Below are 72,089 nucleotides of genomic sequence, written 5' to 3'. Positions count from 1 at the left end.
CAGGAAGCCACCGCTGGCGCAGGAGACGGCGGCGTGCACAACGTCTTCTTCTGTGTCGCCGCGACGTCCAGGGGCGACAGGAACAACATCTCCTGCTTCCATACCAACGCGGTCGGCGAGGACGCCAAGTCGGCCCTCGCGCTCGCCGCGCTCTGCCTCGGCCACGCCCCCGAGCACCACCGGTGGCACCACCACACCGTCGACGGGGCGAGGACGTTCGCGTTCCTCTCGGCCGACGACGGCTGCACGTACTTCGCCGCGGCCGACCCGACTCCTGGCGCCGCCGAGGTGGTCCGGTTCCTGGAGCGCGTCCGCGACGCGTGCGACGCCGCGCCCAGGAAGCGCCTGCGCGACGAAGCGGTGGCCCCCGTTGCGCGCCAGTTCGCGAGGACGCTGCTGCGGACCGCGGCAGGTCCGAGCTCCGGCGTGGCGGACGCGGAGCTTCCAGGAGCATCGCTGCAAGATCAGGAGCCGTCCACGCCGCTGGCGCCAGCCTGCGAGAAGGACGAGGACCACCAGCGGGCTGGAGAGCGACGTCGCGCCTTGCAACCGGGGGAAAGCGCGCTTCCGGGGTGGCGCTCGTGGTGGCGCCACGCGGCGGTCGTGATCGTCGTGGACGTGGTGCTGTGCCTGGTGCTGTTCGCCGTGTGGATGGGGGTGTGTAAAGGCTTTAGGTGTCTGACGCGATGAATCGCTCAAGCGTATGCAATTGTAATCACAAATATCACATCCATTGCTGTGCATGGTTTGCGTTCTTTGCGTTTGCTTGTCAAATATCACATCTACAATTTGTAAAAGATCGATTTAGAAACGAAGACTCATGCCTTCAACAATGCACGCATTCATACACTGGAACATTGATATGGAATTATGGATGGAGCTGGCGTCTCTGCCGCTGTTGCTTGCTTCAATTTAAGCACGGCCAGAAGCTAGGACAGTGTGTCCTTGTGGATTTTTTTTTATATTTTAACACTTTTTGTAAACTAATTTTAAATCTAACACTGCTTTTTTTTCCCTTCAAAACTAACACTTTTGACCGGCATATTTCCCTGGCGCGGCGAAACACATGTGCCGCGCCATGCATGGTGGCGCAGCGAGGGGGATGACGTGGCGACTGACCGGGGCGCTGACCGGTGACATGGCAGGTTCTGCCGTGCCACCGATCTTGGCGCGGCAGTGCTGCGCCATCCCTAACGGCGCGCAGTCCAGATAAATATCGTCCGCGAGCCGCCCTCCCTCTGTCTGTCTGTCCGCCGCCGGCAGCACCCGCCGGCCGCGCCACTCCCGCCGCGCCCGCATGCGCCGGCCGCGCCACGAACACCGACGCGCCACGGCCGCCGGCCGCCCGCTGCGCCCGCACGCCGGCGTGCCACCCCCTCCAACCGCCCGCCGCGTCCTCCGGCCACGCACATAGGTATTTGTAAAATTCAGCAAGCTTTTGTAAAATTCATATAGGTATTTGTTAGGGATATTAACAGTCTCGTGTGCCATGAATTCTGCGTGTATGTTTTGTTAAATTTCTTTTATAAAATATATTTATCACCTTTCATTTTAGAGTTGGCAAAGAAGTTTCTAGTATATATATTATTATTGTGGGGCTATGGTTATCTTTCTATATTATCTATATTTATTTTTATTTTAAAGTTAGCAAAGAAGCTTTTAGCATACTCGGCGGCACGGAACTATGGTTTTATTTTCCTAAATTGTCCATAGATACGTTCATCCGTCCATAGATACATTCATTCGTTTTCATATAGCAGTCAGTAACGGAACCTCTAGCATTCTCATTAGCATGGTGTCCGTGAATAGCTTCCCGTATTATCCGTATTCGTTTTCATTCTAAAGTTGGCAAAGAAGCTTTTAGCGTACTCGCTAGCGCGAAGCCATGGCTTTAATTTGTCTTTTCAAGTTGGGCGTAAATGCTTAAATGTGGGAGAGCAAGTGGGGAAAGACCGTCGCTTCTAGGTGGATGGAAACGGGCTATCATGAGAGGAAAGAAATGAAAGCTATATAGCAAATGCAGTTATGGCATCTCCCTAATTATAGATTGTGTAAATTATATACTGTAAATCAACAGTGCAATGAAAAAGAAAGGAAAGTTACGTAGCAAATGCAGTTATAGCATCTTCTAGTTGTCTTATGTCTGAACAGCTATACATAGAAGTTGCTTATTTTCCTAGTGAAGTTGTTTAATATGTCTGTTAATGTTACTTTTGAATACACACATGTGCTTTCATATTGTGTTCGTATTGCATAACAAGTAGTTTAAATTTTACAATGCTACATAATGTTAATTTGAATATTGTTAATTTGAATACTCTAACCCTTTGTTTATCAATTTGTAACTGGATGGCCTCTCCCACGCAGCACCAAGTTGTACACCCTTCTTGAGGTGGAGTACGACGACCCGCACCGAGCACACTTCTTGACTGACACCGACGTAGAGGTGCCCTTGCCTCCTTTGAGGCCCCGCACTGCACATCAGGGTGCATCCAGTGGGATGAGCGTTACGCGTTGTACATACGACGTGCCGGCTTCCTCGAGCTTAGTCCGTGTTGTCAACTACTGGTCTTCTATCCCTTGACCCAGCACTATTTACTATAGCTGTAGACATATGCGAGTGCCTTCATTGTATATAAACATTCTTAAAACAAATTTGAGGTAACTAACAGTCGTTCTATTCTTATAACATGTGGAGGCCAGAGACCCATATGTTCCTACCTACCTTGCGACGAGATGACCTTGACCATGCAGGACGTGAAGGCTATCTTTGGCCTTCGGTTGGGGAGACTTCCAGTGACAGGTATAGTTGACAACGATCACTGGAGGGAGCTGGTGGCTCAGTTCACTGGCTTTCTTCCACCGGACGACAAGGTTTCTAAGAAAAATTGCATTGCTTTCCTGCAGCCATCGGGTCTCATTTTCTTTGGTGAATTTTAGGAAAAAGTTCCGGTGTTTTATCGTCGTGGATCTCAGATCGCTCTGATTACTTGGTCCCATAGGCTGATGAGGCTTAGATCGACAGGTTTGCTAGAGTGTGGCTCTGGCACTTTCTTGGTGCTTTCCTATTCCTAGACGCCTCGGGCAACACCATTAGCTGAATCTTTCTTGACATACTACGCTAGCCATGGGATAACATAGCGGCGTACAGCTGGAGCAGCGCAGTCCTGACATAGACGTATCGACAGCTATACGTTGCCTACCGTCGCACCTCAGGGTATGTGAACCTTAGGGGTTGCTCCTAACTACTCTAGGTTTGGGGTTGGGAACGATGGCCCGTTGTGAGGTCCCTTGTTACTGGTTTTCCTGTAAGTATTTCAGTTCACTATATTTTTCGAGGCAGTCACATATGATGAAATTATTAATGACTAATTCATTATCGTGTTCAATGCAGTATTAGAACGGGCAGGATACTGTCGGCACGAAATTTCATCCCGTGCCGAGGGCACACGAGCAAGCCAGAAGGGTCTGTTCGATGGAGCTGTAGATCTGCTTGGCTTCAACTGCAGGGATGGTCGATCCTTCGTACTCCTCCCGAGACGTGCCAGTCAATTTAACCCTGCAATTTACAAGGAGAGAAAGCTAATTAGTAATTTAAGGCGAAACTATGCCGATGTTGTCAGACAGTCCCGAATGTGTGGCTCTGAGAGCCGATGTGGAAGGAGATCGACTAAATAGTCGATTCCAGTATACTCATAAAAATAAATCAGTTAATTCATGGAATTATGAAAGGAAGAACGGTTATCGTTTAGGATGAATCTCGTTATTTGGACAAATATTAATCAATGGCAATAGGATGTCAATAATAATCAGTTTATGCTAAGCCAATGACTGCAAGTAACCGAATCCCTTTTATTATAAAAGAAGCAGTTCATTATCATTTAACTATTTAATAAAGATAAATCTAATGAACATATTAGATCTCATCTATCGCTATGACCAGTGGGGCATGAGGCAGAATCATGCAAGTCGTACAAACAACAATAGATTTAACGACCCTAACTTATTACTAATATCAGTGGAGCATGAGGCAGAATCATGCAGGCCAGTAATACAATAATAAGATCATGGGGCTAACACATATTTCAACCTATCTTTACTTCAACAGTCTCGTGACGTGAACTACGTATGTAAAGCACTCGATATCGGCTAAAACAGCCGATTCAGGCATAGCGCACAGTTAATGTCATGCCCTATCAGAAACAGATCTATCAAATAACGATCCCCACTCTACTGATGCTAACAGTGAGGGTGTGAGGCAGAATCACACATGCCGTGATAACGGACCATGGAACGGATTTTCGTTAGCCAATAGATCTATTCAAGACTAGACTATGCCTTAACCGCACACTATGCACAATCAAGATTAACATAAAACAACCGATAAAACATAACTCATCGTTTAAAATGCAGATTAGATCAGTTTAGATTAACAAACGATGGGTTAAACAGGATATAAGGCCGCCCAATCAAGCGAAGTGATATTGCTGTAATTAAATAAATAATAAAAGCAATAAGCAATATCGATAACTTAATGAATCTATCCGAAGGAACGCCACCCTTAGATAGAGCCGATAACTTGGCTTTAATCTAGTTCGAGCAGTGGAGGTCGACCGGATCGATGTAGCCGTACTTGAACAAAACAAGAGTCGATAACTAGCTTATACAAGAGTTGCAGTGGAGGTCGATCGGATCGATGCAGCCGTACGAACAGAAGTATAAGCCATGACGGTACTTATAGACAAGCCGGCGGTCGGCCGAACCGATATAGCCCTGCTCGCTGAAGAACTCACCGAGATCTACTCTACTCCTACTCCTAAAGGATGGCCGGAGCTGAAAGAAGTAAGTAACTTGTATTTGATTGATTGTGTGTCTTTTACAATAGCCGGGGTCTAATATTTATACTCAGAACCTACGCATGAATCCTACTTAAGCACGACTCATCATAATTTTTGGTCTAAGAGAAAACATTCCTAATTTAAGATAACTTAGACCCTAATCTTACCCTTTTGTAGAGTCCCACATGATATTCTCGGCGCCGATCGTAGCTTTTGTCATTATCTGCTGGTGCTATATGAAGAAAGTCGATTCTAGTGCTGCATTTGAATCAGCTGACGCCGACCTTCATGCAATCGATTCCTTGATGACATAATCTTGGGACCTTTCGAGCCCCTACAATTCTCCTTCCAAATTTTGGTGTACATAGATACACTCTCTACAACTCTGTATATCTGGATGCAAATAGAGTTAGTTAGAGGGAATGCGAGGCGCAAATACAGGGGGTACACGGACTGTCTGAGTCCTGTCACTAGGGATGAGTTTGACGAGTATCGCTGCAATGTTCCTCTTATTTTTTTCCTTGTGGTCGAGATTCACTTGCCCATCAGGGTTTACAGGCAGTTTGGAAGAATGACAGGCTACCCACCACCGCTTTACTCCACCAACCAAGAATTGCACGGGTGCGTTATTGATTAATAACAAAGCTATAATTCAGAGGTGTGTATGGTACAACTAACAATCGTTTTGTTGTAAGGTATGACCGTAGGAAGAGGTATAAGACCAATGATTGACGCGTGATGCACAACGCGTACATCCAGTTGTGGTAGACCAGGGGCCGGCAGCCGGTCGATGTGGGTCCCCCACATGACTAGCACACCTTCGACGAGTACCTGTGGTGGCTTCACAGGTCTACGAGGACACATATCAAGCCCTCGTACACTGAGGAGGCGATTGACGAGGACGACGAGGAAGATGTGATCGAAGATGTGTACGACGTTGCCACTAGGGACGACACACAACTACAGAGAGCCCCGCTTCAAAGATACGTGGTAAGATACTTGAATTGTACAATTTATTATCCATTTGGTATTAAGTATGTGTACTAAAACTGTCCAACCGCGTTTCTGTACCCAGGCGACACAATTGTCAAGCCTGTCCAACGAAGCAGTGTTTCAGCTTCACGAGTCTAGAGGGCATGGGCCAGGCGTCCTCGAGGCTTTTGTGGAGGCAAACATAAACTTGTTCGTTCCGAAAATATTTGTTTAGTGTATATGCGTTTGGAAAATGCACTAACTTTAACGTCTATTTATGCAGAAGGTGAAGCGGAGCTGCAGGAACCTAGCTCAAAAATTGAGTTGCATGGACACTCCTTGGGTGGAACTCGATTACCCGGCGCGGTCGGGTGGCACGTCATCTAGCTCTTTGAGGCCACCAGCCGGCTCTTCTCAGCCGGTGACAAGTGTCGCTTCCGCTGTGCGTACACCACCACATTATAGCGCTGGGAAGGACCCTGCAAACAAGGACAACGAGGACGACGATGACGACGATGACCCCCTAGGCTTCCGCATACAGCAGGACGAGGTCGACATGTCTCAGCTAGGTGGTGCTCCGCTTGGTACCCAAGGAACCTCACAGGTAGTAACAAATGTAGTTTCTTTAAATACGTAGGCTCCATGAACTAACGATCATAAAGATTATAAGTAATCGTGCATATCATATACTTGCAGGATATGAGCCGTAGACACAGACGTTGGCTACACTCTCAATGTGTTGCCTACAAATCCGAAGAGACAGAGGCGTCCGAGGATCCTTACACTCCTGAGGCTTAGTTGGTTATGTCGAACTTATGTCGAACGAATATTGTCGTCCGAAACTTGCATACTTAGTTGGTTATGTCGAACTTATGTCGAACCAATAAAAATGTTATGTGACAACTTGCCAACTTGCGCACGGACTCTATTTATTTGCTTCATATTCGTTTCAATGAGTCGCGGCACTTGTAGTTGTTCAGCTCCCGTTCAATTGCAATTGAGGCTGGTCGGCTTCTGTCTGCGCCCAGGTCCTGCCACGCCGTGGGCTATGGCGCGTCAGTGCCGCGCCAAGATCGGTGGTGCGGCAGAACCTGCCACGTCACCGGTCAGCGCCCCAGTCGTCGCCACGTCATCCCCCTCGCCGCGCCACCATGCATGGCGCAGCACAGGTGTTTCGCGCGTCAGGGAAATTGACGCGGCCAAAAGTGTTAGTTTTGGAAAAATAAAAAATAAAACAGTGTTAGATTTAAAATTAGTTTACAAAAAAAAAGTGTTAAAAATAAAAAAAATCTCCTTGTGCAGCTGTGCAACGCAGACTCTCTAGCGCTTTTAGGTATTGCAGGATTGCAGAAGCAGCGTCAGCATAGGAAGTTTGTTAGTCAGTACAGCTCCCGCTTTATTACCTATTTTTTCTCGGTTAGGATACTTCATAGTGTACCTGCACAGAAACATGAACCGGTTTGATAGCGTACGTTTCGAAACAGAGAGAAGCTCTGAAAATTCCTCTTTGACTAACACCATTTTTTGTTGTAACGCAGTACTATGATAACTATTGGCTACAATCAGCTTTTTTTTAGGGGAATTGGCTACAATCAGCTGCTTCTGTTGCAGTGTGTACTCGGCGTTTCAGAGAGTTAGTAGGAAAGTTTGCTTGGGCCATCGTGATGGTTAGTACTGTAAGTTTGCTTGGGCCACTTGCGGCCTATCAGGCCCAGATGCAGACAATCTTTTCCAAGGCAGTGGCTGGAATCGGGCAGAGTGGTTGACGAATGGCGATCGGTCCAATCGAATTCCAATCCAAGGCTCGCAGTCACACCGAACCAAGAAAGAAAAGTGGTAGAAAAATATCTCCCTCTTTACATTAACAAACGAAAAGAAACAACAAAACCCTACGGAGTAGGTGCCTAATGGCCTACGTATATGACCCCGACAGGAGATCGGAATCCACTTTGCTGTCCTTGGTGCCAGCAGCAGCTCGTCTTTCCTGGAAAAAGACACAGAGAAAAAAGATAAAGAACGTAGTACTACTAATGTCTTTCTGCTGCCAAACTCGTAGCAATATGTATTATAACTAATGGCTGATGATCACCTAAGCATACAATTAGCACTAGCTAGTTGCCGCTGTCGTCACTTTGCAGCACCAGGGTCAAATTACTTGTGAACATAGAAGTAGCATCTTCACTTCATTGCTTTACTAGCAGTCGGCAGAGAGCAACAGAGCATGACACCGCAGCATGCATGCTCTCGGGGAGTCTGGATCCCTTCACGCGCGGGTGCAATGCAAGCAAGCAGAGCAACGTCGCTGCAAAAGGCTGGGCGTTCCATGCCCCCGTTTCGGCACGGGCACCGCCTTTGTCCGGGCGTCCGGGGGCGTCGGGCCTTCTTCCTCCGTCACATGCACCCATCATGATCCAGCAGCTGCTTCACCTTCAATGCCGGCACCTCGGGCAGGCGGCAGCGACGTCATGGGGACTCATGGTGCTCCTTGGCCACATGGCAGGAGGACGGACGCCTCCTGAATGCTGATCGACGTTGCCGCTGAAAGTCTTGCCTCTTTGGTGCGGTGTGTAACTGAAGGGTGCAGAGCACGGGCTGCAGCTTGTTGCACCCCTGCAGTGCAGTGCAGCGTGGTGTGCTGCTGACGCTTTTAACTGCATGTTCGCTCGCTGCCGCCCCGACCGGTGAGCTCCTGGTGAGTGCAGTGCAGTGAAGTGCTGTGCTGTCATCGTCTCAGCAGCGCTGGTGCTTCTGGTCAAACAAGTCTCTCTTTCCTCAGTCACAGTTGGAGCCAGCTGCCACCGACTCCTAGCGGCCCACAGTGCTTGGGAGTTGGGACTTGTGCCCATGCCTCCGTGCCACTGCTATACTAGTGCTGTTTGAGCATCTTCATTCTTCTTAGGATTAACTAGCATTTCTCACCATGCAGGAGGGGCAAAACACCCTTTAACCTACTCCCTCCGTCCCAGAATACACGAAGTTTTGAGATTCAAAATTTATCTCACAATTATTGACGTTATAGACCAGCATACGTGTCTGACCACTACCAACGTGCCATCAAGCTGTCACTTTTCTTCTTCCACTTGGTTGTAAGATCGAATAGAAAAAAGAGATTCACTACTGATGTCTCTACCCGGTGCGGAAAGTTTAGTAAAATATTATTTTCCAGCCGGAGCAGCAGCTACCAAGCTTGACGTCGCCGTCAGCTGCAAGATGCCAATGTAGGGGTGTCAGGGTCTTTTGCTTGCGCGTTGGTCTCTGTGACCATTTCTACAACGACAACTGATACTGGACGGAGGGAGTAGCTATCATGCTGTTGCTCAAGAAGAAATACAAGCTTCTTATTGTCATGCTCACGGCCCACCGACACGACGCACCGGTAGATACTATGGCAATGCAAGCAATTTTATGAGAAAATATATGTGATCCACTTACGTACTACCCATTCTTTGGTCCGTCCGTCCGTCCGACTGGCCGCGCGCCGGAGAAAAAGGTGGTAGTAGTTGTTTGTTGATCTTTCGCGGTTGCCCATTTGGGACGCAAGATGCCCCGAGCCGGCTGCCGGCGCACTGCTGGAGTGCTGGTGACGCCCTGACCGTGTGATGGGAGGGTCTGCACCCAATTTTTTTTCTTTTCCCGACGCCTAAGGCCCCCAAGCAATAGCGATCGAGCATGGCCCCGGCCATGATGCGCTCACGCGCTGCCACGACGGGGCCGGGATCGGTCTGTGAGCTGTCGCGTTCGATTCGATTCGATACCAGTCGTCTCTTTTGTTTGCCCTTGTTTAGTTCACGAAATTTGGATTTTGGGGCTACTGTAGCACCTTCGTTTTTATTTGGCAAATAGTATCAAAACATTGACTAATTAGGCTTAAAACGTTCGTCTCGCAATTTCCCACCAAACTGTGCAATTAGTTTTTCTTTTCGTCTACATTTAATGCTCCATGCACGGGCCGCAAACATTCGATGTGACAGGTACTGTAGCAACTTTTTGGATTTTGAGGTCCAACTAAACAAGGGCTTTGTTTAGCTCCGATCCAGACCTGCAGCTGACGGATCGAGATCAGGTTAGGCTGGAGCCTGGAGGGGTGCGTCACCGGGATGCATGGGGGCTTGGGAACCGGCCGGGAGCCATGCATGTGTTTGTCCTTATGGTTATAGTCTTATAGACGACGTACTGGACTGTTGTTTGCACCTGTCGTCTAGTCGCGGGAAGCTTGCGAACTTGCATGATACTATATGATAGACTGATAGTGTTCTCTGTTCTGTGTACGGTAGGAGTATTTCCTCGGTGCCGGCAGCCGAGCAGCGACTGTGGCCTGCCTGCCTTGACCGTCGGTCTTGTCTCTCCTTGTCGTCGCCTCGTCGGCCACCGTAGGCTGCAGTCTGCGGACGGCGGCGGTGGCCCAGCACCGGAGGACGGAGGTGGAGCTCCAGAATGCGTGCCACGCCAGCGATACCCCATACCCCTCTGGCAGGTGGATCTCGTTAGGTAACGAACCGCTGGCTGGGGCTGTGCCGCTGTACGGAGCGGACGGGAACAAAGCAGCAGTCTTCGTTGGTGGTGGACGTCTGGACGAGACGAAGACGAGGAGGCGATGCTGCCTGTGCCTGCTGCTGTGCTGCACCAGCGGACTCCACTGTCCACTCCAACCGGGACCGGGAGGGACAGGCGGCAGCCTCACAGAATCTGCGAGGCCTGGCCCACGCCCACATGCCTCGAGATCCACACCCCCGCAATGATTTGACCGCCGCAGGGCCCCGCTCCGCACTGGCGCCGTGCCGCCGTATCACGAATTGCTGCAGGGCACCGCCGCCGACGCCACCCATCAGCGTGTTGCTCGCTGCACTTGCCCTCGCTCGCCCCTGCACCTGCACTGCGCAAATTGTCTACCCGTTCAATCACGCACAACAGGTTCCATAATAAGGGCGTACAGGAGGTTTTACTTCCTCGTCCTTACAAAACTGGTATTTCTTATTATCAATGCACGAACCTTTGGCCAGCAACCAGACGGTCCACGTCGCCCCGTTTTTTTTTCGTCCATCCGATCTCCAGTCGTGCGGTCTAGATTGATTGTAGCCGCTTCAGTTTCCTTTGGCCGCATCTCAGGCTATCCGCGTCACTCCATCGTTTACAGCCGATGGATCTTCGATCGTGAGGCCATGGTTGTCTGGAGCAGATTCGGCCGGGAGCGGCTTCTGCCGCTTTGGCTTCGCTTCCACAGCTTTCCCTTACCTTCTCTTGGTGTTGTGCAGCTTCTGCTCCGGAGCTGGCCCATCGGATATATATGCCGGCTTTCGATTTTGCCTTCCCGATCCTTCCACCGCTCCCTCTCGCGTCCGCATCCGCATCCGCGACAAAACCCTCTCCCTCATATCTCACGGCGGCGGCTAGGGCAGGCCCCCAGCCTGGCGGCCCCGTAGCACGGACGCGCGGCGGCCAGGCGAGGCCGCCAACGAGCGCCGCGCCGCGGGTGCGCCCCCCACGCACGGCGATGCGGCAGAGCGGGCCGAGTGCTCCCGTCGGCACAGCTGTGCGGTGCGGTGGGTGGGCCCCAACAGCGCACCCAGCACGCAGCGGCTCCGGCGTGAGCAGACGCAGGTGAAGGTGGCCTCTCTCCTTGCTCCTCCTCTCTTTCCCTCACCGGTGCCCAGCGTCGATCTGTGCGGTCTGTGGTTGTTGCCTTCTTTGCTGGGTCGATCCGGGGCCTACATGGCCGGATCCGGTCGTTCCCCACGAGAGCACCCAGCACGGCCAGCCTAGAGTCACGAGCGGCCCCCGGCGACGCAGCCACCGAACGACGCCGCCTTGTCCCGCTTCCACAAAACCCTACCTGCCTGTGCTCCACGGCTCCGGCTACGCGTGCCATCTTCGTCGCCGATGGCCACGGTGGCGTCTCAGCTCCGAGTCTGGATCTGGTGGATCTCTTGTCTCCTCGTCGATTTATGGGCCGCAAGGTACCTAGCTAACCCCACCACACTTCTGCTGGCAAGTGCATCGCTCAATTAAATCTAGGTTTGGCCGCAGGTAGAAGCTGTGAAGGAATCAGTTGCCGGCTAACAATTTTCTCTGAAATCGTCTAATAGTTGTTTTTGTATTCTGTGTTGTTCTATTTTTTCGGATGTTCTACTACATCCAGTGTGTTGGAACAATCGCTCAGGTTCAAAGAGGCAGCTGGCACCTAATCTGCAAGTTCAGTGCAAAAGTCTTGAGAAGTCTAGACAAGCCAGATCAGCAGCGGCGATCACGTCATCTTCAGTTTGTTCCTGCTACAAAGTTAAATTAGTATATGTATTACTATATGCATATAATGGGGTATCATTTAGTGGTTCACAATCATCGCTCTCATGTCTGCCTTGTTCCCAGCCTGTAGCATTTGAGCTTGTTGTTCCTCCTGAGGACATCATTGCACACCTCATCATTGCAAACCATCTGCTCTTTGTCATTTTGGGGGAGTACACTGGATTTCTTGCCACAGAGGCGACTTTACGCAGTGGGGGTAAAGTTGTGATGATTTCGTTCTAACACCATCAAAAATTATCTTCAGCTTTTCTTTGGGTCATTTTGCAATTTGCTTTGTGCACATCTTCAGTTTGTTTCCGGCTATAAAATTAAATTAGTATAAATGACATGAATGAGCTACAAATTGCTTCATGAAATATCTCTAAGGTTGTATTTAAAAAATAGATATGGCTTAATTTATATTTATCCATGCACACATAAAAACAATTCAAGGTTTATATGTGCGAAACCTGAATGGGTTAGTTTGTATTTGCACACCTAAAATGATGTCGTGTTTAACAAAATGGAATTTGGGCCTGTTGCTGAAGCTCGGTACCTCAGTGTTTTTTTTGTCTATGTGCTGAATCTATTACATACATGCCTTCTCTTTGTGTTGTCTTATTTACAGACTTATTTCCTTGCGTTAGGTAATTTCATGTTCGCGGTAGCTTCTATGCAGATGCAGTTTCCTGAATGTGCTCTAGCAGACCCTACACGCACCCTCATCGACCTTATTTGCATAGTCTTGAACGGCTCCTGTGGTATTGAATGGTCTGTCTTGCTTATTTTTGTGCCAAAAATATTTCATACATTCTACTGTTATTTAATATGTCCGCATCTCAGCCTCACATAACTGGATTGAAGCTATATGAAACCTCTACAACCAAATAATACATTAGACTTTTAAATTTATATAATTATTCCCTGCTACAGATACTTTCAAATTTATAGGTTTTTCCTGCCAAAATCTTAAAGTTTTTCCTTGCAAGCTATGTGAGCTGCTACCTTCCCACCTCCACATGTTCACTTGACCAAGTATTAGCTGATTTGTTGCTGCCTATTTCCCTGCCAAAATTTTAAAGGTTTCTCTTCCAAGCTATGTGACCTCCTAACTTCCCACCTGCACATGTTCAAGTATTAGTTGGTTTGTTGCTGCCTATTGACATGCCATATTTACATAATATAAAAGCGCTTGTCGTATTGTAGTGTTGATGATTATAGTTACAAGTGTTTTTTATGCCTCGGTTTGAAATTTGGAGTGGCCTCGATTTAAGATTTGGAGTGTCTATAGTATGGATTTATGAGATATTTTGGGTTTTCAGTTTTTTGTCTATTACCATGGATTATGTCGCATTCAAATTTGGACTGAACAGCTCAAGGCGCTGTGCAGGTATTCTGTTCTTCATGTGATAATTTTGGAATGCTTCTTGTCTTCAGTTAACTCCAATCTCCTAATGTGCTGGTTTTTGGTTTCATATTTACTGGGCAGGTTGCTTCTTCCCTAAATCAATTTACATTTATTCAATTTTATCATCTATGCTACTGTGGTTTACGTTCTTGCCACCAGGTACGTACAACAGCTATATATAGTCATGCGATCTACCTAACTATATTTAAAGCGTTCGTTCTAAAATTAACTGAGTTGTTAGTTATGCCGGCCATTTTTTCCCATTAATCATGGAGATGTATTTGCCTTTCACTGTCTATTTACACTGTCTAATTAAAATGTAATGTCCTTTTCCTATTTATACTGCCTAATCAGAGATATAATATTTGGAAAAATCCTGTTATACATATTCAGTTAACATGTGTTAGTACCTTTCGTATAACACCATCTCCATACCACAAACAAGTCCAAATCTAGTGTCTCCAAGCTCTAGCGAAAAGGCAGTAACCGTAGGCCTTCCCAAGTCCCAAAATAGGTAAGCACTACGCAACTGCTCGGGCTTATACATAACTCCATACTCTTGCGGCGCTCCACACAATTCCTGAACCTGCTGTTATACAGTATACAAATCAGTACATAGTACAAAGAGTTGTCGCTGAGCTTTTTGGAGCGCCCAATAAACCACACCTGCACAGCCCCTCAAACAAAAATAGACGGCTATTCCCTAATTTAGAGTTATATCCATCAACAGAACTACTAGGTAAGCCTTACTTATATAGCCTTTCATGTCCTTTGTAAATGAATTGACCTACAACATACAGTCCAGCTTCTTCAAAGCTTAAAAAAGGATACCCTGTCTAGCCTTTTTATAAGCAAGGACCGTTCATTTGCCTACATGTAGCAATATTTTTTGAAGGTGACAATATCATTTTAATAGTTGGAAACTAAATAACCAGAAGATGTCTCCCTGCTATTATTGATCATAGCAGGATACAGCTTTTAGGTTGATGTATATACCATTAGATAGAGGTCAGCTAATCGACACATCTATCATTTTAGTTTTTTTTAACAAATTTGGACATCTAAGATGTCGTGTACACCACACCTAATGAGGTACATCTTTCATGATTCTATTGATTCTCAATCTTGCCTTCTTTTATCGGCTTCACATTCACGCTTGCTTTTTTAAAACTAATGCAAACTTGATGGGGTTTATTTTAGCTATTGCTTAGTATGCCATTCCTTTGCTACACTGTAATTCCCGTGCCTTTTTACCTAGCTTCATAAATCTAAGACAGTCTAAATTAGTATATTTTCTCCTCTGCTGTTTATGTTGGTTGGTGGTTTACATAGTCCAAATTGAAAGCATAGGAATTGCCTCCTGCTAATTTTTAGTGTTTGTATTTGCAGCGCTGGAGCAGAAATCATCCATCATGGTATGTTCATTAGTGTCGATACGGGACCCACAGGATACACCGCAAGGAAGAGAGGAGATCTAGTTTGATTAGGATTCCTCCCATGTAATCCTAGTAGTAATACTACCCTAAAATCCTACTAGGACTCTACATTGTAAACCGACTAGGACTCTGGCCTCCTGACTATATAAAGGATGGCAGGGCTCCTTAGATGGGGAGAGCAGCAGAGGAGACAACATAACACAACACTTTACAATCAATCCAACGAAAAGACTAACGCCGACTGGATGTAGGGCTATTACTCGATCACGGTCGAGGGCCCGAACCAGGATAAATCGACTGTCTCTTGCGTTTACCATCGAGTTCTGCATACGCCGAAGCCCGAACATACTGCCTCGGGTACCCCCGTGGTAGGCTATCGGTGGTGAAACATCGACAGCTGGCGCTCCAGGTAGGGGCTTTTGGCGAATTTGCATCCGAGAGCTCGACGGATCTCAACAACATGATTTTCTCAACGGGGTCAACCTTCATCTTCGGTTCATAGATCTACGAGGTGGACGACAACGACAAGCTTCAAAGCCGTCTCCTCGAAGATTCAGATCACCATGAAAACCTTTCTATTTCGGCGACTATGACAGATCAAATCGCTGGAAGATTCACGCAGCTCGTGATATCTGATCCAGCTCAGATTTTGCGGATTTCCGCATCCAACTCAAACCCAGGCTCTGCATCCGAGATGGAATCTCTACTGAGTTCTTTCGAGAAACTGAGTTCTTTTCCGATAGGGCTCCGGTACGCGGCCTCGGCCTATCAAGAAAACAACTCGGAATACACTCAAAGTCTCTCCAAGAAGTCGAGTCCTTTTCCATTCGGACTCCACAATATGGAAAAATCTTATCAGGCACGACCCGATGGATCCCTCGATCCGGTGCTTAGAATGCCACTAAAAGGAGCTCAAGAAGGCCTCGTACTGACTATAACATCTCAAGACTACATCGTCCACTAGCCAGGTTCTATTCCTAAAGACAGCGGTACCCAACTAGTCGGCACGACGACAATGGCAATTCTACCCTCCTAAGAAGGAGACTTGATCTGTGACCTTGAAGCCTCTACTAGAATCATCAACAACTCCGACAGTGTGAAAACCAACACCAATAATAGAACAATTCACACATGAGAAGTATTCATGGTTCGCCATCCTCGATCACCTCTGGTCCCCCCAGAAGCACCTGACATCAGGTCATCGGACGAATCTGAGTCCAACATATCACCCTTTATCCAGGGGCACGATGGTAAGACTGAGAGTCAGAGGCAAACCAGAGAAAGAAGAAACAAATTGAAATAAGGACGCCAACGCCGTGCTAGGTAGCGCAAGGAAGCTTGGATCAAATATGAGTCAGATCTGGCTGAGTACGACAGGAAAAAATCAGAACAAGAAGTCAAAGAAAGACGTGCGGCGAATACACCCTACAATAAGATCCGAGAAGCACTAGAAAAACTCGGAGTGACATCACTTCCCAGTGAAAAATAGGAACAGCTCCGAGACCTCCTCCATTCAACAGCCCTAAGGACGCACGGCGGAAGGGCCCGCTCAAGACTATTCGCCAGGTCAACATCTCATAGGAAGGAAGATCAAAATCAAAGGAAGTCCGCTTTCAAGAGACTGGGACCAAGCGGAAGTCACAACAGAGAAAGTAGAAGGGATCACAGTCCAAATTACCAAATTGAACAACCAAGGAAGATCAGAAGCAAAGTACCTATTCAGACAGCCCCGCAGAACTGCTCTCACCAAGACAACAGTTGGCTAGAAGGAGGTGCTGAATCAGAATACAAAGAAGCCAGAACACATGATAGATTCCCCTATTTTGCAAACAGACTTGCTTCAATACAACTACCCCATAAGTTCAAGCCATCCAACCACTCTAAATATGATGGCAAGACCGAACCAAAGCAGTGGCTCAGGATTTACTCACAATCAATTGAACTAGCCGGAGGAGATGACGATATCAAGACCTTGTTCTTTCCCATGGCACTAGAAACCATGTCCCTCCAATGGTTCGACAAATTAAATCTAGGGTCAATCAGAAATTGGAAGGACTTGCAAAGAGTTTTCTGTGAAAATTTCGTGGGTATCATTACGCACCCCATCACCCACGCAGAATTAAAAGGACTCAAGCAGAAAGGAGGTGAAAGTCTCAGAGATTACTATCGACAGTTTGGCGAACTACGTGCCCAAGTACATGACATCACCGAACAAGAAGTAATCGAAGCTTTCTCTCACGGAATCATGGCTAGGTGGCAATTTTAGGACTTCTGCAAAGAAAATCTGAGAAACAATAAAGAATTCAGACACACACTAGAAAAGATGATTACTGCAGAGGAGAAGACACGAGAAAGGTTCCCGGATAGAAACAACTGAGACAACCTGGACAAGCAAAATCATCGAAACATCGACAGCTGGCGCGTACAAGTTGATAACTGAAGATGGAAAAGAAGTCAACAATACATGGCACATCAGCCAACTAAGAAGATTCTACGCATGAAAACAACTCAAGGAAGAATATATATACAAGCCACAAGAGATCAACATTCAAGATCAATAAAGATGGTGTTCCTCGACAACATATGTCTTATTATGGCTTTCCCCCAGTTGTTTTCACTGAGCATACCGGCCGAGAGCAAAAGAGCTAAAAAGATGCTTGAGCCCACCGATGAGGGTAGCTAATAAGCTAACACCCGAACCAAAAAGCAAAATAGCTGAAATTATGCCTGAGCATACCAGCCGAGAGCAAAAGAGCTGAAAAGATGCTTGAGCCCGCCGATGAGGGTAGCTAATAAGCTAACACCCAAACCAAAAAGCAAAATGGTTGAAATTATGCCTGAGCACACCGGCCGAGAGCAAAAGAGCTGAAAAGATGCTTGAACCCGCCGATGAGGATAGCTAATAACCTAACACCCGAACCAAAAAGTAAAATGGCTGAAATTATGCTAGAGCATACCGATCGAGAGCAAAAAAGCTAAAAAGATGCTTGAGCCCACCGATGAGGGTAGCTATTAAGTTAACACCCAAACCAAAAAGCAAAATGGCTGAAAGGTCCTAATATGGCTAGAGGAGGGTGAATAGCCTATTTAAAAATCTACAAATCAACTAGAGCAATTTGATTAGTATGACAAATAGCGAAAAGCAAACTTGCTCTAGCTCTACAAGGGTTGCAAGCCACCTATCCAACAATTCTAGTTGCAATGATTCCTAGGCACACAACTTGCAAAGTTACTACTCACTAAGAGCTCTCAATCTTGCTACTCTAAAGAGCTTCACTAGATGAACTTAAAATAACAAAGCAAGCTCTCAATTCTAATTACACTAAAGAGCTTGCCACAACTAGTTTGCAAGAATATAAATAAGTGAGTAGGGTGATTATACCGTCGTGTAGAGGAGTAAACCAATCACAAGGTGAATATGAAATCAATCACCGGGAGAATACCAAATGGCAAGAGACAACTGATTTTCTCCCAAGGTTCATGTGCTTGCCAACACGCTACGTCCCCGTTGTGTCGACCAACACTTGGTGGTTCAGCGGCTAAGAGGTGTTGCACAAACCTCGTCCACACAATTAGACACCGCAAGAACCTACCCACAAGTGAGGTAACTCAATGACATGAGCAATCGACTAGAGTTACCTTTCGTCGCTCCACCGGGGAAGATACAAATCACCTCACAATCACCGGAGATGGCCACGAACAATCACCAACTCGTGCCAATCCTCCACTGCTGCACCAAGCCGTCTAGGTGGTGGCAACCACCAAGAGCAACAAGTGAAATCCACAGCAAAACACGAATACCAAGTGTCTCTAGATGCAATCACTCAAGCAATGCACTTGGATTCTCTCCCAATGTCACAAAGATGATGGATCAATGATGGAGATGAGTGGGAGGACTTTGGCTAAGCTCACAAGGTTACTATGTCAATGTAAATGGCCAAGAGAGTGAGCTTGAACTGGCTATGGGGCTTAAATTGAAGCCCCCATAAAATAGATCTGTTGGGCTCCTCACTGCACTGAACACGGGCTGACCGGACGCTCCGGTCAGATTGACTGGACGCTAGACCTCAGCGTCCGGTCATGCGATGTGTGCCATGTCTCATCGGCTTCAAACGCCGATCGCCCGATTTCAACGGTCAAGTGATGACCGGACGCGTCAGTTAGAAAGGGACCGGACGCTGGATCTCAGCGTCCGATCGTTTCCAGTAAGGTTCTAAACGTGAATTTTCACGACCAGACGCGTCCGGTCATGCTCGACCAGACTCACCCAGCGTCTGGTCACTCAATGTCTCCACTGTGCACCACATGTCAGCGTACGTCAGCATTGACCGGACGCACCCTGCTAGCGTCCGGTCGTTTGACCGATGCCAACATCTTTGCTGATACATCTGACTAGACACGCCGGTCCAATCGTGGCCAGCATCCGGTCACACCCAGTGACCTCTGTCTTTTCTGTCTAGGGCGCCGGTGGCACCGTCAGACTGTCCATACTCTACGGGCGGACACTCTGCCGGTGGAGTTTCTTGCCCTTGCTCCCAAACTTCACCACCCTTGATCAAATGTGTCAACCACCAAGTGTATCACCCTGTGCACATGTGTTAGCGTATTTTCATAAACATTTTCAAGGGTGTTAGCACTCCACTAGATCCTAAATGAACATACAATGAGTTAGAGCATCTAGTGGCACTTTGATAACCGCATTCCAATACATGTTTCATCCCTCTTAATAGTACGACTATCAATTATGTTCCTTAGCTTGCAAGTGGCTTGGTGAGTATGTTGGCAAGTTGATCTTCGGTGCCCGCACTCTCTATGCAAATGTCCCCTTTTTGTTGGTGATCTCTTATGAAGTAATGACAGACATCTATATGCTTTGTTCTTAAGTGTTGAACCGGGTTGCTGGTGAGCTTTACGGCACTTTGATTATCACATAGCAATGGCACTTGCTAGAATTTGATCCCAAAGTCACTCAAGGTAGTCTTCATCCAAAGTAATTAAGCACAACAACTACCGGCAGAAATGTACTCCGCTTCGGTGGTTGAAAGTGCTACACTATTTTGTTTCTTTGATGACCAAGACACAAGTGATCTTTCTCTCAACTCTGCATCCCACATAATCGGAGTCCGAATATCCAATTAACTTAAATCTTGCTCCTTTGGGATACCACAATCCAATATTTTATGTATGCTTCAAGTACCTCAATATTCTCTTTGTTGCTTTCAAATGACTTTCTATTGGTGAGGCTTAGAATCTAGCACATATGCATACACTAAACATCACATCTGGCCTTGATGCGGTCACATAGAGTAGGCTTCCAATCATAGACCGATACATCTTTTGATCCACCATGTTGCCACTAGCATCACTATCCAAGCTTCCACTTGTTCCCATTGGTGTACTAATAGCTTTAGCATCATCCATTCCAAACTTCTTGAGCATATCCTTGATATACTTGCCTTGACTCACAAATGTCATACTTCATTTGCTTGATTCGAAGACCAAGGAAGTAGCTAAGCTCTCCAATCATGGATATTTCAAACTCATTAGCCATCATTTTGCCAAACTCCTCACAAAATTCTTGATTTGTTGACCCAAAAATGATATCATCAACATAGATTTGCATCACAAATAAGTCATTTCCAAGCTTCTTGGTGAAGAGAGTGGTGTCAACCTTTCCCATCTTAAATCCCTTAGAGAGTAGGAAGTCCCTTAATCTCTCATACCATGCTCTAGGTGCCTACTTTAATCCATACAAAGCCTTTCTCAACTTGTACACATGGTTGGGTTTCTTTTCATCCTCAAAACCAGGAGGTTGCTCAACATACACAAGCTCATTGATGTACCCATTTAGAAATGCAATTTTCACATCCATTTGGTACAACTTGATGTTGTGGGCACAAGCATAAGCTAGCAAGATCCTAATTACTTCCAATCTTACAACCAGGGCATATGTTTCTCCAAAGTCAAGACCTTCAACTTGAGTGTAACCTTGAGCCACTAATCTTGCTTTGTTCCTTATTACTATCCCATCTTGATCTTGCTTGTTCCAAAAGATTCACTTGGTTCCAATCACATTATGATCCTTAGGTCTCTCAACTAAATCCCATACTTAGTTTTTTATGAAGTTGTTTACCTCTTCATGCATAGCATTGACCCAATCAACATCCCTCAAAGCTTTATCTATCTTCTTAGGTTCAATAGATGACACAAATAAGAAATGCTCACAAAATGAAGCCAATCTTGATCTTGTTTGCACACCTCTTGAAATATCACCAATGATAGTGTCCAACGGATGATCTCTTGCAACATTGGTTGGTTGAAGCACTTGCACTTGATTGCTAGCATTTGATTGATCACTTGGTTGAGATGATGAACTAGGCATTTGTTGATCTTGCACATTGCCATCACTAGTGCTTGCTTAGATTTGATCATAAGAACCACTAGCTTGCACATTTGAGTTAGAGAGTACTTGATTCTTGTCATCTTCAACATCAATCATCACTCTATGCCTTAACTCACCAATGTCCATGTTTCTCATTGCCTTGACCAATTAAGTGCCTTTCACATCATCTAGATTTTCATCTTCCTCTTGGGAACAATTTGTTTCATCAAACTCCACATCATGAACCTCTTCAAGAGTACCACTAGCCAAATTCCAAACTCTATAAACCTTGCTAGTACTAGAGTAACCAAGCAAAAAACCTTTGTCACATTTCTTTTTAAACTTGCTCAATCTAGTGTCTTTCTTCAATATGTAACATTTACAACCAAAAACCCAAAAGTATGCTATGTTGGGCTTTCTTTCATTCAAAAGCTCATAAGGTGTCTTCTCCATCATGGGGTGACAATAGAGTCGGTTGCTATAATAGCAAGCTGTGTTGATTGCTTCGGCCCAAAATGAATGACTCACATTGTGCTCACTCAATATTGATCTTGCCATATCAATTAAGGTTCTATTCTTCCTTTCAACTAGCCCATTTGATTGAGGAGTATACTTGGCCGAGAATTGATATCTAATTCCAAATTCATCACATAACTCATCAATTCTAGTGTTCTTGAACTCACTTTCATTATCACTTCTAACTTTCTTAATTGTTGTTTCAAACTTATTGTGAATACTCTTAACAAAAGATTTGAATATTGCAAACACATCACTCTTGTCACTAAGAAAGAAGACCCATGTATATCTAGTGAAATCATCCACAATCATAAATCCATATTTGTTTCCTCCAATGCTAGTGTATATGGTTGGTCCAAATAAGTCCATATGTATTAGCTCAAATGCCTTAGATGTGCTCATCATACTCTTCTTAGGATGTGTGTTACCAACTTGCTTTCCGGCTTGACATGCACTACATAGTTTATCTTTCTCAAAAGTGACATCTTTCAAGCCTCTAACTAAGTCATGCTTGATTAACTTGTTTAATTGTTTCATTCCAACATGACTAAGCCTTCTATGCCATAACCAACCCATGCTAGATTTAGTGATCAAACATGTTGTCAATTGAGCTTCTCTAGCATTGAAATCAACCAAGTATAGATTCTCATATCTAAATCCTTTGAATATCAAGTTAGAGCCATCTACACTTATGATCTCTACATCATCCACACTAAATATGCACTTGAAACTAAGATCACATAATTGAGCTACCGACAATAGGTTGAAGTTCAAGCTCTCTACTAATAGCACATTGGAAATGCTCAAGTCATTGGATATTACAATCTTACCAAGCCCTTTGATCTTGCCTTTGCCATTGTCACCAAATGTGATACTATCAATCCCATTGCTCTTGTTTTCATTGATTGAATTGAACATTCTTAGATCACCGGTCATGTGTTGTGTGCACCCACTATCAAGCACCCAATGTCTTCCTCCGGCTTTATAATTTACCTATAAAAGAAGATCAATTCTTTTTAGGTACCCAAACTTGCTTAGGTCCTTATTGGTTAGTTACCAAGGTCTTTGGTACCCAAATGGCCTTTTTCTTTGGGCCCACAATTGGTGTACCAATGAACTTAGCCTTCACACCATTGGTACCCTTATAAAGCATATAACAAGAATCAAATTTTATTGAGGATACATTAGGTAGCTTGTTCTTGTTAGTCTTGCAATTTTGCTCTATATGCCTAACTTGCTTGCATCTATTGCAAAACCGACCATTACCTTTCACAAAGCTAGCTTTGGGAGTGACAAAAGCTGCCTTGCCTTTCTTGGGGGTATAGCCTAATCCCTCTTTGTTGAGAGAAAACCTTTGGCTACCCAAGCACTTTAGCAAGCGAGCATCTCCACCATAGGCATTGCCTAAGGCACGAGTGAGCTCATTCACCTCCTCCTTGAGGGTCTCATTTCCCACTTTTAGCGAGTTTTCACAAGTGAGACCATCACTCAAGGGTGAAGTGGAAGTGGTAGTGCTACAAGAAGTGTTAGTGGGAGCAACAAAAATAGATTCATCAATAAGATCACATGTTAGTCCCACATTACATGATGTGATCACTTGCTCCTTCTTAGCTTCCTCCACTTTGACTTGCTCAATAAGAGAGGAGTGAGCCTTTTCAAGCTTAGAGTGAGCTTTGCCAAGCTTCTCATGGGCTTCCATTAGCCTCTCATGAGTAGCATTGAGCTCATCAAAGGATTGCTCAAGAAATTTTACTTTCTTACGCAATTCTTTGCACTCCTTTCTCTTTATCTCATTGCAAGCATGCACTTGCTCACATATGTCCAAGAGCTCCTCCTTGGTGTACACCTCATCCTCATCATCATCATCATTATCATTATCATTCCTACAAGAGTCACTTTCACATTCATCATCGTCACTCTCATCATATTTTATCTTGGTAGGCTTTGCCATGAGACATGTCGATGGAGTATCAAAGATGGAGAGCTTCTTGTTAATGGCGATGCTTGCTAGTGCTCTCTTGATAGATTTCTTGTCATCATCACTAGAGCTATCACCATCCGAGGAACCATCACTATCCCAAGTGACTACATAGCCTCCACCCTTCTTCTTCTTTTGGAAGGTCATTCTCTTCTCCTTCTTCTCCTTCTTTTCATTCTTATCTTTCTTGTGCTTCTTCTTCTCATCTTCATCATTATCACTATTATAGGGACAATTTGCTACAACATGATCGGGGCTCTTACAATTGTAGCATCTTCTCACATACTCTTTGTTCTTGGTGTGATCTCTTCTCTTTTTTGCACCATAGCCCTTCTTCTTCATGAATTTGCCCATCTTGCGCACAAATAGAGCCATGGCTTCATTATCAATGTCACTAAGATCATCATCATCACTTAATTCTTTCTTTGACTTGCCCTTGTTCTTGGATGATGATGAGCTAGCCTTAAATGCTACACTCTTCTTCCTTCTTGTCCTCCTTGTCACCCCCTCCCTTTCCATACGGTATGTCTCTTGGGTCATGACATCACCTAGTACTTGGTTGGGGTAACCTCCTTCAATCCTTCTCTTATGATGAGCAATCTCAACATCTCAAATCTTGGAGGTAGGCACATTAAGAACCAATGAGAGACATCATCATCCTTGATCTTCTCCTCCAATGCCTTCAAATCATTGACAATCACTTGCAAATGATGGAACATAACCAGAATGCTCTCATCTTTCTTCATCTTGAAGCTTGTCAATTTATCCTTGATGATATACAATTTGGCACTCTTTACCACCGGTGTACCCTCATATGTTTCCTCCAATCTCTTCCATACCTTATTTGCTCTTTCACAATCCTAGATTTGCTCAAACACCTTGGAATCAATGGCATTGTATATGGTGTTGAGAGCCATTGTATTGCATTGCTTGTTGATCTTATCTTGGTTGGTGGGATCATCGGGATCAATGATAGCATAGTCATTCTCGGTCACTTCCCATACTTGATCATTGATTGAACCAAGATACATCCTCATCTTTCTCTTCCAATAATCATAGCATGTGCCATCAAAGAACGATGGTTTGCCCCCCACATGGTTGAACACAACTTGAGCTATAATTTGACACTGAGGTTGTTAAGCCTCCAATCAAACGGCGACCACGGCTCTGATACCACTTGAAAGGTCCTAATATGGCTAGAGGAGGGTGAATAGCCTATTAAAAAATCTACAAATCAACTAGAGCAATTTGATTAGAATGACAAATAGCAAAAAGCAAACTTGCTCTAGCTCTACAAGGGTTGCAAGCCACCTATCCAATAATTCTAGTTGCAATGATTCCTAGGCACATAACTTGCAAAGTTACTACTCACTAAGAGCTCTCAATCTTGCTACTCTAAAGAGCTCTACTAGATGAATATAAATAATAAAGCAAGCCCTCAATTCTAATTACACTAAAGAGCTTACCATAACTAGTTTGCAAGAATATAAATGAGTAAGTAGGGTGATTATACCGCCGTGTAGAGGAGTGAACCAATCATAAGGTGAATATTAAATCAATCACCGGGAGAATACCAAATGGCAAGAGATAACCGATTTTCTCCCGAGGTTCACGTGCTTGCCAACACGCTACGTCCCCGTTGTGTCGACCAACACTTGGTGGTTCGGCGGCTAAGAGGTGTTGTACAAACCTCATCCACACAATTAGATACTTCAAGAACCTACCCACAAGTGAGGTAACTCAATGACATGAGCAATCCACTAGAGTTACCTTTCGACGCTCCACCGGGGAAGGTATAAATCCCATCACAATCACTAGAGATGGCCACGAACAATCACCAACTCGTGCCAATCCTCCACTGCTGCACCAAGCCGTCTAGGTGGTGGCAACCACCAAGAGCAACAAGCAAAATCCACAGCAAAACACGAATACCAAGTGCCTCTAGATGCAATCACTCAAGCAATGCACTTGGATTCTCTCCCAATCTCACAAAGATAATGGATCAATGATGGAGGTGAGTGGGAGGACTTTGGCTAAGCTCACAAGGTTGCTATGTCAATGTAAATGGACAAGAGAGTGAGCTTGAGCCATCTATGGGGCTTAAATAGAAGCTCCCACGAAATAGATCCGTTGGGCTCCTCACTGCACTGAACACGGGCCGACCGGATGCTCCGGTTAGATTGACCGGACGCTGGACCTCAGCGTCCGATCATGCGATGTGCGCCACATGTCATCGGCTTCAAACGCCGATCGCCCGATTTCAACGGTCAAGTGATGACCGGACGCGTCAGTTAGAAAGTGACCGGACGCTAGATCTCAACGTCCGGTCGTTTCCAGTAAGGTTCCAAACGTGAATTTTCACGACCGGACGTGTTCGGTCATGCTCGACCGGACTCACTTAGCGTCTGGTCACTCAATGTCTCCAATGTGCACCACACGTCAGCGTACGTCAGCATTGACCGGACGCACCCTGCCAGCGTCCGGTCGTTTGACCGATGCCAGCATCTTTGCTGATACATCTGACCAGACGCGCCGGTCCAACCGTGGCCAGCGTCCGATCACACCCAGTGACCTCTGTCTTTTCTGTCTAGTGCGCCGGTGGAGTTTCTTGCCCTTGCTCCCAAACTTCACCACCCTTGATCAAATGTGCCAACCACTAAGTGTATCACCTTGTGCACATGTGTTAGCATATTTTCACAAATATTTTCAAGGGTATTAGCACTCTACTAGATCCTAAATGCACATGCAATGAGTTAGAGCATCTAGTGGCACTTTGATAACCGCATTCCGATACGAGTTTCACCCCTCTTAATAGTACGACTATCAATCCTAAATGTGATCACACTCTCTAAGTGTCTTGATCACCAAAACAAAATAGCTCCTCTGGTTTATACCTTTGCCTTGAGCTTTTTGTTTTTCTCTTTCTTCTTTTCCAAGTTTAAGCATTTGATCATCACCATGCCATCACCATCGTCATGATCTTCACCATTGCTTCATCACTTGGAGTAGTGCTACCTATCTCATAATCACTTTGATAAACTAGGTTAGCACTTAGGGTTTTATCAATTAACCAAAACCAAACTAGAGCTTTCAATGGCTGAAAGTATGCCTGAGCATACCGACCGAGAGCAAAAAAGCTGAAAAGATGCTTGAGTCCACCGATGAGGGTAGCTATTAAGCTAACACCCAAACCAAAAAGCAAAATGGCTGAAATTATGCCTGAGCATACCGGCCGAGAGCAAAAGAGCTGAAAAGATGCTTGAGCCCGCCGATGAGGGTAGCTAATAAGCTAACACCCGAACCAAAAAGCAAAATGGCTGAAATTATGCCTGAGCATACCGGCTGAGAGCAAAAGAGCTGAAAAGATGCTTGAGCCCACCGATGAGGGTAGCTAATAAGCTAACACCCGTACCAAAAAGCAAAATGGCTGAAATTATATCTGAGCATACCGGCCGAGAGCAAAAGAGCTGAAAAGATGCTTGAGCCCACCGATGAGGGTAGCTAATAAGCTAACACCCGAACCAAAAAGCAAAATGGCTAAAACAAGCCAGTTGTCTAACTACTCATCACAATTTCCGACTACTTTGGCTGTGGTGACCAACAACTCGACAACTCATGTCCAAGTACTCGCAAGCTGATGCTCAGGGCTACAACCACTAGGGTCTCTTGAGCGCAAAATGTCAGGATCGCGCGCTGATTCTACCACACAGCCGTCAATCAAGCTAAGTCATGGTTTAATATTTTTTTTCAAATATTCTTTAATCATCATATATCTCTAGATATTATCCATATGCCTCCGTGGCTCTACTACAGTTGATTTACCTAGGTCGCTGAGGCCTTAATTCGGGAAGCCTACTCGCCGGAAAGGGAACCATTTTCTAGACCACATCATCAAATAAGGAGCTCGCCCACCGCTGGCTGCCTTACTTGGCCACCACTTCATTGGGTGAGACACATGCCCCACGCTGTCTTACTCGGTTGCTGCTCTAGAAGTCGCCAGGACGTCCGACTACTCGGCTGCGGTGATCGACTACTCGGTTGGGGTGATCAACTACTCGACAGCTAAGGTCGACCTTATTGCGGTGATTTGGAAATTCTAAGGTGGGGGTGATACGGGGTCTCCGGTGAGGGGACTACCCACCCGAAGCCTTTTGACGGATTATCTAGGTTGCCTTACTTGGATCGGATCATGGTCGAACGAGAAGATTTTGCGTCAGCAAGATGAGCACGAATATGAGGATGCACGTGCATATTTATATGTACTTTCATTACTCAAGTGAAACAAAGGAAGAGGCATGACATATAACAGCATACAAGAAGACATCAATCACGTAAGATAATTATGGAAAGTACTCGGTGGCATAACTGTGTTGACTTGCAATGGTATATGGATAGCCTACTGTAGTTCGTGGGTTACTTGGATACACCCTTGAGAATGTCTACAAGATCCTACATATGCTCAAAAGAGGTTTTCAGTTCTTTGAACAACTCAGATTCAAGACCCTCCAACTTTTTGTTCCAAATAGCAAGAGGCTCGGGGGCTACACTCAGTGAGTGCACTTTTTCTTTCAAAAAGCGCACATCACTCAGAAGACTTCTTCAAGACAGGAGTTTTCAAACAACATAAGATTCAAGATCCTCTAACTTTTTGTTCCAAATAGCAAGAGGCTCGGGGGCTACACTCAGTGAGTGCACTTTTTTCTTCGAAAAAGCGCACGTCACCAAGAAGACTTCTTCAAGACAGACCACTTCAAGGCCTCACGACAAAAAGAACCTGGACCGAGCTACTGAATTTTTTACTTTTTAGCCCTTTTTCGAAAGTTTCTCACAAATAGACCCTTGGCGGAAAGAATTCAGAAAATGGACCCTAGCTCAGCGCCATCGATGCTGGCGCCGAGCTCAGCGCCAGCGTCCCTGGCACCGAGCCCCTGGGCTAGGGCAAACTTACATGGAAGGAAGCTCAGCGCCAGTCACTCTGGCGCCGAGCTCGGCGCCGTAGATGCTGGCGCCGAGCTCGGCGCCGTTGACGCTGGCGCCGAGCATGCAGTACGACGTGCGTGAATAGCAAAGTACGACGTGCGTGATTTTATAGCAGAGGCCAGAGGGCCAGATTACGCCAGAGGGGGAGGAAGGAAAGAAGAATCCGCTGGATCAGGGACATGCAGCTGGGCGGGTAGGGCCATGCCTTGCCGTCCGTGTGCCGTCCCAGACAGGCAGGGCTGAATACTAGACTAGTCTGTCGATCGGTTTCATTCCACTAGTGATGGAGACATGGCATGTTCGTCTGGTCGGCGCCATGACCTATGGCGCCGAGACGTTACCTCGGCTTGCCGCAACAGGCTAGGCAGCGGGCATGCACTACCTCCGGTAGCATCGTCTCTGCCGCTCTGAATGGTCTCCCGACACCCGCAGACGAACATGCCATGTCTCCATCACTAGTGGACTGAAACCGATCGAGCTGCATGCATGCTTCTCTGATCTCATGAATCGTGATGCGTGGGGTGGGGTTCTGACCGAACCTCGGCGTTGAGTCGGGCCACGCCGAGGTTAGCGTCTCGGCGTCATCTGATTGCACGCTCGCTGTCCAGGCCGAAGCGCCGCCGCGAGGGGTGGCATGCTCGGCGCCAGCGTCAACGGCGCCGAGCTCGGCGCCAGCATCTACGACGCCGAGTTCGGCGCCAGAGTGACTGGCGCTGAGCTTCCTTTTATGTAAGTTCACCCCAGCCCAGGGGCTCGGCGCCAGCATCGATGGCGCCGAGATAGAGTCCATTTTCTGAATTCTTTCCGCCAGGGGTCTATTTTGGCGCCACGGACGCTGACGCCGAGCTCGGCGCCAGCATCGATGGCGCCGAGATAGGGTCCATTTTCTGAATTCTTTCCGCCAGGGGTCTATTTGTGAGAAACTTTCGGAAAAAGGGCTAAAAAGTAAAAAATTCGGACCGAGCTATATCCGAGTTCTTTTTTATAAAGAACCCGGGTATATGCTCGGGAGCCCTTCGACGAAGAATCAGAGCAATTTCAAGACAAGACCCTCCAGCTCCTTGTTCCAAATAGCAAGAGGCTTGAGGGCTACACCAAGATGGGAGTATTTTTTCTTCAAAAAAGCACACACCACTCGAAGATCCCAAGAAGCGCTATATGGCTTCACTCAAGAAAGCACTCGGACGATGCTTGTTCCTACTCGGCAAGACCTGAAGGAACAAGACGAAGCTTCCAGAGCTCAACCATGAAGTGCTCGAGGACTTATCGATACGGGACCCATGGGATACACCGCAAGAAAGAGAGGAGATCTAGTTTGATTAGGATTTCTCCCATGTAATCCTAATAGTAATACTACCCTGAAATCCTACTAGGACTCTATATGGTAAACCGACTAGGACTCTGGCCTCCTAACTATATAAAGGATGGCAGGGCTCCTTAGATAGGGAGAGTAGAAGAGGAGACAACATAACACAACACTTTACAATCAATCCAACGAAAAGACTAACGCCGACTGGACGTAGAGCTATTACTCGATCACGGTCGATGGCCCGAACCAGGATAAATCGACTGTCTCTTGCGTTTACCGTCGAGTTCTGCATACGCTGAAGCCCGAACATACTGCCCCGGGTATCCCCGTGGCAGGCTATCGGTGGTGAAACATCGACAATCAGCCCAACCTTTTAGTTTGGACCAACAGTCCTCTAAATTAAACTCCTAATATTACTTCTATGCAAAGATTAAACATATTTTTTGCCTGCGTCTTAACTAGATGATTTGTCGGCGCGCGCGATGGCTCGCGTCGTGGACTAGTTCTTTCTCATTCTTTTTTCTTTCGCGACACCACGGGCATCCCAGCTGGCCAGCTCTTGTACTTGTCTTGTGGATTTTGTTGCTTCCCGCCATTTGCCTAAAAAGAAGAAACATAAAAACATTCAAATTGTTTGTATTACTAGTGCAATCGTATCATTGTTACTGTCCAACTGATGTGTCATAACATACATATTACTAGTATATTACTATAACCTTCTTAGAAAGGATACAATTCTAGAACAGTACCACGTCATATATAATCTTTAAATTCAACCAAATTTATATTAAAAATACTAATATCCATGGTCGTGAAATATATCTTCATGGTATTGGGGTCATACATGTTGCTATTTCCTATAAATTTAGTTATAGCTAAAATACATTTGCGTTCGGCTATACTACTTCCTATTTGTTTCAGCTTATTTCAGCTTATTTTCTCTCACAGAATACTATTCAACCATCCAAAATAATCCAAAATTCACTATTCTACCTACCAGCCGAATGCCCGACCAGACTTCGAACTGTATCGTTTCTGGACAACCGTGGTCCTAGACTAGGCCATTAGGGTAGTACATTGCCTGCAGAAAAAAGTTGGTATCATGAACATATCCGCCGTGTTTAGTTGGAGGTCAAATTCCAAAAAGTTGCTACAGTACCTGTCACATCGAATGTTTGCGGCTCATGTATGGAGCATTAAATGTAGATGAAAAGAAAAACTAATTGCACAGTTTGGTGGGAAATTACGAGACGAACGTTTTGAGTCTAATTAGTCCATGTTTGAACACTATTTGCCAAATAAAAACGAACATGCTACAGTAGCCCCAAAATCCAAATTCATGGAACTAAACAAGGGCATCATCTCCTTACCAGTCCTACTCTGAGAGGAATTACCAGAGGAGTCCGAGGCAGGAAGAACGGCGCGCAAGCAGGGTAAATTTCCTGTTGCGCCGGTACACAGTACGCACGGGAGGGGAGATCGGGGAGGCTGGATCCACAATTGCGCTTCAGTCAGTCAGTCAGCATTCAGCAGTCAGTGAGCTCACTAGGAGAGGCTCTCTCAGCATCAGCAGTCAGCCTGAATTTTTTATTTTTTAACTATTTTTTGAAAATTTTCACAAATATATCATGGAGTTATGGTTTTAAAATCTGGACCCTTAGCTCGGCGCCATCTTTGGTGGTACCGAGCTTACACGTCTTGGCGTCATAGAGTCTGGCGCCTAGGTCGGGGCCACATTGGCGTCGTGGACGCTGACATGGCAGCCAACTCGGCGCCGTGATTATTGGCGCCGAGCTTGGCGCCGAGATCCACGGCGCCGAGCTTGTGTTTTAACCCGGCGCCCAACCTTCCTGTCCGAGCCTTCTTTCTCTTCTTTCTCCTCCCTCTCAGGTTTTTTCTCTCCCCACTTCGCCTTACCTCACGAATCGATACATTGGACCTTGAAAACTTTGATTTGATCCGTAGATCTTCGAGAGCAAGGTATCCTCGCTCCTTCCTAGTTATGGCCGGATGACCGAAAATGCCTTTGACCCATTGCCTCTGCGTAGTGGTGTTCTAGTGTCCATGTGCTTTTGCGGCGATCCTTGCAAGGTAGCCAAGTCCGATGAAGAGGACACATATAGACAGAGGTATTGGATGTGTTCCAATTTTACGTTTGAGCCTACACTTCATCAGCGCCGTATTAACAAGATGGTGAGGAATTGATGTTGTGTAATAATTATTTTGTGTCATATGACATCTTGCATGATTTTTTTTGTTTATAACAATTGCATTTGTTGCAGACCCCTCCACCGCTTTGTGATTTTGAGCAGTGGATCGACACTGAGATGAAGCTTGAAGACAAGGAATGGATGTAGAAACTGTTGCGGTGGGAGGCAGAGGATAAGGAGATGATGGAGAAGAGATGCGGAGAGGGGGCTGCAAAAAAGCACAAGAAAGAGGAGGAAAGGAGGCATGTTGCTGCGTACAGGAAGGAGAGGGAGAAGAAGCTTGAGCGTGCACGCCGAGCCAAAAGCAGCGATAGAGGAGAATCCCGATGCCCTGAGGAAGAGAAAGTGGTCTCGTTGCACTCAGTAGTCTCCATTACTTCTAGTTCTATGGTTTATTCATGAACACTGTTGCCTACTGTTGGACTTTTCATTGTGTTGTCATGTAATGCACTTTAAGTATGGGCATGCTTAGGTCATGTACTGCGTTATTTAGTTTGTCGGCACGTACTTCTAGTATAATTGTGTTGTTTAATGTGTCATAGAATTGGACTTTTCATTATGTAGTTGTTTTCATTATTTGTGGTCATAATATTCAGTTTAATATTGCGGACATAGTGGAATATGATCACATGCTGCAAACAAAACCTAACGAAGTAGGGTATTATATAATTCAACACACAAAACAAATGAAATGACATGTGAGAACATGTACCAAACAAGGGTACATAGTTTCTTCGACTAAACCTAACATGCCTTAGGTAATTAAACCAAACAACAAACATATGGATGTGCCATGTGAATAAGATAGCGTCGTCCTAGTAGTGTGGCCACATAGCAAATTGTGTTGCACCTTCTTCACAGTAGCCTCCCATTGTTGTTGTTGGTGGTGGCGGGGGTGACGGTGGAGGCCCATTGTTCTTGTGATTAGGGCAGGTGCAATATGGATCATTGCAGAGTGCCTCCTGTGAACTTGCACCATTGTTGTTGTTGTCATCTTTATCTTTCTTGTACCTGCTGCTAACTTCCCTTTGTAGATCGAAGATTTGGTCCTGCAGGTAGTAGATGTACTGTTGATGTAGATAAATTGGTCGAGGATCGACCCACCTAGTGAACCCACAGTTTTCTTTGGACTCGGAAGACTACAATAAGTATGTCCTGTGACTGTGAGTTATAATGGTATTCGAGAAACATATTTAACAAAAGAAATGTAATAGCAATTACTCATGCTCGCGGGTATTTGAAGAAGCGACGACCTCTGTCGATCCCCTCGGTGAACATCTACACTAAGCAGTCCTCACCATGCATGCATTTTGACCAATCTTCCTTCCTATTATCGTATCCTTTGAGAGGGCACTCTTTAGCGAAATCACTCTTGCTCTCAGAGAAAACTAATACACTGGTTTCTCAAAGAAATCAGGCCCAAGAGACCCCTCCCACACAATGGGAGTTTCCTTCGTCCCCCCTTTCCTCTCCCACTCCCGAAACCCTTTCCTCTAGATGACCCTCCAAACATTCATACTCCAACGAAACCGAATACAAGTTTGGTTTTCCTTTTGGTTAGCAATGCATCCTAGAACGCATATATATAGGCGGATGCAGGTTTGCTAGCTGTTGAATTATGATGTAAATGCTCCTGAAAAGTCTACGCAGAATCACTGAAAAACCTACATCGTAGGACACTGGAGAGCCTAGATTCCATGACTAAAAAGCCTATTCGATTTTAGACTTGAATCACTATTTCGAAGGACACTAAAAAGTCTATTCGACGGTGACATGACAAATCACTTTAAAGGCTATTTCCCCTAGATTCCATGACTAAAAAGCCTATTCAATTTCAGACTTCAATCACTATTTTGAATCGGAAAAACTAATGCCGCTAATTAATACCCATCCTCCCAGTCCCCATATATCATCTTCCACGCTCGCTGCTTAGCCCTCCAAGCTTTACCATAAGTTATTACATAACCTCCATACAACGCCTCAACGGTCCTGATAATTGTCCTAACCTTCATGTTGGGTTCTCCCTGCAATATTCCCATCAACCGCTTGGCAATGATGGTAGATATCAACTGCCGATGCTTTAGTGTCAGCACATGGTCAGCACAATTATGTGGCCCGATAACTTTTATGATCTTCCACTTTCCAGTGACCTTTTGCTTCCTTACACAAACCGTCCATGGGCAGCATTTCTTGTCACACACAACTGTGTAACGGCACTCCGCATATGAATGCAAGACCTTGTAAGGTCTCTTTCGTATCACTGCAAACGCCTGCAACCACCTCTTCAATGCAGGAAGGTCCTTGAATACTCTCCTATTCTCACTTACCATGTTAGGGCTGGCCTTAGGAGCTTCTAGGAGCTCATCATCACGTCCTTCTACACATGCCTGATCGGAATGAGCAAGATCACTGAACTCGTGAACTCTTGGATCACGGCGGTCGAAAAAGATAAGCCTCAGCATCTCAACATCACTCTTTGTTAGCTCTTCAACAGGACGATCATCATCAGAATCAAGAGCCCTTGCCATCTCATATGGCTCCGAATCATTCATAATTTCAACACTATTAGAGCCACGTAATCCATCTCCACATAGCGCTTGCACAGCAATAGTGGGCACATCCATATTGTTAGGAGTGTCTACTGCAACATAAGTAAAAAATGAAAAAAGAATGAAAAATGGATGTAAGAAAGGGGGTAAGCTCCCAATAACCATGCGTATAAGACACTTACTCGGATGATTCTATGTCAAAAGGATCTCATGAGGAGGATCTGTCACAACATCATGAGTCTGGCAAGCATCTCCAACTAGCTCATTGGGGGCAGATTGAGCATCGAGAACCATAGGTGCAACCTCCACATCCATATCAGGTTCCAGGACGGGAGGGTCGAAGTGTGCCTGCTGATATATTGGTGGGGAAAACCCATGACGAATGGGATCAACTAACACCCGACGCACAACCACGTCCAAACTTTAGAACTGGCAGTTCATAGCCGATCTCACATAGTTCTTCCATTGGTCTGCACCCCCAATTGAGATCATCTTCCTAAGGATGTTGGGAGGGGAACCTAGGTGAAGTACACCCTTCACTGCGATGCCATCATCATCAGCCCCATGGCAATGTAGCTCCTCCCGAGCCCTTGCAACCAACTCACTAAATGATGGCTTCTCATTGAATAACACAGGCATGCTTTGCATCTCAACAAACTCAATATATCCATAGCGATCTCTTTCTACGGTGCCTCCATGATATATGCTCACTAGATTATCCATATAGTAGTTCAAACAAAAATTAAAATACAGTTCATTTAGTCCAAAGTAGCTGCTATATAGTACCTCTCTAATAGATACTAACCAACTACACCATAAATAACTATGTCACTAGCTATCTAACTATATTTATCTCTCTAACTAAATCAACTAGCTATCTAATAACTATATCTATGTACCTATGTCACTAGCTATCTAACTATATTTATCTAACTATATCTATCTCACTAACTAAATCAACTACCTACATCATCAAATTTACTAGAAACTATCAAATAATCAAAGTAGCACTACAATTCAAGCTAACTAAGTACATACATTGCATATTCAAAAATTTTACCTGTCCAAGTCAATACAACGATGCGGGCGCGGGCGCGGGTGCGGTGGGGCGGCAGCATTGGCGGCGCGGTGGTGCGGGGGCGGTAGTGAGGGAGGAAGAGAGAAAGGAAGGGAGGGCCCATATGTAAGACAAGGCTACGGCGCTGAGATCTACGGCGCCAAGCTCGGCGTCAAGATCTACGGCGTCGAGGTGCCTGCCAAGTCACCGCCACGTTTACGCGGAGCCCAAGACCTAGGCGCCAAAATCGATGGTGCCGAGACGTATAAGCTCGGCGCCACCAACGTTGACACCGAACTAAGGGTCCAGATTTTGAAAACATATGTCGAGAGATATATTGATTTTTTTTTTAAAAAGGCTAAAAATAAAAAAAAATCGGGCAGTCAGCAGCACAGCAGCGGTGAGCACGCGGGCCGTACCTGGGCCGCACGTGCCGCCGAGCCCGGGGCAGGGGGGGGGGGGCAGTGGACGGTGGCTTTTTGGGCGCAAGTCGGGGGACCTCGATGGCCGCCCAGTAGGCCGGGCCCGCTTTACAGCTGGTCTCGTTCCTCGCGGGGGCACACTCTGTCCACTCACGTGGGACAGCCCCTCTCCCTGTGCGTCGCGCCAATTATTTCCAGAACTATTGCGCCCAAACGGCGCTTGGCCCCACCCGCAGCCGCTGCTGATGCATGCATGGATACAATACAACGGGAACGGGAAGATGCTGCTACTTCTGTTACGTTACGTGTGACGGGAACGCGCAGCCCCTAACAAACACGTCATGCCTGAACCGTTTTGCAAGGAAACCACACATGGACGGACGTGTGCTGCTTACGATATTGAGAGGGGTTTTCTAGTGCTTCCATTGCATATGACGTATTCGGCGGGGCTTATTGCATTGTTCATTCGGCTCAAATCACGGAATTAGTGTTCATAATAATGCAGGTGAAATCGGCCAGCGCTCGAGGACAACACACGTTCGGGGATCGCGTGGACCAGACGGTGACGGGTTCTCTAGGCCCCGGTGTCGTCTGTCCACTGCATCTCGGCTGCTTGCTGAGTATGGGGTTTGGATAAGTGGCAGCCGCAGCCGAGTTGGTTAGCCAATGGATAATACGCATCAGTAATCATGCCAGCGACGGGAAGGACAGGAAGGAGGTTTTTACCTGCACAATCATGTGATCTTGTCCTTGCTGGTGGTAACTTCTGTTGAGTTGAGCGTGGATCGAGCGGAGCACGTTTCCAATATGCTCCCCTGTGCTTCAACATATTTGTGCAAGCCACCTGCGCAGACGAAGAAGACAACAAACGAGCGGTCAGTGACATTGAATCTTGAACTTGGATACAATGACAAAATGTATTACAACTACGTGAGTGAAAAAAAATTGCAGTTTTCTTGTTAAGCAAATTATTAAAATCTGTGAAAGCAACACATTGGTTGCAGCAGAATTCAACGCTCTACCAATAGAAAACGGTGATGGTTTTTCTTTGGGGCAACATTTTCTTGCAAAGGAAAGGCAAGCAAAGCCCTTTTACAACGTCACTGGTACCGCCCAAACGTCGCCCTATAAGAGCAAGGGCAATGATACCGCCCGCTCGCCGGCGAAATAAACTCCAGCGTGGCTTCCAATTAATGCGGCAGCGGCAGCCGTAGCTTTGCAGCAGCGCATGCAGCCAATGCAGAGCGAGCGCAGCAGCGGAGCATCGAATGGGAGCACGGGCGCGCGTATACCGCCCGCTTCAAGCCGGCGTTTCGCGAGACGCTCGCTCCGCACTCTCTCTCCTTTACTCTCTCCGCCAGCGGGGATTCAGCCGGCTTGCAGCCAGCCATAATACTTGCTCTAAGAAGAGATTGAAAATTGGGGAGTGGAGTCCAAAATGCTGCGCAGTTCGGCACCAGTCGACGACCTTTTGCACACCAGTCGGCTTCATTGCCGCCATTCTTTTCCCTATTTCCCGTGTGGAAGGTGTAAAGTGACATGGGAACATAATCCTAATCCCTTACCAAAAAAAAAGGAATGAAAATATCATTTCCCGAGAAATCAAATAAACCCAAGTTTAATTAGGATGCCACAAAATCAGAAGTTAAAAACACAACCAAAACGTGGAATGACCATGCATGCTTTCAGAATCGTGGTTCAGATTTTGATTCATGGAAAGAAATGGCTCAGATTTCTAAGGATCGACATTCAACACTGATGTCTAAAATGAACAGACAAGAAGAGCGGGTGTGCTTGCCCTACATGTCTACTTAACTACATTACATCGAGCACATTAATTTAGGCATAACTAGGGAGTAAGAGGCTGGCCCCTAACATGCAAAATTACTTTGGCACCCTTGTTCCAAGGTCAGTCAAACAGTCAACGGACACAAACTGGGGGAAATAAATCTAGGATACAGATACACACGTCAGACGATACTGGACCAGGCTTTGATTCCTCCCTTGTTCAGAGAGGAAATACTCGAACAGAATGTAATAAAAGATTCCCTTTGCGATGAAGTAGGTAGCCAAATGATTAGAGCAAGAACAGCAGAATTGGCGGGAGAGAGAGGGACAGCAGACGAAAGAAAATAGTACTCAGAATTTTATTCTTCATGCCAAATACCACACTTCTATATTCTTCACTACAGATCAATCATTCTAGGGAGGATAACTTTGGTAAGGTAATCACCACCTATAAGAAAAATGATCGGGACCACATTTCTGGAGAAAATCACAAGACAGCAGCAATACACGTTCGGTGAAACGAAGCATTCACGGGAATTCTGGACGAATTGAGGGCACACACAGCAAAATTGTGCACTTTGTCCAAAATGGAAGCTAATGGACTTAAACCGCATTCACATCTCCGTCTGCTAAATTAGCAGCCCATAGCCCCCACACAGCGATACTATCTATCGTCTGTGAACTTTCAACAGATTAGACTAGGACATTCCATCCTTCTTGATTTACGATTTTATCTAATCACACCAACAAAACTAAAATTTTTGTAACTTAACTTCTTTGCCCCCAATATGTTAATTAGAAAAATATGGTCAATAATTTTATGCGTAATCACCCATTAGTAATATAAATCAAATAAATTTTCTGTGCCATATACCTTAGCATAAGGTTCTTTTTGTATATTCCCCTATATTCGTCAGGAAAGAAAGGGGCACCTATTAGTCGGCAGCAAGACCTTGCATGGATAGGTAGGTACATACGCACGGTCATAGCAAGACATTGCATGGATAGGTACATACACACGGCCACGCCGTCAAAGGTTGTGTATTGTTGCTGTTTGAGGGATGATCGAGCTATGGAGGCTGTTGTTATCAGAGATGGCTTATAAACTACGAGAGTCCAGAGATCTAGAGTTAGGAGCTAGGAGGCAAAAGCTTTGGCGCTGAGTCCTTGTCGAGCGACGGAGCAGATCCCAAATTCCCAATCACACCAAATGGGCAGGCATCTCCAGCCATCCATCTCCAAGATCAGACCTGATGGCACATCATGTATTCCCTTCAGTTTGCCAGTGCTAGGCAACCCATATCAAATATCTTCACTCGTGGAGAATGCCTTTGTGCATGCTTGATGATGTACTACGCAAAAGTCTCCCGGCCTCCACCACAGCTTGTTGCGCTCTCACTCAAGTGGACTAGGATCACAAGTGGTCACAATAACATCAGAGTATTGCTCTAGCCTGTACTGTTTTTATCCACTGTTTTTTTAGGGCTGCAATAAGTGGCATCAAAATAAGTTTCACAGACGGGTCATCGTATTTTTCTAGGTTATTGCAGCTGATAGGAAACACGGGAATATGGGTGGAATTTAATCAACTAATCGTCAAACTTTTTGCACAGTAAGTACATATAGACTATTAACCACCTAGAGATATGGTTTACTAACAGTATATAGTGTCCTAAAATATACCGCAACCCAAGCTTGTCAACCAACTTCCGAGAAAATCAAGTTTAAAAAATATCTACACTGTTAAGTTTAAATTAATAACGAAGTACATACCCGAGGTGATGTTGCTATACCTGACTTCACAAATGTCCAATTGCCAAAGAACTCATGCACAGAACCACTTGTGCATATACTATGTGCTATTACCAACTATGTGCTGCTACAACAGCAATAAAAATAAGAACCATGTTAATAAGTAAGAATTCATTAAACATTTTTCCTCGTGTTATAAAGCCATAGAACTGAACAATTAGCAAAGCTCCAATAACAATCAAAAGCCAAAAGCCAAAAGAATAGCACATGTTAAGATCCAGATAAGTTCAGAAAGAATCCACCTAAGCTCCCTAATCCCGTTGGAATAATCCCCATCATCCGTTCCGTTTCTGCCACTGTCCAGACAAGGACAGCCCAACGCCACCCTGTAACAACTGTTCACTCTGATAGGGACAGTACGGTCATTTTTACCTACTATTGGCGGGGGTGGGTGTCTCCCGGTGCATGGTATTTTTATATGAGCGTGCTTTGGACCAAAAGGACCTGGCTGGTGCATTATAGCAAACACTAGTATATATTGCTGTTTCTGTACCCTATCCGCTCTCTCTCTCCTCTACTCCTTTTCCTCTAACGTTTAGCTTTCCTTTTCCTCCCTCTCTCCCTCTCCTCTCCTCTCCTCTTCCCCTCCTCTAACAAGAACTAGTCCCAGCCATTCAGATCCTAAGTTGCTGACCTTGCTGCTGCTTGTTGGAGATAGATTTGTTGGTTCTAAGTTGAAAGTACCATGAGTCCACCGAGTGTGATGGGGCAGTTTGGGGACACAACCTACACCAAGGTTTTTGTTGGTGGACTCGCGTGGGAAACCCAGAAGGAGACCATGAGGAAGTACTTCGAGCAGTTTGGGGAGATCCTGGAGGCTGTTGTCATCACTGACAAGAACACTGGCAGATCCAAGGGCTACGGATTTGTATGATTCTACACAATTCATCTCCTTTATATGCATTTAATTTCAGTAGACTTTATAAACATTTCGGCCCCCTGTTCATGTGTCACTTTTCTTTCTTTTCTGATGCAATATGTAGTGTTTGCTTAATTTCAGTTAATCATGCACCGCGAATTCGCATTGTAGGTTACCTTCAGGGATCCGGATGCGGCGATGAGAGCTTGCGTTGATCCCGCACCGGTGATTGATGGGAGGAGGGCTAACTGTAATCTTGCTTCCCTTGGGGTTCAAAGATCTAGGCCTCCTACTCCCCAGCATGGTTAGATATTTATCATTATTTCAGAGCAGTACAAGGCAGCATAGAAGAAACAATTAGCTTGCTTGCTTGCTTAATTGGAAGTGTTTTATGAGAAGTTCTCGTGAGTTGAATAGAGCATGTCACGCCTATAAGCTTTTGAAAAGGAACAATCATAATAGTTATTATAGACGCACTGCCTCTTGGATATTGCTATAAATTTTATATGTACTTCCACGCATGACCACAAACTAACTAGCATGATTTTATGTACTAAAGGTTCCTTCATGCCATTAGAATCAGCAAAGAGCTTAAAGAGATGGCAAACGGATTGCCTAAATTTGATAAATGGCCAGCCTTAAGTGCTCAATGAGGGTATTGTGTAGGCATCCAGTAGAGAATAAAATGCTTAAATGTCCAGCTTTAACATGGTGCTACTTTAGTGTCCTAAAAACAGTGGTTTCCTCTAAAAAAGTTCATGTTAATTGGAATTGCTTTCAGTTAATTAGAACAACAAATATATATAGACTTAGAAGGACATGCTGTTGGCATTACTTGTTGGAAAAGGTAGAACTGAAGGAACATCAATAGTACAAAGATGTTAGTTATCCTCGAGCTAAGTGCCTTGTTTCAGATAATGTAGTATACTATTCCTAGGAGTGGATTATAAAACCTTCCAATGAAAACATAATCATATATTAATAAGGGGTAGCAACCAGAATCTTTTACTTCTATTATGTCGTCTTGCTTGCAACTGATAGACTGAAGACAGAATGATGCAAATGCCTGTTTTTTTTAATTAGTGCCTTCTCCTGATAATATTAGCAAGCAATGTGGGTAAATTTGCTTCTGTATTGCTGATGATGTTGCTACAGGAGGGGCTAGGAACTTTAGACTGATGAAATCCTTCAGCCAGCAGGCAGGAATCCAAGGTGGACTGGGCGCAGCTTTTCCTTCTCATGCCACCTTCCCTCATTATGCCATCCCACAAGGCCTCCCCTACCATGTCTATGGGTACCTCTCTCTCTCTCTCACTCACTCACTCACTCTCTCTCTCTCTCTCTCTCTCCACACAAACACACACATGTGGTCAGGATCGGGGCCCTGTGAAACTTGAAAGCCATGAGGGGTGGGGCCGTGGGGGCATCACATGCATGACATGCGCATTGTGACATGCCACCTTGGTCAATGGTGAATGGGCATGAGGCTTTTATCTTGCACGCGACTTACTCTCTCTTACAGACATATCCTCAGTCCCTCACACACGCATAAAGTAGCCATGCGTGCTAGTGGCACATGATGGGAGCCCTGTCATATGCTCACTCCAGTGAACAGTAAGCATAGATGAGATAGCAACGACCTCTCTCTCCCTTAGAAATCAAGTAGCTCGCTCTAACACATTTAGAACGGAACAAAGTTTCATAATTAATTTTTAAGGAAAAAACTAATATCCCCTTCTATCCTTCACTCTGCAGGTACTCTCCATATACCCCAGACTACGGTTATCCTACAGTAAGTACCTAACTATATTGCTAATAAGCTCTATTTACTTCACCAACAGTACAATAAAATGGTTGCTTTTATTTATTTCACCATGAATTAATTAGTGCAGTAGCATGCATGTCACTGAGTGCATCAAAAGCATCTTTGCATTATGCATCATAATGCACGGAAAATTGCAGTGTGTAATTTTTCTGGCTATACTATATGATTATGTAACACAATGTTCCACAGAAGGAAAATAAATGCATATGGCACACAATAAGAAAATAATGTAAGAATTACCTGACTTTTTTTTTCCTCATGAAAGCCAGAATTACCGATCATTGAGGGTTGGCATTCAGCTCTTGTGTGTTTAATGTATGATTCCTTTATGCTGGAAACAAGTTCTAAAAAGACTGACTGTTAGCGTTCACCTTTTCTTAAAACAGAACTGCAGTAGTATGTGCAGCCCATCAAAGAAAAACATCAAATGACGACATATTCAGCCAAAAGCCGTTGTATTCGTGCCAGTTTTTGCTTGAACATGATAAAAAAAGGTTTGGGTCACTTTTTATCATCAAGAAATACAACATGAAGATGCAAGAATACGACAGTATTATCTGAAAAATCTAAAGCAAGATCAACCGCCACATGATTTGACATAAAAATTAAAGGCACATATTAGAGCACTGCTAGAGAGCTGCTCCTAAAAAGATTCACCTTCTGCCTACCTTTCCTGCATAATGACAATAATATGAGCTAAATCATCTAAACTATCATTTCAAAATCATTTCCTTTCTTCAAGTTTGAGAGGGAAAGAGGTACTATCATGTAGAGTAGAGTCAAATATCTGCTCGTGGAGTCGTGGACAGCCAATTGTTTTCCAGTCTTCCTCAAAACAATTGTTCTAGATGATGAAGGGCCCAATCTCTAGTCTCTACTATAGCCATGTCCACTGAAAAACATGTACTCTCTATATTAAGCAATGACATGAGGAATACATAGTGATTTCTGGTCCCAGCAACTTTTATCTTACCCAGCCACAAATGGTACGGGCCTTAGTCTGTGAATCTCTAGTCAGAAGACACGTTCCAGCTTGTTTCAGCTTATTCTCTCTCACAGAACACTATTGAATCAACCGAAATCAGCCGAAATCAGCCACAACTGGATCAGCCGAACAGGCCCATTGTTAACCAAATAAGCTATAAAAACCAAAGGCAGACCCCAACCTGGACTCCTGGAGTACTGTAATAAATCATATATCTTTTAAAAGGTGCTTGGGTTCACATACCAAGTAGGGAAAAAAAAACTTGATCAAGGGGAGAGACTCCCCTTTGGCTTAGTCTTAAGAAGGGGTGTCCACCAAACCTGGGAAACAAGCAGGAACCTCACGCGCGCACGCTTCTTTGGCAGCCGCGGAACCTCTGCACTATTTCAACCAGGGAGGTGGGCACATAACCACGCAGCACCTAGTGGGGAGCTCCGCACCTCGCGAGCTCAACCACTGTGCTATCAGCATCTGCACCGTACCAAGTAGTAGATGATACTAAGCTTTCTAAAACATCAGATACTTACAAATGGAAAGAGTGGTAGATAACAGATTTTTTTTTTATCATGAGCACAATATAAAATATAAATACTTAAATTGGATTCTCTTGTCTGTTAAATAGAACTTCTACAATATATATGGAGGAGCTCAGTACCCATTTTATGGAGGAGCAGCAGCTGGCATGGTGACAGGAACAAGTCCCTTTTATCCATATTTCCAGTTTGGGCAATCAGGAAACAATACTACCAACTATACAAGTGGACAAGGCTACGACTTGCAATACCCACAAATGTTCCACTTCTCAACTGCATCTTCTACAGCTGCAGCTGTGACCGGCTTTGCTCAGCAGTATGGAGGACCATTGTCACTAGCAGCAAGCCCTCAAGCCCAAGCAGGTATTTCTAGCTTCATTCTTCTTGATATCTAATTAGAAACATTATAAAAGGGATTCAAAAGTCATCTAATTGTGCATTTGTCATCCTAGCTTAATGTAGCACTTGATGCAAATTCTAAACTCACATATTGTTCTAATAACCTACCAACATTCATTTTTCAATCTGTCAAGTTACAATGCAAGAATGTAAACTATTGTGCATGCATTGAAAACAGTAGAAAGTGTGATAAAAATAAATAAATAATAGGCCTGCATTGGTTTGATAAGAAACTCACTTCCAATGTTCTCAGAATTATTTGATTCATTTCTTTCTGCTAAGTTGTGATACTAATATCTTGACAGTGTGTATCCCCATTAAACAGGCATGACTATGGCACTCACAGCTCCAACCCTGCCAACTCCAACACAGGCTGCTCATCCTTACCGGTTGATTCCTTCACACTTTGCAGTGTCCGCTGCTCCAGAGCAACCCTTGGCCTAACCATGGTCTCCCTTCTCATCGTTGCTGTAATGTCTCGTTTCCAACATGTCGAGTCCATGCATCCATCTCTAACACCAAAAGGCACTATTGTAGATCATGTTTATCAGCCAAAGTGCTCACCTCCATATCCCACATGGTCATGTGGTGACTGGATATTAGCTTTAGCCCCAGGATGGGCACAAAGCTTCACGCCCCAAGGATGGGGTGTTCTAACAGACAAGTACAAACCCCAACCATTCTAACAATAGTCCAAGGAAGGACTTTATCTGGGAGAGTTAATTTCAGCCGTAGCAAGACAAGGCTGTAGCTAAAAGAAACTAACAGTCAAGCATGACCCAGGGAGGGTTCATGCTGATACTAGTCAAATTGGACAACAATGACAACAAAATCTGATTGAACTAGCATGCCACTTCCACATTTCATCAGTAGAATCCCAACTGTACCTAGCTTAAGCATGGCATTTCTTGTTGAAGCATGAACCATTTAGCAAAACCTACCCTTCTATAGTCCTGCTGTTACCTAGACCAAATGCATTTGATATATGACCAGCGACTTATTGTGTAACCAACTCATCTTTTCTTTGCAAATGATTAGATGCACCAACTAACATTTTATTTGATCTTTCAGTTGATAGCTTGCATCTAGGTGGTCAAGGCTCTAAGGAGAGCCTGTGCCCCTAATCAGACACAGGTTCAGAGTAGTGCTAATGTTTGTTTTTAGCACTTGGCACTACCTCCTGTCACTCCAAACACAGTATTGGGGACTCCAAAGAAGGCTTTGGAGTAACCAAGCACTGCTGTGTAACTCATTAACACAATGGACCCATAGATAAATTTTTATTGTCTTGGGTCACCCCACTCATGTAGATGTCATTATTTCTCAGTGTCACTACCATGGTTAGGTCCAGGCCCCCCCTCCCCAACCCCTTTTCCTCCCCCTCCCCCTCCCCCTTCTCTCTCTCTCTCTGCACAGCGCAGAGACCTTAGTACTCTTTAATCTACTATTACCAGGCATGGTGGTTGTAATAATAAAGTAGCACTATGCTACTCGTAGGACATGAAGAACTATTTGTTATTCCACCCTTCATATGTACTTAATATCCTGTCCATTTCAGTTCAGTAGTTGGTACTTATTTCCAACCATTGTAGTGCACCATATAATGTTGTGTAATATATGTCCACTGTGCTGCACATTTCTTAGTCATCTGTCATTCAGTTGCATATGTTCCAGTTGAATGTAATATTACATCTGTGAAAGTATGCCTTTGAAAATATTTACTTCATATAATAGGATAACACTAGGAAGGCTTAGAATCTTGAGGTAACACCCCCACCCAGTAGCATTTTAGTTGAATAAATTTCAATAGTTGGGGAAGCTAGCATTTTCGTAACACATTCTACTGAACAAAACACTACTGTTGCCTTATAGCAATGTCTAGAGATTCTAGTACTAGGCTGCTAGTAGTACAAGGCTACAAGCAACACCCCTCTAGGCCTTGTTTGGATAAACGTGTATCCACCTCAATCCATTTGTGTTGGAGTGGTTTGGTGTGGAATTTCATATGGATTGAGGTGGATACATGGTCATCCAAACAAAGCCCTAGAGTTTTAGGAGTTCTACAATAAGCCATGCCTCTATGTCGTCATGTTCATACTGCTATGATCATTAAATATGCATGTTTAACAGAAAAAAAATATATAAACAAACAGTTTACCTGGCCTCAGAAGTTCTATATGCAGAATTGAAGATGAAGATAATGAACAGTTTATGATAACTACATTCCAAGCAAACATGTCATGACATTTTAGACCGATGTCCTAGACAAATATTGAAATAGGACATCAGTGTGAAACTACAGAAGAATTCTGTCCCCTTTTGTTTTTGGAAGGGACAGTGACAAATCGATTCAGTTTACGATTAAGAAAAATATATAAAAACAATACAGAATTTGACCTAATAATCCTGCAAAGGCATTGTAATTTGTCATAATAAAAGAGATCCCGGAAAGACTTAGTGATCTTGCAGTTGAAAAAAAAACTTTAGTATGGGAGCAATGACTAACATGAAAACATTTCGTCCAATGTGCTACCTACTAACACATATATGAAAATATCCAGCTAAAAGAATATCGAAAAAAAAAGAAAACAAAGCTATCAAGCTTTCATGAACATGTACTCAGGAATTTAGACATTGGAACAAGCTGCTTCTTAACGAGCAAACAGCTCAGAACGGTAGTTGCATTGGTACTTTAGTAGCTTACATATACCACGACAGCCTAAACTTCAAACACTTGCACATCCATATCACATTTAAGAAAAAAAAAGCATGTCCAGTGCAAATGGGTAGCCCATTAAGGGACAATGGTCCGCGGCAAACTGGAAGTATGCAAAAGCTCATGCCACAAACACTAACATTAGTCATCTATGACATATCTTCATGGTAGAGATGAAGTCCAAGACCAAGACGTGCACAAGCACGACGAAAAGCCATAGCTTCTGCCTTCTGTACAGGATCACCATAGCTTGTATCATCAACAGAAGCAGTTCCAGTGGCCTCTCTACAGATCTGATAGAGAGAACAGAGAGAGCAGGCAACATTGTCAATACACTCTTTATGTTAGTCTGGTCATATATTATATATGTTAAACAAAAACTACTACGCAGAGAAACCGTCAACTAGTTAACAGTTCAACATTAATGGCTACTGCAGTAAAACGACAATGGGATGAGTTTACATTGACTATGGAATACTGATTATCCTCACATTGTCATGCATGTGTAAAATATTAATTTTGTTTCTCCAACAACTTCAATTATGTACTATTGTTAAAAAAAATCATGTACAACAAGACTATATATCCTGAAATAAAGTAGCAAGCACCAAATGGATCCATTCTCTTCAAATGAGGAGACCTCTGTTTGCATCTTTCAAGACTTTCATTACCAAAAGAGCAGAATGCTATTTGGCATAGACAAACAGGCATGGCCAGCTTGCAGAAGTACCACAATAATCAACACGCAGCAACAAAGCCAATTTGTCCAGAAAACAAATATCTGCCAACAGAGAGGAAACTAAATGGATCCAAATAATAACATGCTATGCAATACAAAACTTGCAAAGTTAAAACTTAAAAAATTATGATAAAGAAACCCACAATTCATCATCAATAAAATTAAGCGTCAACAGCAGAGGATTGATAGACACTGGCATACAGAAAAGGAAGTTTCAAAATAACAGCTGGGAACTGGCAAATCTAACTGGTGAACAACAAGCTCAATAGTCACGGTTAACCAGAACATTGTCGAAAACAAATGAAAGCAGACTTATTATTTGCCAAAACCTAAATCTAAGCCATAATAAGACCATACAAATTCTCAGGCCTCAGATCAATGATTTATGTACAAAAGCATTTTCTGGAAGAGAAGAGGTACCTCTGCATCAATCCCATGAAGAGTCACTCGATAGACAACAGACACTGATTTCCCATCAGATGAGTAAACAATGCTGCGGACCTCACCCGACCACTCTGTAATGGATTACAAAATGATAGAAGTAAAGCAACTCCCTGACAGTTCAGCCTCTCTGAACTTATGCCATCAAAAAAGAGGGCAAACAAATATCCTAATGATGAGTTGATAACGAGAAGTTTACCTGGAGCATGTATGTTGAGAATTTTGTTCACAATGTGCCTGCAAGAGGTATAAGAAGTGAGATCACAAGGATATATATTAAAAGAATAAAAACAAAATGGGATCAAATGATCCGTATATAGCTTATTGATGAATCTAGCATTCTTTCCTCCAAATAAAATGACCATGGTGTAAAAACCAAAGTAGTTATTGAACGTAAACCATAAAGAAGGTCTGACTCTCAGATTGCAAAGGAGGATCTGTTGTCAATAGATAAAAATGCCAAAATTGTGAATTTCTCTTTAATAAATCTGATTAGAGATTCGGTTTATTTTATGTTTGTCAAATGCTCAGTTCATGACAGCTCCCACGGAATTGTGCTGCAGGAGCAACCTCTTCAATTAGAAAGCCCATAGATCATGCTCAGTTCATGACAGCTCCCACAGAATTGTGCTGCAGGAGCAACCTCTTCAATTAGAAAGCCCATAGATCAAGTTTATATTCTATAGGAGTGCGGCAACTTTCGTCCTAACTACCTCTTGCAGGCACATTGTGAACAAAATTCTCAACATACATGCTCCAGGAAAACTTCTCATCATCATTAGGATATTTGCTTGCCCTCTTTTTTGATGGCATAAGTTCAGAGAGGTTGAACTGTCAGGGAGTTACTTTTCTTGTTCTACTATCATTTTGCAATCCATTACAGAGTGGTCGGGTGAGATCTGCAGCATTGTTTACTCATCTGATGGGAAATCAGCATCTGTTGTCTATCGAGTGACTCTTCATTGATCGATCAGAGGTTAACAAATCATCAATTCCATCTTTGGGAACACATAATAGCACTGAAGGCATGAACCAATAATAATAATAAAAAAATCTCTTACTAATATCTCGCTTCAGAGAACTGCCTAATATATATAACGTGCTTATTTTTGAAGAACAACCCATCGACTCTCTCTCCTTAAAAAAATATTTTGATTATCGAAACCAAGACACCTACTCATAAACCCACTCATGGACCCAGTATCTTACTCAAACATAACCTAATATTTGCACATAAATCTGCAAGACATAATCTGGTTAAATGAGTACAAATGTCCGAACTGTTCCAATCGTTCTCAGCATTGCAAGATAGAAGTAAAGGTTGGTTCCATGGGTGATCGCTACCGATCGGGTGAGTGACTTACCATGGGATGTACTTGATGGCGAAGCCATTATCCTCGACGCGGGTCTTCACGAGGGAGTCCGGAACCCTCTTCCCGAGCTCCTTGAGCACCTCGGCGAGCGGCCTGCCAATGCCTTCGGTGGGGGCGGCAACCTCGCCGCCGGCGAAGTCGTTGTCGTCCTCCGACGGAAGCTCCGGTTCCTGCGGCCGACGAGACGCGCGGGCCTTTGCGGCGAAGGGGCGCGCGAGGCGGGGGGTGGGCGCAAGGCGGAGGAGGCGGGCTAGGGCACCGGGAGCCATGGCGGGGAGCGGGCGGAGTCTCGGGGCCTTGGGGGAAAACGAAGGAGGCGTTTGGTTGGGTTTTGCAATTGGAGAGTCGCCGTCGCGTTCGTCCCAAGCACGATGACAATGTGCACCTTGATAATGGTGCGGCCCAGCCGTCCAGGTTCATCCATCCATTCGAAAATAATACTCCCTCCATCCCAAATTGTAAGTCATTCCAAGAATCTTGGAGAGTCAAAGTTTTTCAAGTTTGACCAAATTTATATAACAAAATAATAATATTTATCATACCAAGTAAGTATCATTAGATTCTTCATTAGTTATATTTTCATATTATACCTATTTGATGTCATCAATCTTTGTGTTTATCTATATAATTTTAGTCAAACTTGAAAAAGTTTGACTCTCCAAGATTCTTGGAATGACTTACAATTTGGGATGGAGGGAGTATATAAGACGGGAATTTTGAATTTTTTGTTGGGCGAGGCAAGAAGTTTGAATTGTTTCTTTAATTATTTTGAATTAAAAACGAAACATTTCAATTGTGAACTACTCATTTCATTTTTATTTTAAATTATAAGACATTTTAGCTTTTCTATATACATATCAAATACTATGTCTAAATACATAGTAAAAGTGATTGTATCTTTAAAAAAGACTTATAATTAGGAAAGAAGGGGATATTGAGTTTATGTATTTTGCCCCCAAATCCCACTGCACCAGTGTTACGACGATAACATCGGTCTCACAGATAACAGTGCTGTAAATGTTGGCCAACACCTTTTGCAAATACTTAACACTTTTGAAAATGTTAGCCACGTCTCCAGGCGACTCAGGTGACACCTGGGCAACACGGACGAGGGCGACCCACCAGAGTTGCGGGCTTCAACCGCCGTCCCGCGACCTCCCACCGGTGTCTCCGTGTCGGGTCCGTGGTTCCCCACCTCGGCTCAGAGGAGGGCCCATGGGGAAGAGTCGCGACAGGCCCGGGAGCGGCTGCGAAAAGGGCCCCAATGGCGGGACACACGGCGTCAGGAGGATTGGGTAGGTGGCACGATCTGGGAGAGAAGCAAAGCCCACCAACGGTGTGGATCCTACGGGGATCGAGGACGAAGAAGGAGAGTTTGAAGATTTCTTTCGGGCAACTTTGGTTCATCCCCACCAACTCCCCACCCCGACGAAGTCGTGTTAGGGTTCCTGATGCAACGAGGAAGGGGAGGGACCTAGTATGGATCTGCAAGGATCTCTGGGATTCCAAACAGTTCGAACCAAGTGATTGCTTCCCCATCGGGCCGTGTGATCTCTGGGTTGGATCTCCAAAGAAATTCAGCTTCGCCTCCGATATCTGGGGAGAGGGGAAGAAGGAGTCGTTCGTGCAGAAGGTGAAGGAGGGGATGGCAGGTCGAGGAATAGGAGGAAGAGGCCGTAGATCGAGGAATCCGGAGGAGGAGTGGGGTTGGGGAGATGGAGGTTGGTTCCAGCCCTCGTCGTTCTACCCGCCGTCAATGGGGCCGCCGATGGGCTCGTTCCACCCACCCCCTCTGGGTCCGTTTGGCTACTTCCCCAATCAGGCTCCTGCCAAACACTACTTCAGCCAAGGTCAGCGTCAAGTTCCTAGTCAGTTCAATCAGTTTCCAAGGGGGTAGGGGCCGCGTCCTAGTGGGAGAGGTGGTCTGTAGGGTAACAAGGGCAGAAATCAACAAGGGCAGCAGCAACAAGCACGCCAACAACCTATGCAGCCACAGCCCTGACCTTCTGCTCAGCAACGACCGATTCAGGGGCAACAATCTCAAGCTTCAGGTTCTAGTGAGCAAGGGTCTATTGAGGCAGAGATGGTGGAGAAGCCAGGAGGAAACAAGGCATCTCAAGTGGTCTGCTACAATTGTGGTGAGTTGGGCCATTTCATCTCAACCTGCAGTAAACCAATGGCTTGTTTTGTGTGCTTCAAACAGGACCACATTGCTGAGAAGTGCCCTAGGTGGGATGAGCATGAACAGGTGGTTCAGTGTATGGGGAGTGGTAACAAAGGCTTAGGATTTTTCCACATTGATGTAGTTCAAGATGAAGAAAGGTTCAAGCTATGGACTGGGTTTGATAACTGTGGTGTCTTCATTGTGGAGGAGGGAGAAATGGACCAAGAAATAATTCTGAAGCATTTAAGAGAGCAGTTTGATGCAAACTTGTAACACCCTCGGTGTTACACCCTAAACAAATCACTAAACCATGTCATGAGCATCATATTTATGTGATAAAGCATGTGATAAAGTGTGTAGATCAATTTTTGTAACCTAAAATGACTAATAAAAATGCTACATGAAAGTTGATTTAATAGCTCATGTATATCAAGTAGGGTTGAAAACCAATTTTTATTAAGCAAAAGTATTATAGAACATGTGTGTGACACCTAAATAAGGTTTAAAGTACAAACTTTATAGCTGACAATGCAACTCTTGCTGTAGAAATCTAATATTGCTAGCTAGTATTTCTAACAGCTTAGAAATGAAACTTGAAATCAAATCCAGCCCAAGACTTAGAAAAATCCATAAGTTTGAAAACAGTGTCACAAGACTATGTTGGTGAATTAATTTTGAAAAAATTAGCTAAAGGTCAGTGCCATGCTTTTGTTCAATATAGTAGTTTGATGTACCCTCTTTAGCATGATTTAGGTGGTCGAGCCTGAATCAAATTGATTTAGTTTTGGCAAACGCTTTAAAATACGTGCACGAACATCATCTCGGGCTGGTTGGCCAGGTGGGCGCGGTCACCACGCTCGGGAGCGCGACGTCGCCATGTTTGGCCGCCCGTGTGCACGTGTGCTGCCGCGTGTTGGTCGGCCGACGCCGTCCTCGACCTAGCCGCCGCTAGCCGTCGTGCTGCTACCCCACTTCGCTGCCACGTTACTGGCCAGCCGTGGGCCACTGGCCGCCTCTGGTCGCTGCCACGTGGTGCTGCTGTTGTTGTCGCTGCTGTGTCACTGTGCTGTGTTGCTGTTGCTCGCCTCATCACCACGCGCACGTGGGATGGATCCCTGCTGCCTTGCGTCGTCGCCTTGCCTTAATGGCACTGTGGCCACACATGACGCGCTCCCCAACTGCCTACGCGCATGCACGTTTTCTGGCTATGTTGTCTTGTAGCGAGCGCGCAGGTGCTGTCTCGGGTTTGGCCTGCTGCTTGCCGCCAAGGCGAGGATGGCCAGAGCTTGGACCTACCCTCCTCCCTGTCATCTTTGTCGTTTGAGCCGCGCCAATGAAATTCACAAGAGAGAGATCACCTCAACTCGATTCAACTTGTCTGCGGCCTTGCCATTAAGCAACCTAGCCTCCCGACCCCATCTCGCCTTGAGTTGAGCCCGGCCAAGCCTCAATTTGGCCACTTCCTCGCCGTCGGCCCATTAAGGCCACGCTCATCTGACGCGGGTAGCAACTCCCCCAACGGTGCCGTAAGAGGCCGGTACAGCTACACCATTAGCTTCGCTTTGACTCCCTCTTCACCCTATGCTCATCAGCCAAACCGCTACCCCAGCACCGCTGATGCGGCCGTGTCCGCCACGGTGTGCCGCCGTACGGCTTGGTCGCACGTGTCCAACCCTCCTCCGCCATCCTCTACTCCAACTGTCACTTCACCCGAGTCCACGGTAAGCTCCTGATGCTCACCCACTAGCTATTTCAATCTATAGCTACCCTAGTTCACCAGAATGGTCGCACCGCCATCATGGATGGTCGTGCGTTGCTGTAGCCCTCACCAGTGAGCCCTGCCACCCCTCACCACCACCCAACACAGTAGTTTAGGTCGGGGATGGCGACCGACCTGCTTGATGGGTCCGCGCAGGTCCTAGGTGGATGGCGAAGCCACCCTGTGCCGCTGCTCACCGCACCGTCATGCACAGAGTTGCTCGAGGGTGTAACAGAACCGTCCAATTTATAAGAGCACAAGTACAATGGTAGTCTGCAAGCGGTCGCACTATCATACTTAAGCCCATATAAAACCCGGTAGTCCATCGAGTACCATGAAGGATCTCGATTCATCGCCAACATACAACCAAGATCGTACATGATTCAACATACATGCCATATGTTACATAGAGTTCACAAATACCTTACCATACATCAGAGTGCGATTAAAGTTATTACAAACCAAGTTCAAATAAAGTAGTAGCGGAAGCAAAGTAGTTTTTAAACCAACATCTCACACCATTGTTCAAATACTTGCCAGTCTGTGATCATAGCCCACAAAAGCATCATAGATTAGATATATAAATGGAAGCAACTTGCCCATGGCCTACTATTCATCCATGGTGGGACAGAAGCAGTTCTTACAATATCAATGATATACTGTGTTATCTAGAATAAGTGGGAAATAAACCCTGATTACAACTCTTGGAGTTTGAGGTAGAGGAGGAGAAGAATCATGAGGCACCACAGCGGGTAGGCCCTAAAAGCGAGGAGCAGGCTCCTAAGGAATTATCGGAGTATCCCGATCATAGGCCTACCTCCTTTCTGAAAGGTAAGCCCTAGAGCATTTTAAGCCTCCTATGTTTTTATAAATATCACTTGAGTCCTTTATGTTTAATGCATTATGTTATAAGAGTTGATTGAAAACATTTGGTGCATAAAACTATCTTGTCTAGAAATATACCTTGAACCCTATGTAGGTCTAGAATCGAACATATGCTTAGCCATACTTAGACCGGTTGAAGTCGGGTGATTTCCTATCACCTACGAGATATAGGTAGATATCGGAGCACGATTGGCTATATATTGCTATCGTGGAAAATAACCATGGGGTGTTATTAAGTGGAGACCAGATGGGAACTTATATGTAATTGTGTTGGGTTGGCTATGTTGGTCCCGTCCATGTCGATTAAGGACCGTACCTTTGTTGGCACTTCTATTAAGATTAAACGCATGCCTCTCACTTAGCTGGCCAGATAACTCGTTCTGACCGTGAAGCCGAGTAGTTCAACTTAGGCTAGGCCTCATTCTGTAAGAGTGTGCACACTCGAGGTAGTAAGAATGTGCGGGGAGCTAGACATGAGCCCAAGGGTAGGCTAGGCCTGAACGTCCTATCAGCTGGTTGTCCCTGATTATGCAGCGCTGATCAACCCCGTGAAATGTGGACCTAGGTTGTACCAAAGGTGACCTAAGGCTACCGTGGCTGGTAGACCTGGGTTTGTGTTAGGAATACTGCCAAGCTGGTTACAACTGATTCGAATCGTCGTCTCTCCCGGATAATGAGAAACTTGACTAGTTCCAACATCATAGTAACTGAATTATAGAATATGATGGTTATGATGAACTTGGAATTATTACACCAGCTATGGTTACTATTGTTATGCTACTAAATGATATACCACATGTTTGGCACATGTTAGTTGTTAATCCAGAGATGAATAGTTATAATTAACTTGATGACTATAACTAATTAATTCCAAGCACAACTACTAATAGCAACACATCATATGCATCAAAAGCACCCTAGAAAACATTATGATAAAATCCCAATAATTTATGTATGTGCATTTATTAATTTTCTTATATAATTGGGTGATTTAAAGGATAAATATTTCTATTACTCAATAAATTCTAAGAAAATTACAGTAGGTTATATATGACCCCAATAGTCTAATGTACAAATTTCATGCCATTTGGATAAGTATAGCAACCTCTACAAAAATGATAAGTTGTATAAGCTTATTTTAGCAAAAATAGTTTAGCCTAGTGAAAAGTGTCAAACAATAGATTTCATATTTTTCTTACTTTCATCCTAGCATAAGAACACTGTGTAAAAATTTGTATGATCATATGTTATATATTTTTACCCCATTTATTTTCACTAGAAATTAGCAAATAATCAAGGTTAAATAGAAAGACCATATTTCAAGTATGTTTTCTGTAGATTTAGTATTTTTTCTAGCTAGATCATGCCAACACAAGAACAACAAAATTAGAATCACAATTTTTGCACTTCTCTAGCTCAAGTTATGCATTGTACAAGATAGAAACAAATTTAAAAGCACTTAACTAGCTCAATTTAATTCTCCTAGAAAAATATGTCAAACAGTAGATTTCATATTTTTATCAAATAGTACACTTCATGATGAATCCAATAAAATTTAGTTCACCCAAATGGACGCTCCTAACTCAAGATATAAATTTTTGAAGTTTGCTTTTAAATCTCTAAAAATAAATAAAGAAAATCAAGTTTCAAATCAGGCCCAGCAGCTAGGTGCACCTGGTCCAGTGCACGAGAGGCACCGACAGCTGGGCCTCGTAGTCAATGGGTCCCACACATCAGCGACACAGGAGCAGAGCACGACGTTTGACCGGCTATATCTCGTCGGCGATGAGGTCACCGGTGGTGAGGTATTCACCACTAGACTCGCCTTGTCAAGCCGCATCGAGGGGTACCCTCAGTTGGCAAGGCACATCACCAGAGCAACCTCGCCAGCAAGCATGGCGACTCAGCGGCAGCGCACAGTAGTGGGCTCACCATCTCCGGTGATGGCACGACCATGTGAGCGCAGCTACAACTTCTACAGTCCCTAGCGGAGCTCTACGGTGCGGATCGAGCCATGGTGAAGCGGTGGTGAGCTTCGGCCACGTGCATGGTGGCACACAACGCACGTGATGGCGCTTGCCATTCCGATGGGATAGTGGTTGGTGATGGGTCTTCGTCTTAGGAGAAGGTGCTATAGGTCACGGTGGTGCGGAAACAAACACAGGATAAGGAAGACGGGATCTAGCGAGGGCCGGTCACGACAAGCTTGAGCTCGTGGCCATGGCAGGCGCGCTCGGTGCGGCGGCGCGTTCCTGCGTGGTGGCGATGGTAGCGGTTAAATAAACGACGACATGAGCATTTATGACCTAAGGCGATAATGGACCAAGGGAGAAGAAGGTAGGAGGAGCAGTGGATAAGGCTGGCCACGGCGAGCTCAGAGGTCAGTGGCGCTCCGTGGCCATGGCGGTGATGGCGATGCACAATGCGTCTTTACCTTGGCTCGGATGGTGGCACTGGTGGGTCGAGAAGGTGGAGCGGCTCACGATGGAGCTATAGGCGAGGTGGATCGGGTGGTGGTGCGGCAGTGGTGACGATGGCGCGGCTCGGCTCTGGTAGGGGCGAGAGCAAGAGAGGCAGGGCGAGAGAGTGGGAATGGGATAGAGCAGCAGCGTCACCTCCCTCTTCTCCCTCTGCTAGCCAGACCAACCGAGCCAACACCGGTGAGCAACCGCCACGCGGCGCGCACAGCCTGGTAGTGGTCGGCCACGACGTGCTCAGCCAACCAATTCAAATCGGATGGGCCGACTGATATCGCAACTTTGCACCTCTATATCTCCTAATCCAGTTCGAGTTAGTGAAAAGTCCATTAATAGAAATTGTAGAGCTATGTGAGATCTCAAACTTTGCTTTAGGGAGTAACATCTAATTCATCATGATTTTTAAAATGCAAAGCTCCAAAGTAGGTCACATTGAAACTGAAATCAGGTTTAGACTCAGAAAATTTTTTAAGCCTCCAAACAACATTTTGTTGATTCTTGTGGGCCCTATTTGACTATATTAGGCACTGAATTAGCTCATGACCCTTAAATAAAGTTTGTTCCACATGAGATAAGAAACAACTTTTATTAAGGGTGCACTACCATGCAAACACTCTAAGCTACTGTTCAACTTTGGTCAAAATAGCATCATGAAAAAAAACATTTTGAGTAAACTAGGACTTAGAAGCAAAATTGGCCCATGTCATGAATACAAATATTATTCCATTTACCATCCTAGATATGTCTAAGGTGTTTTTGTGATCTCACAACCATCTCTTGCATTGGTCACACATGATCACAAGCATATCCATGTATATAATCAACATCACATGTGATAATATGTAAAGAATAAGATGAAATTCCATATGCTCATGCTCATGAATGCTTGGATGATGCTTGTGCTCATGAAATGCAAGTTCCAAATGCATGCTTAACACTAGGGTGTTATAGCCCCCCTTATAGAAATCTCATCCCAACATTTGAAAAACCTATAATTTTTCATAAAAGGCGAGATAAACCTCACGTAGATAATCTTCTCGTTCCCATGTGGCATCTTGTTCACTGTGGTTATTCCACACCACCTTGTAGAACTTAATGACTTTGCTCTAGGTTACTCTTTGTATTTCTTCTAGCACTCGGATTGGTTTCTCTTTATAAGTCAAATCTGATTGGAGCTTAATATTGGTGGGTTCAATGGCTTCATCAGGTATGCGAAGACATTTTCTCAGCTGAGAGACATGAAAGACATTGAAAATAATACTCATCTCTGGGAGAAGTTGCAACTTGTAGGCAACCTTTCTCTTTTGTTCAATAATCTGATATGACCCTACATATCTGGGTGCAAGCTTCCTTTTTACACCAAATCTCTGCACACCCATTGTGGGTGAAACTTTTAAGTACACATAATCTCCCACTTCAAAGGTTAATGGTCTTCTTCTTTTATCTGCATAACTCTTTTGTCGGGCTTGGGCTGCTTCAATGTGTTGTTGGATAATACGCACTTATTCTTCAGCTTCTTTAACAAAATCAATACCGTAGTACCTCCTTTCCCTGGGTTCAACCTAGTTCAAAGGAGTTCTACATTTTCGGCCATAAAGTGCTTCAAAAGGAGCCATCTTGATACTCTCTTGATAACTATTATTGTACGAGAATTCCACGAGAGGTAACCACTTCTCCCATGATCCCTTAGAGGATATAACACAAAGCTCTCAATATGTCTTCCAAGATCTGGTTCACTTGCTCGGTATGCCCGGAGGTTTGTGGATGGTATGCTAAACTTCTGATTAGTTTAGTTCCCAATACCTTGTGCAAGTGTTCCCAAAAGAGAGATATAAAATGTGGTCCCTGATCTGACATTATGGTCCTTGGTACCCTATGTAGCCTCACGACCTAAGAAACATACTGCTCAGCATACTTCCCAGCGTGATACTTTGTGTTAACCAGTACAAAATATGCTGACTTGGTGAGGTGATCTACAATGACTCATATAGAATCATGACCTTGTTGTGTCTGTGGAAGGACTATAATAAAGTTCATACTTATTTCCTCCTATTTCCATCCTGGAATGGACAATGGCTGGAGCAGTCCACCAGGTTTTAGATGATCTACCTTCATGGGTTCAAAGGAGCACTGCATTCAAACTTTAGGCCACTGTTTGAGTCACTTAGGAGTTGAATTAGGGCTTGGTCCAAAAATAAAGTTTGTTGTACTTCACTCAAACTTCAACTTTTATTAAAGGTCAAACTTCACCACTGCTACCGAAATTATTGTTTCATCTTAGTCAAAGCAGCATCCTGATAAAGCCCAAATTAGAGTTTTAGACCGAATAAGGCATTTTCTTGGCATTTGCTCAACATGAACCTTCCATGAATTTTGTTGTAGAGTTCAATTAGAGTCATTTGGATAAGGTAGTAAGGTTTGGTCGACATCCCATATTCCATTCACCTAATGAAGCAATTCAAGAAAGGTTATTGTAACACCCTAGGTGTTAGGCTTGCATAATTGCACTTGCATTTGCATGAGCATAAGCATTAAGCATTCTTATATGAACTTTTACATATGAAACATGCACTTGAAACATGTGAAACATGACTTGTATATTGTGTTTTCCTATGTGGATGCTTATGATCATGTGTGATTGAGTGCAAGTGATTGATGTTGGTAACTAAAATACCTTAGCTACACTTAGGATGTCTAATGGAGCAATGTTCATGTTAATGACTTTGCCTAATTATGCTTCTAGGGTTTAAGTTTGACTAGGTGCTCCTCTTGAGTGCTTTTGTTTGACTAAACTAGAACAGTGCCATAGAGTGTTTGCATGTCTGAGCAACCTAAAGCAAAGTTGTAGAAAATTATATATGGAACAAACTTTATTTAGAGATCAAGTCATGAAAATGTGTGGAACAGTCCCAAACATGGCCCACAAGTCAGATTTGGGTGCTGATTCATCACTTAGAAATTTTTCTAAGTCGTAGCTGCATTTACAGTTTGATGAAGCTGACTTTGGCTTAATGTAACTCGTGATTCTTTGAGAATTAGCTGATACTTGCTAAAGCAATGTTGTAGCCCTATCGTAGCTCTACAACTTCGGTTTAGATTGTTTGCGCTAATACTTCACGGTTTTGGAGTTTAGGTCTCGCAAATTCACGCTGTCAGGCCGGTACCGGAGCTCTACTGATCGAACTGAATCGCGTCTATAGTGACCGACCGCGTCAGGGCTTCTATGTCGTGTGGCCACCGCGCATCACTGGTGACCTGCTCGGTTAGGCCACGTCGGGCTACCGCATGCCAACTCATGCGTCAGCGCTCGCCCGTGACCTCTCTACATTCGCATTTCCGCGCCTAGCCTCCTCCTTCACCTCAGCGCAGCACCTGCAGCAGCTCCACCGACGCCATTGTCGGCTGCCTTGCCTTGCTTTGTGCTCGTGTTGCTCCTCCACCACCACAACCGCTCCATTGTGCTTCCACCATTCCACCGCACCAGCATTGCTAGCTTGAAGCGCACGGTAAGCCGTCGTGCCGCATGCGGACCTCGCCGTTGTTTCACCACCATGCTCCATCACCGTGGCCGCACCGCCTTAGTCTGTTGTTTGCTGTGATAGTGGTTGAGATAGCTTCGCCATAGTCGGTATAGTCTTGGCCAAGCCATAGATCGAGCTTCCATGGCCAGCTCCGGTGCCTAGCTGTCGAGCCGCTCCGCCGTGCCGCCATTGACGCTGCCGTCATCGTTGGCTCCGGCAATAGGTCTAGCTAAGTAGCTTATTAGGTTCGAGAGGACTTGAGGATCACGGTCGTGCCAGTGACATCGCTGGAGAGGCTTGCCGCCGGCGAGATGGCGTCGTCCCATGCCGTGCTCTGTTTTCGCTGTCACTGATGTGCAGGCCCGTCTGAGGCGTGGACCCCGGTTGTCAGTGACTGTGAAGTGAAAAGATAGTTCATTTATTTCCTGATTTGTATGCTAACTTTGGAAAAATATATCTAGTGCTAGGAGCATCCTATTTGTGTGAACCAAATTTTGTTGAGTTCCACATAAAGTGTGGTATTTGATAAAAATATGTAACACACTATTTCCTGTATTTTTCTAAGGGAATAAAATAGAGTTTGACAAATGCTTTTAAATGGTTTCAATTTTGTTAAATCTATATCTTGAGCTAGAAAAGTGCTAAAAATATGATTCAAAGTTTGTTAGTCTTGTATTGTTATGTACTACATGGGAAAAATATTGGTTGCACTGTGATCTTGCTAGAAATAGGAGTTTGCTATTTATCTTAAATAAATGCTAGATTCTTGTGCTATTTTCTATGGTAAAAATATGTATCCTTTGAGCATGAAACTTTTTGTACAGTGTTATTGTGTTTTAATCAACCCAAGAAAAATATGAATCTATTGCTTGACACTTTTCAAGGGTTCCCTATTTATGCTATTTTAAGCCCTACTGGCTTGTCATTTTTGTGTAGGATGTTATATTTGCTCAAATGATGTGCAATTTATACAGTAGTCTATTGGTGATATGTATAAGCTACTGTAATCTTTGTGGAATTTTCTGTATACTTTGGCTATGTATTTATTATTTAACCTAATTATCTAAATAAATTAATAAAGACATGAAAATAATTTATTTAGGAATGACCACTATATTTTCTAGTGTTCATTTGATGTATGTTAACTGTTGGTAGCATTGGTAGTGCTCATAGTACTATTCTTGTATGTAATGAAATATTATTTTCACTATAATTCACTTATAGTGACTTTCTGGATAGATTTTAGAGTTAAGCAAATTAACTAGTGAAGATGATGTTTGCTGTGAATTTGGTCAATAAAAAAGTTGTAGGGAACTTGTTTATCTAGCTTGTGTCAAAATTTCAGGGCATTTGGCCTAGTAGTTTGAGAGTTATATCAGTTGAAAGACAGCACTCCCAACTACCTGCTCTCTGGAATCCACAGACAGTTTTGTAAGATCAGTCTGTTTGACATAGTTTAAGTTTGAATTAGACTTTGGTGATTAAACAAAAGTTGTAGAAAATTTTATAAGCTTTCTAAAAAGTCTTAAATCATGGTATTTGGACCTGTATAACTCCAGTTATGGATCAAACTTGTAGCTGCTATTTGTAGCCTAAAAACTGTTGAGTGCAATGAATGACTTGTTTGCTTTATATGAGTTTATGTGATGATTAAGATGTTAGGCTAATTAAGATAAATTGTTAGTTGCAGGTGCTAGACCTCTTACTAAAGATGAACAACTTTATCTTTGGTTGTTAGAGCTTGGTGAGTGTGTAGTTCTTATTTTCTAAAAGAGATATGCACCTACTCAATAAAATAGATGTTAATCTTGCATCATTGTGTCTTTCATGCGTCCATCTATACATGGATGTACATTTCATTGTCACCTTCCATCTCTTGTGCATGCATGACTCTTACGCTATGCATATGCATGCAATAGGTGTTCTGGAGGAAGTCACGCTTCTGGAATTCGAGCAAGGACTTCCAGAGGAGCAGCAGCAAGCTCAGGAGATAGAGATGCAGGCCCCAGAAGGAGCCAACAAAGAAGAAGTCCTTGAGTGTCCTAATCACCAACCTTCATCTTTTCTGAAAGGTAAGCCTCGGAGCATTCTAAGTCTCCTATGTTTTGAAAATGGTTACTTTGAGTATCTTTAATTATTGATGCATTAAGTGATAGGAATTGGATGCAAACACTTGTTGCATATATATCTATTCCTTGTCCAGTGCACGCACCCTAAATACTATTTAGGTCTAGGAGTGAATCAAAACTTAGCCATGCTTAGACCGGTAAAGCCAGGTGATTTCCTATCACCTGCAACCTAGGATGATGTCTGGTCACGGTTGGCTATATTTGCTATCGTGGAAAATAACCATGTGTTAATAATGAATTGAGACCAGGCGGGATGTCGATAGAGAAGCAACAAGGTAAAGAGGTCTTGGGTGTGTATCTATCCCCATCTAAGTCGTTTAAGGACCGATTCGCTGTACGTCCTCATGTCATGTCGAACGCATGCCTATCACTTAGTTGGCCAGATAACTCATTCCGACCATGAAGCCGAGTAGCTCAACTCAGGCCGGAGGGCCGGGAAGTGAAAGTGCGCATTCTAGAGGCAGTAAGGATATGCTTGGGGACATTGGCGTGAGTCCAAGGGGTCAGGTGCTTAAAATTCTTGCACTTCCTAGCAGATTGTCGCCCTTGAGAATGCGGTGCTACTCGGAACCGTGATTCCTGAGTTATACCAAAGGTGATCTAAGGCTACCATGGCTGATAGATCTGGGTTTGTGTTAAGAATACCCCTCTAGCTGGATAGGAATCGATTCGAATCGTCGTCTCTCTCAGATAGTGAGAACTTGACTGAGCAGCGGCAACGTAGATACACTTAATTAAAATTGATGGTGATAATGATGATGATGATGATGATGTTACAACATTGTATCGGATATGGTTACTAATGTTTGGAGTTAATCAATTGCTTGCTCTCGTATAGGTGCTAATCTAGATGACAGGTTAATATTGATAACTTGCTACTTAATTAATAAATTAAGTTATGTTCTTGTATCATTAAAGCTTTTATGCAAAATGGTTGTCAAGCAAGATCCACTTATAAAGCCTTGCATACTCCTTGGTGTCATTTATTTTTGGTTCACGATAGGTAAGTCTAGCTGAGTATATTCTCGTACTCAGGGTTTATTCCTCCTTGTTGCAGATGATGTACTCTATAACAGCTACTGTAAGTATTGTCTCCACCCTGTGGGGGATGAAGACTAGATCATGGGCATGATCATCTATGTTATCTTATCATGTTGCTTTTGCTGGATATGACTATGGAACTGGCTTGTATTTGAACTAAGTGTGTGTAATGGTCTCAAACTACTTTGCTTCTGCTATTTGTGAACTCGTTTTGTAATAACTATGTGAACTCCGATGTATGAGGTACTTGTGAACTACTTGTGAAATGGATGTAACATGTGGCTTATTATTTTTAATTACTACAATCTTAGTTGTATGCAAGTTGGTTTGAAATCTTTTGTGGTTTCAGTTGACTACCGGGTTTATATGGGTTCAAGTATGATGGTTTGATCACTCTGGTGATTGCTTTCGTACTTGTGCTCTTATAAATTAGTCGGTTCTGTTATAGTTATAACTTATCATTTCATGTGACTTTTTTGTTCCAAACTTCATGAAACTTTTCCAAAGTTCACTATGAATGCATGTTGATGTAAGGTACATGAAATAAGCATGTTTAACATTATGCATGCATAATCTTAACAAGGGTCTACATGTAAGCAAAATGTATTGTCCAAGTTCAAGTTGGGACTCAATTTCATAGATTTGACCTCAACACCTTTATCATCACTTCCAAGATTATGAACTAGAGATCATGATCATTGCTTGACTTATCCTACTTAAATCCAAAATCACTGCTTAACTCATGACTAACACCTAGGGTGTTACAACCCTCCCCCCTTGCGAGAATCTTGTCCTGAGATTTGGTGTGAAAGACTTTTAAGGGAAGAGAAGCATGTCATCCATTTTCCAACATTAGCGATAGCATTAGGCTACCTAACTTTGGAGCATCAGAGAGGCTAATTTGGTCAAGACAACTTTTTGATACATGCTCTTCGTAGTGAATTTTGTCTGAAGCATTTTCTTCATTGACTTCCATGAAGCATTATTACTTTGAGAGGAATCCAAGATAGCACAACACTTCGTTCTCGGTATACGGACAGTGCTACAGAGCATAAACTAACTACTCATAATTATCTATTTCTGTAATCGATATAGCATGTATATGAACAATCATGTTCCATAAAACCCTTCTTGTTAGGAGACTGGCCTACCGCGGAAGGTGTTTGCGTTGCTGGAGACTGTCAAATCACTCAGATGCCAACTGATGAAATGCTACATAAGGTTCCATGTGTGCAATTCTCTTTCTTTAATGACAACATTGTATTATCTGAGTCGGTTGATAGAGCGGTGAATGTGATAGCTGACTCTATTGGCTCAGCATTTTCGACGATCATTATTAAGGGGATCCTCGTATCCAAACGGCAACAGTTATCTGGGTTGTTGTAGATGCAACCTCTTGGGTAAAAACACATAGCAAGTACCAAAGGACGAGCTGATGTTAAAGATTGCTACTGAAAAGGAGAATAGTGATGCTCGGATGACAACAATGGTCGAAGATTTATTCACAAAGTTTGCAAAGCAGTCCCCTACCAAAGTAGCTTGAGTACAACTGTCCTTTGCATGACAATTACAATCCAACAAAGCTTACTTGTTGAACTACGTTTGACATTGAAGCTTCCTTTCTAATATTAATCAACAACTCAAAATCATAATCTAAAATCCATTATTTGGCACCTTTCCACTTTATCTTCAACTCATACTGCTATAAGTTGACTATTTAGAACACCCTGACTGCTCACAAAATTGCGGAGATAAGAGGCAAGGCAATCCACAATGGGTGCAAGTAGTCTTCTCTAGGGTGTCTAAGATTATATAATGGCAAAACATTGACCAGGTTGCTACGAGGGATGATATTAGTGAACAGAGAAATCATAGATTATGTACACCTTGGTTTTTAGTTCATATCTCATAAACTACTAGTCCATGGTGCATGAATGTTGGTAGGCATATAGATCTAAGAGTCCTCTAACTATGGACCAACATTATATAACACATTTATAAGATACCTCAGGTAGATCAATTTAACTCTAGTAGGGTCATGAGCTAATACTAACAAGCATACAAAGCAATGCAAAGTGAAGCAAACAACTTTAGGTACATGCTCAGATTCTGGGCAGCAGCACAATAGCCACTTAGTAGTCCTTAATTGGGCTTAATTGGAGGTTGTCGCTAGCATAGTTTTGCAAATTAGTTTTGACAAATTTGCCTATAGCTAAAGTTTTAGTCAAAATAGGTTTTTAAAACCAAAATTTTGTTTTTAAAAACCATGTACATGAATACAAACATTGTTCCATTTACCATCCTAGATATGTTTAAGGTGTTTTTGTGACCTCATAATCATCTCTTGCATTGGTCACACATGATCACAAGCATATGCATGTATATAATCAACATCACATGTGATAATATATAAAGAATAAGATGAAATTCTATATGCTCATGCTCATGAAATACAAGTGCCAAATGCATGCTTAACACTAGGGTGTTACAGGGGGTGTGTGCGGGGAAATTAGGAAAAACTCAGGGGGTTAAATGAATTCGTCCGAGAGAGGAAGAAATAGTGTTAGTACTTAGGTGTAGTTAGGGAGAAGTCCATGGGCTCTTTTGCAAAAGCGTCATCTCGCGCGGGCTCCCCCACCGTGGGTCGTCTCGCGCGTGGGATGCGTCCGCGCAGGCTGCGCATAGGTGGGCCGCGCGGTTGAATCCGCTTTTTCTTATTTCTTAGGAATTAGTAATAGTTTTCCATTCTAATTTTTGAGCTAGATTTGTATAATTGATATAAATTCGTGTAGGTGTCTAAAAATTGAGCAACAAATTTTGTTAGGTTCCTAAAATTGTGATATATCTAGTAGTATAGAAAGATCATGCATATCTATGTTGATACTAAGGGCTATTAAATTGTTTGAAAGTGCTTAATATTATTAGGGTAATTATTGTAGGAATTTTTGTCGTAAATTGGTGATAGTTTTGATCCTAAAATTTTTACAATAGCTTTATTGTATTATTATGTGCTTACTATAATTTTTGTAGCCCTAATATAGCTTGTTTATTAGGGTAGCTACATATCCATTAAACCTTTAATATGAATAAGAGCATAACATTGATTTAGGAAATTAAGCACTTATTAAGGTGAGCTTAACACTTGATTTGATAGAGTTGATGGTTAGCTTAGTATCTTAGTCATTAGAGCTAGTTTGTTAGTATGGCATATGTGTTCATATTTTAAAAGTTATTGTTGCCTAAATACTAAATCGTTGCATCATTATCATCGCATGCACGTAGAGAACGAGTCGATGGAGATCGTGACCACAGACGAGCACAAGTTTGAGGAGATCGTCGAGAAATACAAGGAGGAGGTCCTCATAAGGGAGGAGGTCCTAGAGCCACCACCGACTGACTCAGCTGACACCGCGTCTGCCCAAGGCAAGCCCCGGTGCATAACCCTTATTTTTAATAATCACTATATGTATATATGTGATGTGCATTTACGTTACAGGAATTTTATGAAAACCACATGCATCGATATATCTGTCCTATGAGTCTTACTAGTGCAGGTTCGAGTAGCTGTTATGCTTAGGTTTTCGATAGCGTGAGTAACATGTCCTTACTCACAATATGTGATTATTATAATTACTCTCATGATAAAAATGATGAAAGGAAAATGGAGACACAGGCAGGGATATGGTATGGGTATTGGTGGGTGTAACGAGTTGTGTCCCACGGCCATGGCGCTTAGCTTGGTTACACTATTTTCTCTATCCGTGTCGATTGAGGACCGTCCATTGCTATGAATGGTAGTTAGGTCATAGACTTATTATCCTGAGCACATACTCGCTTGTGGGAGTGGAAAGGCTCGTTACGCTCTTATCGTGGGTTCCGGCTGTTTCTGGACCGACTGATTGGAGGCGGGGAAAGATGGAGGTCTAAGCACCATATTGAGACCGGGTCTCAAGGGTGGGGGCTTGGAGTCCAAGTTTGGATGGGGACCTAGACCCTGTGATAGGAGTGGAATGGGTTGGTCTGATTTGTGCCTGGGGTATAAACGGGGCATGTATTTTAGGGTACCTAGCTGAGATACATTGGTTCGTGAATCACCATTCTTGTGAGATGGTATGACTTGGCTATGGTCTAGCACCGTAGTAAGAACTGTGATATGAAAGATAGTAAATTGGTTCTGATTGCTCAACCCTTGCTTGAAAGTAGAACATGTGCTTACATAGAATGGTTAGCTAATGAAGTAATCATGACTGCTAATTAAACTTGATCTTAAGGACGTACTTCTAGTAATGCTTTTCGCAAACAAAAAGAAAACAACAAACCCATATTGCCTATTATACCCCTTGGAGTTGGGAAACTATTCCCACTAGTCAGGTAAGTCTTGCGAGTATATTATGTACTTAGGGTTTATTTTATCCTGTTGCATGTGCAGCTTGAGGAGTAGCTCTTGTGTGGAGGATTCTTCTGGTGGGCATAGACAAATCCTTGTATCATTTCCGCTAGATGTTTATTTTCATTCCGATGTTTAATTATCGCACTCTAAACGCTGGTATTGTAATAAATAATTTCCAAGAACTCTTGTTGTATGAAATGGACTAAGTATTGTAAGCCCGTACTCATTATTGGATTCTAGAGGTAAAACGTGGATTGATTCGAGTTCTCCCGTGAGGTGTGCTCGACGGAATTGTCTGATGTAGCTAACTTTCGGGGTGCTTAGTGTCTAGCGGAAGATGAGCGCCTCTAAAAGTGTGTTATTTTGGGCGATTCTGCCACAAAACTGGAACTAATAGTTAAGGAGTATGGATGAGTTCACCTATTTAGTGAGGTTCCCACCTGATCTGAGAGTGGACAAAATTGTCATCAACAAGACTATTTACTTCTATCTTGAGGAGGGCAAAGTCATGGTTTTTCTGAAGGAATGGAATGGCAACATTGAACCTGTGAGTAACCTAGTGGAAGAGTGGGTACATGTCAGAGGAATTCCCCCCAAAATGGTTTGACTGGGTGACCCTAAGATAAGTGGCATCCACTATTGGCAAGCTAGTTTAGGTGGTCTAGCAATCACTTTTTGCAAGCTTCTTTGCTGTGGTGAGGATTAAGGTTAAATGCAGAAATCCAACTAAGATTCCCAAGAAGAGACTCATGGAACTGAATGATGATATGTATGTGGTGAGTTTCAAGACAGAGCGTTTCACACAAGTGTTTGAGAAGATAGAGAAGGATGATGGAGATGATGGAGGTGATGATTCTGATGATGTCAGTCTACTGGGAGAGGAAGATAAGGAGAAAGATTTGGTTTCCGGTAGTCCTACTGCTAAGTCACCTGAACCTGAACCTCAGGATAAGAATATCACAGGAAATTTGGAGAAGAATGACAAGCAGAGTAAGCCTAGTGGAAGTAAGATAGTAAGGAACCTTAGTCAGTTATTTGCTCTTGAGTTCATGGGTGAGGATGCTAATAGAGAAGAGGTGGAATCCTCTTGTATCAACCTTCTCAAGGCTATGGAGATAGAGGACAGGGAAGATTTTTGGGAAGAGGTGGTAGATGAGGCTGTTGAAACTGAGGGAGAGAACTTAAACTTACCCAAGGAATGGTTGTATGACTGCACTGAAGAGTAGCATGGTCAGCCTTCAGTGGTAGAAGAAAAGTCCAGTACCAAGTCAGATCAGCTTCCAAAAGTGGTAGTTCCTGAGAAGGTGACCCAAGAAGAACCTAAAAAGACTAAAGTCCCAGAAGCAAAGAGAGGTGGCTGGGGTCCTACCCAACCAGAGAGGAAGAGCAAGAGGGTCCCATAGGATGGAGCCACCATGCTGGGGAGGGCCCAAGCCATCAAAAGGAAAAATAATTTGGAAATTGAGAAAGGTAAAAAAGTTTCTAATTCTTTTACGGTTGTAGATATGCTGAACATTGCTTCTAGTATTAGTGTTGTTGTCCCAACAGTTGAGCTGGATAAGCAGCAGATAGTGCAACAAATCTTGAGTTCTGAGCTAGAAAGAAATAGAAATTTTAATGCTAATTGTAGTGTTGAAAGTTGTTCTGATAAGGCTGATGCAGTCATGCCAGTAGTGTCTGTAGTTAAGCAACCTCAAGATTCTGCTAGGGATGGTAGTAGCAGCTCGGCTGTAGGAAAACTGTAGATATTATGTCTGAGAACAATCATTCTCCTAGAGTTCAGCTAGTGTCAGGTTTGGAGTCACAGGGAGAAGACCCTAAAACTCCTGAGTGTTCTTCTAGAGGTCTGGATGACCTGAATTTAATAGAGGCTGAATTAGAGAAGGTCTGGACTGAGGTAGTCAATAGGAAGAAAAATAAAAAAAGTAAATGATAGGTCTGTTTTGGAATATTAAAGGCTTAGGTAAAATTGGAAGGTTACCTACCTTAAGAGATAGGATTAGGAATACTAAGGCTGACTTTGTAGGCATTATGGAAACAAATAAAGAGTCTTTTACTACTGGTTACTTAAAATCACTCACTGGTAATGTTCCTTTTGAATGGTTTTATCTTCCTGCCAAAAAGTCTGCTGGTGGCATTCTTGCTGGCTATAATAGTGACATGTTCTCTGCCACTTTAATTTATGCGTTAGATTTTATTGTGAGTTTGATGATGCAAGATAAGAAAACAGGTTTTAGCTGGAAGTTAGTTGTAGTTTATGGCTCCCCCTATGAGGAAGGGAAGGAAGCCTTTATTAGAGAACTCCATTCTATTATGGGGGCTTGGCAGGGTCCAGTCATCATTGGTGGTGACTTTAATTTAATTAGATTTGCTTCTGACAAAAGCAATGATAGAATTAACTACAAGTGGGCTGATGATTTCAATGATTGGGTGCATAAATGGGCTATGTTAGAACTCAATGCCCCAAATAGGAAATACACCTGGAGTAACAACCAAGACCATTTAGTTATGGCCAAAATAGATAGAATTTTTGTCACCACTGATTGGATTGCTAATTTCCCTCTAGCCTCTGTGAAATGTTTAGATAGGATCCCTAGTGATCATATTCCTTTGCTGTTAGAAGCAGGGTCCAATATGTTCTTTGGCAAAAAGAGATTTAGATTTGAAAAGTGGTGGATGCAACAGGAGGGTTTTCCTGAGATTGTGGAGAAGGCTTGGAGTGCTCCATGTCAGTTGTCTAGTAGTATAGATAGGTGGCAATTCAAAGTAAGAACACTGAGAAGGTTAGTAAGAGGGTGGGCTATGAATGAAGTTGCTAAATTGAATAGGTATAAAACTGAGTTGGCACTTGAATATAATGACCTAGAAGCAGAGCTTGATCTTAGAGGGCTCTCTTCGGCTGAGCAAAGTAGATTAAAAATTATGGCTAAAGAATTAGAGAAGATATGGGCTCTAGAAGATATTAAGGCTAGACAAAGGTCTAGAGATAGAAATATAGTTGAGGGAGATCGTAATACTACTTATTTTCAGGCAGTAGCTAATCAAAGAAGTAGAAAAAAGAGAATAGAGGTCCGGCCTAGAAAGCCCTATTGGTCTAGTTGAGGACCAAAAAGGGACGATGGATATTGCAGTTAATTTCTATAAACATCATTTTAGAAGGGAAGATAGACCTCCTATCTCCTTGCAGCATGATTTCTGGAGGCAGGAGGATTTAATTTTAGACAATGAAAATGAGCTGCTCATAGCACCTTTTTCTGATGGAGAAATTAAGGATGCTATTTGGAGTTGCTATGTTGATGGTGTTCTAGGTCCAGATGGACTCTCCTTCATGTTTTATCACAAATTTTGGGATTTGGTTAAGGTAGATTTTAGTAGAGATGTTTAATGACTTCTACAGAGGTAATCTAGATCTAAAAAGGCTGAATTTTGCTATGATCTCTCTTATCCCTAAGGTGGAGGAAGCTAGATCCATGAAGAATTTTAGACTAATTAGTCTTATTAACTGTAGTTTTAAAAAAAATCCAAAGTTTTGACACTTAGGTTAGGGAAGGTGAATGTGTAGTCTTAGCTCAAGAATTAGTTCATAGTCTTAATAAATCTAAGGAACCAGGGTTTATCTTGAAATTGGACTATGAAAAAGCTTACGTTAGGGTTAGTTGGGATTTCTTGTTTGAAATTCTTGAGTCTAGAGGCTTTAGTAATACTTGGATTAGTTGGATTAAGCATTTAGTTCTAGGTGGCTCTATGGGAGTCAACCTAAATCGGGAAGAAAATAGTTTCTTTCGACCAGGTAAGGGACTTAGACAAGGGGACCCATTCTCCCCCTCTTGTTCAACCTTGTGGATGATGTACTCACTAAGATGCTTCAAAGGGGAGCAGACAAGGGGATCATCAAGGGGGTAGCTCTTGACTAAATA

General features: G+C 43.9%; 3 protein-coding genes across 3 annotated transcripts in view; 2 read left to right on the top strand and 1 right to left on the bottom strand.

Moving 5' to 3' along the window:
* The window catches only part of LOC136459543 (phytolongin Phyl1.1-like), a 1,650-nt gene extending 622 nt beyond the window's left edge, over window positions 1–1,028 (top strand). The window contains exon 1 of the mRNA XM_066459386.1: window positions 1–1,028. This exon is cut by the window's left edge and continues 622 nt beyond it. Within this exon, the coding sequence (XP_066315483.1) occupies window positions 1–690 (690 nt within the window). The 3' untranslated portion in view covers window positions 691–1,028.
* Window positions 1,029–40,419: 39,391 nt separating this feature from the next.
* Window positions 40,420–46,191, top strand: LOC136456925 (uncharacterized). The gene is made up of 6 exons (XM_066456934.1): window positions 40,420–40,804; window positions 40,967–41,099; window positions 41,951–42,089; window positions 42,551–42,587; window positions 44,228–44,501; window positions 44,863–46,191. Exons 1-6 carry the CDS (start codon window positions 40,622–40,624, stop codon window positions 44,979–44,981), a joined length of 885 nt encoding a protein of 294 aa, XP_066313031.1. The 5' UTR covers window positions 40,420–40,621; the 3' UTR covers window positions 44,982–46,191.
* Window positions 46,192–47,163: 972 nt separating this feature from the next.
* On the bottom strand, window positions 47,164–50,196 carry LOC136459542 (DNA repair RAD52-like protein 1, mitochondrial). The gene is made up of 4 exons (XM_066459385.1): window positions 49,798–50,196; window positions 48,633–48,670; window positions 48,413–48,507; window positions 47,164–47,546 (listed from the first exon to the last, which is right to left on the bottom strand). The coding sequence occupies exons 1-4, from the start codon at window positions 50,073–50,075 to the stop codon at window positions 47,403–47,405; spliced, it is 555 nt and encodes a 184-aa protein (XP_066315482.1). The 5' UTR covers window positions 50,076–50,196; the 3' UTR covers window positions 47,164–47,402.
* Window positions 50,197–72,089: the final 21,893 nt, after the last annotated feature.

The sequence above is a fragment of the Miscanthus floridulus genome, chromosome 6, assembly GCF_019320115.1.
Source record: "Miscanthus floridulus cultivar M001 chromosome 6, ASM1932011v1, whole genome shotgun sequence".
Lineage (NCBI taxonomy): Eukaryota > Viridiplantae > Streptophyta > Magnoliopsida > Poales > Poaceae > Miscanthus > Miscanthus floridulus.
Note: the sequence above shows the minus strand (reverse complement) of the source record. Positions and strands in the feature narration are given on the sequence as shown.

Coding starts and splice junctions, on each gene's coding strand:
- LOC136456925 (XM_066456934.1), top strand. CDS start 40,622: ATGAGTCCACCGAGTGTGATGGGGCAGTTTGGGGACACAACCTACACC. Junction 40,805..40,966: donor GATCCAAGGGCTACGGATTT/GTATGATTCTAC, acceptor TTCGCATTGTAG/GTTACCTTCAGGGATCCGGA. Junction 42,090..42,550: donor CTCCCCTACCATGTCTATGG/GTACCTCTCTCT, acceptor TTCACTCTGCAG/GTACTCTCCATATACCCCAG.
- LOC136459542 (XM_066459385.1), bottom strand. CDS start 50,075: ATGGCTCCCGGTGCCCTAGCCCGCCTCCTCCGCCTTGCGCCCACCCCC. Junction 48,671..49,797: donor GCCATCAAGTACATCCCATG/GTAAGTCACTCA, acceptor TACCTCTTGCAG/GCACATTGTGAACAAAATTC. Junction 47,547..48,412: donor TTCATGGGATTGATGCAGAG/GTACCTCTTCTC, acceptor TCTCTCTATCAG/ATCTGTAGAGAGGCCACTGG.